Source organism: Leptodactylus fuscus, chromosome 5, assembly GCF_031893055.1.
Source record: "Leptodactylus fuscus isolate aLepFus1 chromosome 5, aLepFus1.hap2, whole genome shotgun sequence".
NCBI classification, from domain to species: domain Eukaryota; kingdom Metazoa; phylum Chordata; class Amphibia; order Anura; family Leptodactylidae; genus Leptodactylus; species Leptodactylus fuscus.
The window spans coordinates 146,059,910-146,131,998 of record NC_134269.1 but is presented as its reverse complement, the minus strand read 5'-3'; the positions used below and the strand labels follow the sequence as shown (position 1 = coordinate 146,131,998).

At 41.7% G+C, this 72,089-nt stretch overlaps 1 protein-coding gene across 1 annotated transcript; it reads right to left on the bottom strand.

Annotated features, from left to right (window-relative positions):
• Positions 1–32,671: 32,671 nt before the first annotated feature.
• Positions 32,672–37,186, bottom strand: IFNG (interferon gamma). The gene is made up of 4 exons (XM_075276316.1): positions 37,061–37,186; positions 35,543–35,617; positions 33,620–33,808; positions 32,672–32,812 (listed from the first exon to the last, which is right to left on the bottom strand). Exons 1-4 carry the CDS (start codon positions 37,184–37,186, stop codon positions 32,672–32,674), a joined length of 531 nt encoding a protein of 176 aa, XP_075132417.1.
• Between the last annotated feature and the right edge of the window lie 34,903 nt (positions 37,187–72,089).

The following is a 72,089-nucleotide window of genomic DNA, read 5'->3' as shown; positions in this document are numbered from 1 at the left end:
AAACGAGCATTTCCCCCCATAGATTATTATGGGGTTCGAAACCCGTTCGAACAGTCGAACAGTGTGCGGCTGTTCGAATTGGATTTCGAACCCCGAACATTTTAGTGTTCGCTCATCTCTAACTGGGACCCCTTCAGTATAGGTCATCAGCAAAGGTCACAGCATTTAGACCTCTACTGATCTAAAATTGATGGTCTATCTTAAGGATGAGGATCAGTTTTAAAAACCTGGAAACCCCTTTAATGTTTGCTACCATATATCTGTATAAAATATATAAACTAAAGAACCATAACCATAGTAAAAACACATTTAGGTTCATAGTTCACTATTTCAAGTTCAAACTTTGTACCCACCTTTCACATTTCTTATTACTTTCTGACTTACCAGTCTAAAAAAATCCAGAAAGCCAATCTAATAAAAAAATTATATTGTTTAGTGAAGAATTGCGGAGATGGATTTCCCTGGAAATGTGTTAAAGAAAGTCAAAATGCCTAATGGTTTAGTCATCAGGTTTATGACTCATTTGACTCAGATGTATAGTATGATAGGTTGGTAATAAACGTACTTGGCTTTATTCCTTATTGTTTTGTGACGTAATGATGAATGTTATTGATTTGATGTTATTTGATGTTATTGATTTGCCGAATTATATTATTAGTCTAAGATAAGGATATGACTTGTGCAAAGTACAATCATAAAGGTGACAAAATGTTATAATGTGATATCACTTGTTAATGTAAGTTGGTCCACATGGATAAGCTAGGAATGCATTGACCAGCGTTGATTGGCCGAATGCTATACAGTGTACAGCATTCAGCCAATCAACGCTGGTTCTGTCAGAGGCTTGTCTGTGAGGAGGCGGAGTCTAAGATCGGACCACAATGGAGACTGCTGTGGTCCGATCTTAGACTCCTCCTACTTACAGACAAGCCTCTGGCAGAACCAGCGTTGATTGGCCGAATGCTGTACACTGGCCAATCAACGCTGGTCAATGCATTCCTATGAGAAAAAGTCAGCTCCCGCATAAACGCAAGCTGTCAGCATTCCCGACTAGCAAGGACAAGTCTGCTGCAGAACCAGCGTTGATTGTATAGCATTCGGCAAATGAACGCTGGTTCTGAATCAAATCTTTACTGCGAATAGCGATAGTAATCGAACGAGTACGAGTATTTCAAATACCGTAGTATTCGTTTGAATACCTACTCGATCGAATACTACTCGCTCATCTCTAGTAAACACCTGTCTGAGTGAGCGCTGTAAAACAGAATCCCGTTGACCTGAATGGATGCCGTGTTACGCGCGCTACACATTGAAATCAACGGGTTAAAAAGCCTCCCATTGATTTCAATGTGTAGCGCGCGTAAGACGGCACCCATTGAAGTCAATGGGATTCTGTTTTACAGTGCTCACTCTGACACGTGTTTACAGGTCAGAATGAGCGGCGCGTTACTCTGCGTGAACGCAGCCTTAGACTTTGTAACTGAGGCCTGCAGCTGAATGTTAATCTGTTTTGGTGAAATGATTTATGTCTCTGGTTTGCTAAACCAAGTTATTGATAGCATTCCACTTGTATAGCAAGGGAAGTTTTTGTTAGTTAGTGCTCAGCTGAGCAAAAGTTTTTTTCTACTTTTCGTGTTTGAATGTTAGGCTGTATTTTTGCTTATGCTGTCAGACTGCATTCAGAATGGGGGGGGGGGGGAATCAACCCTGTTCTCTACATTGGTGAGAGCCTCAGTGGTCAGAACCCCAAAGATCAGCTATATTTCCTCTATAATTTTGATAAGGAATAAATATTCCTCATGGTCCGAGGAAATGGAAACACCTACAGTATATATAGTCACACCTTTTGGAATTGGTGATAGCCATGTTTTTTCTGCTCACTCACAATGATCCTTGGTCACAAAGCATGTCAAGAAAATTCTCTCATAGAAGAGTCAATGGGGTAAATTTATTAAAGTGGTGTAAAAGCAAAACTGGCTTAGTTGTCCATAGCAACCAATCACAGCGCACCATTCAATTTATTTTCTGCTCCTGAAAAATTGAAACTGCCTAGTGATTTTTACTGTTGTCAACTAAGACAGTTTTGCTCATAGATCATTTTAATAAATCTGTCCCAATGAGACATCACCAGTCACCAGACTATTACAGTCTATGGTTCATAGTCCCATTCCCACTTTGCTGTAAAATATGCACAGTGGACACGTGGCAGTTTTGGAAATCGCAGCATGTTAATTATACCTACAGAAACGGGGGCAGTAGGTTTAAGCCGATCTTGAGATTTCAGGATTGACTTTAAAATCCGATTTCCAATCATTTTCCATCTAATCCCGATCGTGAAATTTACTCGATCGAAATTCGATCTTTTCCATCCCGATCGCTCAACCGTAGGTGGCAGTTTCCTTATAGGTATAATTCAACAGAAAGTCCGCAGAGGAAACCAGGAAAAAGTGCTGTAGGAAAAACCGCAATGCATTGCTGCCACGGTTTTTCTCACAGCTCTTTCTTGCGGTGGAATGCCACATGGGGCCCTACCTTCAAGATTTTTTTTTTTTTTTTTTTTTTAAAATCAGGGAGTGCAGGGAGATTGATAAACCTATTATAATTCCATGCCGCTCCACTCTTGTGGCTCCTGTGATCTTACTGTTCTTCATCACCTGTCCTGCAACTACCTACATGTGGCTACTACTACTGGCCTCCGCAATCTACTACCATACTGAGATGGGGTTCACATGAGGGTAGAAAGCATTATCTGTATGAAATTTGTATATTCTTTCTATGTTTGCGTGGGTTTCCTCCTACACTCCAAAGACATACTGATAGGGAATGTAGATTGTGAGATCTACATGGGATAGTGTTGACAATATCTCTGTTGAGCGCTGTGGAATGTGATAATAATAATACATTTTATTTATATAGCGCCAACATATTCCAGAGCACTTCACAAATTGTAGGGTTGAAGTACAGACAAGATGAGGCATTACAAAGTAATAGTCATTATACACAATGGAGCCTAGGACTGAACCCTGACAAACCCTAACAGCAAGGGGAAGAGGAGAAGAGACCGAGCCTACACATGATACACTGAAAGTCCGGTCTGAGAGATATGAGGAGAACAGGATAGCGCAGTGTCGGTGAGGCTGACAGAGCGGCACATAGTGAGGAGTAGAGATGAGCGAACAGTGTTCTATCGAACACATGTTCGATCGGATATCAGGGTGTTCGCCATGTTCGAATCGAATCGAACACCACGTGGTAAAGTGCGCCAAAATTCGATTCCCCTCCCACCTTCCCTGGCGCCTTTTTTGCACCAATAACAGCGCAGGGGAGGTGGGACAGGAACTACGACACTGGGGGCATTGAAAAAAATTGGAAAAAGTCATTGGCTGCCGAAATCAGGTGACCTCCATTTTAGACGAATAGTGGATTTCAAATCCGGGTCATATGAGAATGTGAACTTTGTGACTATGAGACAGGGATAGCTGTACAGGCAGGGATAGCTAGGGATAACCTTTATTTAGGGGGGAATGTTATTAAAAATAACTTTTTGGGGCTCTATCGGGTGTGTAATTGTGATTTTTGTGAGATAAACTTTTTCCCATAGGGATGCATTGGCCAGCGCTGATTGGCCGAATTCCGTACTCTGGCCAATCAGTGCTGGCCAATGCATTCTATTAGCTTGATGAAGCAGAGTGTGCACAAGGGTTCAAGCGCACCCTCGGCTCTGATGTAGCAGAGCCGAGGCTGCACAAGGGTTCAAGCGCACCCTCGGCTCTGATGTAGGAGAGCCGAGGGTGCACTTGAACCCTTGTGCACCCTCAGCTCTGCTACATCAGAGCCGAGGGTGCGCTTGAACCCTTGTGCACACTCTGCTTCATCAAGCTAATAGAATGCATTGGCCAGCGCTGATTGGCCAATGTATTCTATTAGCCTGATGAAGTAGAGCTGAATGTGTGTGCTAAGCACACACATTCAGCTCTACTTCATCGGGCTAATAGAATGCATTGGCCAGCGCTGATTGGCCAGAGTACGGAACTCGACCAATCAGCGCTGGCTCTGCTGGAGGAGGCGGAGTCTAAGATCGCTCCACACCAGTCTCCATTCAGGTCCGACCTTAGACTCCGCCTCCTCCGGCAGAGCCAGCGCTGATTGGCCGAAGGCTGGCCAATGCATTCCTATGCGAATGCAGAGACTTAGCAGTGCTGAGTCAGTTTTGCTCAACTACACATCTGATGCACACTCGGCACTGCTACATCAGATGTAGCAATCTGATGTAGCAGAGCCGAGGGTGCACTAGAACCCCTGTGCAAACTCAGTTCACGCTAATAGAATGCATTGGCCAGCGCTGATTGGCCAATGCATTCTATTAGCCCGATGAAATAGAGCTGAATGTGTGTGCTAAGCACACACATTCAGCACTGCTTCATCACGCCAATACAATGCATTAGCCAGTGCTGATTGGCCAGAGTACGGAATTCGGCCAATCAGTGCTGGCTCTGCTGGAGGAGGCGGAGTCTAAGATCGCTCCACACCAGTCTCCATTCAGGTCCGACCTTAGACTCCGCCTCCTCCAGCAGAGCCAGCGCTGATTGGCCGAATTCCGTACTCTGGCCAATCAGCACTGGCTAATGCATTGTATTGGCTTGATGAAGCAGTGCTGAATGTGTGTGCTTAGCACACACATTCAGCTCTACTTCATCGGGCTAATAGAATGCATTGGCCAGCGCTGATTGGCCGAATTCCGTACTCTGGCCAATCAGCACTGGCTAATGCATTGTATTGGCTTGATGAAGCAGTGCTGAATGTGTGTGCTTAGCACACACATTCAGCTCTACTTCATCGGGCTAATAGAATGCATTGGCCAATCAGCGCTGGCCAATGCATTCTATTAGCGTGAACTGAGTTTGCACAGGGGTTCTAGTGCACCCTCGGCTCTGCTACATCAGATTGCTACATCTGATGTAGCAGTGCCGAGTGTGCATCAGATGTGTAGTTGAGCAAAACTGACTCAGCACTGCTAAGTCTGCATTCGCATAGGAATGCATTGGCCAGCCTTCGGCCAATCAGCGCTGGCTCTGCCGGAGGAGGCGGAGTCTAAGGTCGGACCTGAATGGAGACTGGTGTGGAGCGATCTTAGACTCCGCCTCCTCCAGCAGAGCCAGCGCTGATTGGCCGAATTCCGTACTCTGGCCAATCAGCACTGGCTAATGCATTGTATTGGCTTGATGAAGCAGTGCTGAATGTGTGTGCTTAGCACACACATTCAGCTCTACTTCATCGGGCTAATAGAATGCATTGGCCAGCGCTGATTGGCCGAATTCCGTACTCTGGCCAATCAGCACTGGCTAATGCATTGTATTGGCTTGATGAAGCAGTGCTGAATGTGTGTGCTTAGCACACACATTCAGCTCTACTTCATCGGGCTAATAGAATGCATTGGCCAATCAGCGCTGGCCAATGCATTCTATTAGCGTGAACTGAGTTTGCACAGGGGTTCTAGTGCACCCTCGGCTCTGCTACATCAGATTGCTACATCTGATGTAGCAGTGCCGAGTGTGCATCAGATGTGTAGTTGAGCAAAACTGACTCAGCACTGCTAAGTCTGCATTCGCATAGGAATGCATTGGCCAGCCTTCGGCCAATCAGCGCTGGCTCTGCCGGAGGAGGCGGAGTCTAAGGTCGGACCTGAATGGAGACTGGTGTGGAGCTATCTTAGACTCCGCCTCCTCCAGCAGAGCCAGCGCTGATTGGTCGAGTTCCGTACTCTGGCCAATCAGCACTGGCCAATGCATTTCTATGGGGAAAAGTTAGCTTGCGAAAATCGCAAACTGACAGGGATTTCCATGAAATAAAGTGACTTTTATGCCCCCAGACATGCTTCCCCTGCTGTCCCAGTGTCATTCCAGGGTGTTGGTATCATTTCCTGGGGTGTCATAGTGGACTTGGTGACCCTCCAGACACGAATTTGGGTTTCCCCCTTAACGAGTTTATGTTCCCCATAGACTATAATGGGGTTCGAAACCCATTCGAACACTCGAACAGTGAGCGGCTGTTCGAATCGAATTTCGAACCTCGAACATTTTAGTGTTCGCTCATCTCTAGTGAGGAGGAGTTGGTGATCAACAGTGTCAAATGCTGCTGAGAGATCCAGAAGAGAATCCAATAGAGTAAATATAAATATAGTACCAAATGCTGCCTATACACTATATGAATAAGAAGTTTCTTTTTTTCCCCAATTCCTGAAAATTTTATTTTAAACTGCCTTTATTTTTACTTTTCTTAGCTATTCTCCTATGCATTCCTGTCTGTTCCTGTGTCTCTGTTGTGTATTATCTAATGCAGACATCTAAAAAAAAAGTTTCCAGTCTTATATTTCAACTGAAGAATGGATAAAATGAGTCACAATTCAGTTTCTTGGCACATTCTAAGTTACAAGTACCTGATAATAAACACACATGATCATATCTCGTGTGAATATCCAGACCACAGTGAGATACAATAACATATTTCCTGCCTTCTGCTACTCAGTCCTTATAATTTAGGATGCATATATAGTGAATCAATATTAGGAAAACGGTACACTCATTATTTGGACCAAGTTGTTATGTATATTAAGATTAACGGGATGCACTTCAGTTTTTACCCTGTAATATATACATATTATGTCATCAGAATGATTCCTCTATTTTTAACATTGAACCCATTGACACAAGCCATTGCAAAGATAAACAATTTGAGTAGGCTAATATTTTATTTTAAAGGGATCCTATCACTCAGACACAATTTTTTCTAGGTACCACGTCAGAATAGCCTTAAGAAAGGCTATTCTTCTACCTTTCGTCGTCTTCTCTGCGCCGCCGTTCGCCTACAATCCCGTTTTTTCTCAGTATGCAAATTAGCTCTCTCGCAGCACTGGGGGAAGGCGCCAGTGCGCAAACAGCACTGGGGGCATCCCCAATGCTGCGAGAGAACTCTCTCCAGCGGCACCTCCATCTTTGTCAGCAGCGTCCTCTTCAGCCTCTTCTTCCGGTGGCTGCTTGTAACTTCTAGGCCACGGGCCTTGGGCAGAGCAGACTGTGCATGCCCACAAGCCACGAGAAAATGGCCACTTACAATACTGTGCAAGCGGTATTGTTTTATATATATATATATATATATATATATATATTACAAGCCACTGCCGGAAGAAGATGCTGAAGAGGACGCTACTGACGAAGATGGAGGCGGCGCTGGAGAGAGTTCTCTCGCAGCAGTGGGTACGCCCCCAGTGCTGTTTGAGTGCTGGGGCCTGCCCCCAGTGCTGCGAGAGAGCTAATTTGCATATCGAGAAAAAAAATGGGATTGTAGGCAAATGGCGGTGTGGAGAAGACGACGAAAGGCAGGAGACAAATAGCCTTGCTTAAGGCTATTCCGATGTGGTACCTAGAAAAAATTGTGTCTGAGTGATAGGATCCCTTTAATATCTCCTTGCCTGTCATTTATGAAATTTTACGATCATTGGCCAAAACTAATCTAAACACTAAGATTATACAAAATTGTCTATTTCCATGTAAATTCTGTACTCTGAGAAGTATTCACACATTATGGTCAAATCCTGTTTCTTGTTGTGATTTTTGCAAACTGTGGAGTAGTTTTACTTTTAGATGGGTATTGTTTTTTTTTTAAGCCATTGGGAGGTTTAAAGAGGTTTTCAGAGAGTTGTAATACATTTGCCTGGCATTTCTGATGAAGGACCCAGGGTTTCTAGCCACATCACAACCACCAGGTCATGTGACCTGAAGTAGCGTTCCACACCTTTGATCCCATAGGAGGGGCAGAAAGCTGTTTGGATTAAATGATCCAGGGGTCATCATCAGCGATCTACAGAGCAGGTTAATCAATTAAAACTCCCTGGATAACCCCTTTGAAATATTAAACAGTGTACACTCATTTGTCCATTCATTTGGGCATCCAGCAAAAGTCTACATTTGGGTCTCCAGTCTTTGTTTACTTTTCATCCATACACAAGGGCGTTTGCTACTTGCTAATTGTACAGAACATCACTGCTCAGCCACTGAACGCTTGTGTTCAGGCTAAAGGTCAGGAAGACTGAGACCTGGATGGAGACTCTTTGCTGAATACCTGACCTAACAGACAAGTAAGTAAGTGCTGTCTATTATTTTAAGGGTGCATTCACACGGAGTAAAATGGAGTGTAATTTGGAGCGTTTACGGAGCGTTTACGTAAACGCTCCGTAAACGCTCTGTATACGCTCCGTAAACGCTCCAAATTACACTCCATTTTACTCCGTGTGAATGCACCCTAAGGGTGCATTCACACTGAGTAAACGCTAGCTTATTTTGTAAAGTAAAATTACACTTGTAAATTTTGCTATCCCATTGACTTCAATGACATTTTACAGGCGTATTTTTACAGGCGTATTTTTACAGGCGTATTTTTTACAGGCGTATTTTTACACTTGTAAAAAAATATCATTGAAGTCAATGGGATAGCAAAATTTACAAGTGTAATTTTACTCTACAAAATAAGCTAGCGTTTACTCAGTGTGAATGCACCCTAGGGTGCATTCACACTGAGTAAACGCTAGCTTATTCTGAACGTAAAACACGTTCAGAATAAGCGGCGTCTAAAGCAGCTCCATTCATTTCTATGGGAGCTGGCATACGAGCGCTCCCCATAGAAATGAATGGGCTGCTTCTTTCACTCCGTGCAGTCCCATTGAAGTGAATGGGGAGTGCCGGCATGTACGCTCCGGCATGAGCAGAGCTTGCCGTATACGCCGGCACTCCCCATTCACTTCAATGGGACTGCACGGAGTGAAAGAAGCAGCCCATTCATTTCTATGGGGAGCGCTCGTATCCCCGCTCCCATAGAAATGAATGGAGCTGCTTTAGACGCCGCTTATTCTGAACGTGTTTTACGTTCAGAATAAGCTAGCGTTTACTCAGTGTGAATTCACCCTAAGTCTTCCTAAGGGTTAAAATGTTTAACCTGAAACACCCCTTTAAGGGAAAAGCAAAGGAGTCTGCATTATATAATGTACAATAGCTGCTTAGGAACACGCATAAATCCAATAATGTGTACATATTAATTTCTACATATCATAGCTTTCATTAAATAATGTTAATAACGTTTCTTAATTGTTATATCATATGAAACTGTATAACATATTTATCAGACTTACACATTTTTTTAAGCATGTATCAGTAAATTTTATCAAATGGTCTTCAAGTGCAGATATTTTCTCTTTAGGCACTTTTGTGGTATACACCTTTGAATTTATGTTTTTATAAAATTGCATAATCTTCTCCAAAATGCATATTTTCTCTGTTTTCTGAAAATAAATATATAAGTAAATACATCAGTATGATAATTTGAATTTCTATTAGCAAGTGCAGAAAGAGATATAGTTCACTGTTAGGGATACAACTTTTTTAGTAATGTTGTTTAGTGTCTTCACTTTGTTAGTTTTGATGTAGATGTGTAAAACTATAAGTCGCAGATTTGCTGCATACATTTCTGCTAATGTCCCATCCATTTGAATGAAGGTTGCAGAAATCCATGTGCTTGACACAAAACAGCCCCATTGTAATGTCTCTTCCTGATCGGGTCTCTGTGGCACCCTCCGCTAGCAGGCTGCAGCACAGGAGGCGTGTTCAATGTGATTCCTTGCTTAGGCTGAGGCCACACGTTGCGGAAATGCAGCTTGTTTTGTTGCAGATTTTGCTGTGGTTTTTTTGAGCCAAAGCCAGGAATGGATTAAGCAGAAGGTAGAAGTATAAGAAGTTACTATATATTTCCCATTTCTTTTGTAGCCATTCTTGGTTTTGGCTCAAAAAAAACGCAGCAAAATCTGCAACAAAAAAAAGCTGCATTTCCACAATGTGGGGCTTCAGCTTTAGAGTTTTTTGTTGCTCTGTCTGAACACTTCTCTATTACCTATCCTCTGTAATTCAATTCCCACCACACCCATCTCCTGCATCTTGTTTCCCTCTGTCCATCAATAGTTAATCTTAGCCTTGCCTGTGATATTGACAGCCTGTCTACCAATCAAGTCTGGGGCAGGTCCTAGATTTCCTATATACATGGCATCAGCCCACACAGGTTTGCTGGTTGTTTTGACTCTGTCGTATGACTTTCTTCCTGCTAGTTTTCTACTTTCTCTTACTATTGTATTACTGACCTCTGACCTTTGGCTTCCCTTGTGAGTACTCTTTTGAATTGTGATTTTTGTACTGTTTTGTCTCTCTGCCTTTGACCCTTCATGCTGACTTTGCTTCTGTGTTATTTTGTCCTATTTCAGAGTAGGAACCGCCGCCCAGTTGCCCCTGTCATTAGGACAGTGTAACAGTTAGGTAGTGACAAGCTCACTGTCTGGCTTCCCCTTCTTCCATTGTTCCAGCAGCAGCACTAGGGAATTGCACAACTAGCTTTCCCTTACATCCATTCAGATGAGGAAACAGAAAGTTATGCAATAAATTTTCTTTATGTGAATTTATCATACCCTGACATTGTCCTGATTGTGACTCTGAGCAGTGATTAATCTTATTGTGACTTAGAGTTGCAATCAATGCAAAAAAATAATTGCAACCCCTTTGAGTTGCAATAGTGTGGGTGTAACTAGGTGATGCATCAATCATTTTTTGTGCAACAGGAATTCTCCTATTTTGTGCATCTAATTTTGTTCTTGGCTACAAAAATACAAAAAAAAAAAAGTGAACGAAAAGCTGATAAGACCATAATGTCTACTGGCACCATTATATCAGTAAAAAAAGATTTTACATGTATGTCATTTAAACTATGATATATGGAAATGCAAGAATCTTAAAAGAGGGATACAAAGATGCTAGTACTGCACATCACTTGGTGGAACAACAAGTCAAATTTCCCTAAGATTAAAGCCACAAAAAATATCACAGGGGCAACATGGTGGCTCAGTGGTTAGCACTGCAGCCTTGCAGCGCTGGAGTCCTGGGTTCAAATCCCACCAGGAACAACATCTGCAAGGAGTTTGTATGTTCTCCCTGTATTTGCGTGGATTTACTCCCATTCTACAAAGACTTACTGATAGGAAAAACAAAACAAAAAAAAAGTACATTGTGATCCCTATATGGGGCTCACAATCTACATTTAAGCAATATATATATTCGCAAAAATTCTGAAATATATTATCACCTGTCGCCTTGGTACATCATTCAATTATATACCATAGAGCTGCCAGGGAAAAAAACGTTTGAGACAAATATATGCTATAACTGCGTAAAAGACACTGACTGAAATACTGATATATCATGGTCATATATCTTAAAGTGAGTCAGCACAATGAGTATATAGTAGACATAAGGCATGTGCCCTAATATTGTGTATGCGTACAACATTCTATTATTCAGATTAGTACAGAATACAAGATAGCACTTACATTAAGACTCTTATAATGATGGCTGTAAATGAGAATTCTATAATTATGACTTTTCATCCTCTGAAAAAGAAGGATAGCACAGTTCACAATTCCAGTTTTACAGCTACTAAGAGAAAGATATATGACAGTAATAAATGTATCATTTACTTACCTTGATAGTCATTGAGACATTTAAGAAGCCTACACATTCGGACTTTTCTAGTCTGATATTACAAGTATCTGATTTTTGAGAGTCAGTCAGTTGGACCAAGAACAGGCAAGTACATGCAGCAAGCAGCACTCTCATGTTCTAGGAGCAGCAGGGAGCAGGCATGCTGAGATTTAACAGCAGAGCATTAATAGAACCACTGGCTGTAGTTTCTCCTTCCAGTCCCTCCACTCATTGACTGTATCTTGGACTGTTCATTCCATTATCATCTTGTGTTCCTTGTTAATCTTCCTTAGCAGATATTCAAAATCATTTTAAGAGCGGTATTTCATCTTCTGATCCTTACTCTCTCCTGTTGCTTGCTGTTTCTCATTCTTACCCTGTTAAAGATGTGAGCCAGAGACTCTTGCAGGAACAGGAAGGACTCTTATAGTCTGAAGAATGTGGATTTGGCAAAACAATAACTCTTGCAATAACAAAGTGCCTTATAATTGATGTACTGTCCACAGGTATACTATGAATTTCTGCTAAAGTAGAAGAAAAATCTCAAGACAGGCAGCTGGTATTTCTAAGCTTTCTGCAACAGAAGCTGACTTCTTCAATTTATATAGAAAAACAAAAGCTCAGACACCCACAAAGTGTCTGATATGTAGGTCAGATAACAGTGAACCTTTCTTTAATCTTGATCATAATATTCTCTGGTTATGGTTATATGGAAAATGAGTGCAAACATTTCATCTATTGGTGACATCCGTTTAAACATATAAGAATTCCATGAGTGATACTGTATATACAAATTTACTGTAGATGAGATAAAGGATTACACCGAACAGATCCAATAATATAAATGTCTCACTTTGAAGAGGTATTACATCTTAGCAACATTAAGAATTCTAGTGAATTTTGATTTGACCAAACTCCGAGGTTTAGCATTTGCTCTTTGCCTGACCTTCCAAATAACTAAATCCACTATAAAATATTCTTTCCAATATGATGCTTATCAGTTTCCAATATAAATGTGTGCATCAAATTGGGGTTTACCTACAGTATATATGCAATATGTTAATATGAATAGTCAGTGAATTGTTATACAAATGCACTTCATAATCCATAATGTTAATCCCTTTTTATGTTTATTAATTGTTATAGATATAGACCTAACAGATACATTACAATAGGTTCACATTTCTGCCCAGTCTCCGCCGGGGGATTTTGTTCATAGCTCTGTACTGTCAGGGGGGCGTTCCTTACTGCCCAGCCATGACGCTAAGCTGTGAAGAACGTGCCCCTAGTACCAGTCTTACCGTCATGGCTGGGCGTTAAGGAACGTCCCCTCTGACAGTACATACCTATGGACGTGTAATGTCGGAGGGGCATTCCTCACAGCCCAGCTAGACTGTTAGGAACACCCTTCTGACAGTGGACAACAGATCATTGCTGTTATAACGGCGCTGATATCTTCAGCCCTGGGTCACGTAACAGGAAAGCCAACAGTGTACTGAATTCAGCGCACTGTAAGTTTTCTAGCAGTTTATAAAACCACATGTGCCTGAGGATGTGATAGGTCCTCTTTAAATAGATTTGATTTACCAAAAGCTTCTGGATATAAATACATTAAAAGGACTTTGTTAAAGGGATTCTACCATTAAAACACATTTTTTTTCTCATTGACATGTAGCAATAGCCTTAAGAAAGGCTATTCTTCTCCTACCTTTAGATGTCTTTTCCGCGTCATCGTTCTATCAAAATCCCAGTTTTTCGGTATGCAAATGAGTTCCCTCGTAGCACTGGGGGCGTCCCCAATGCTGTGAGAGAACTCTCCAATGCCGCCTCCATCTTCTTCAGGAACGTCCTCTTCACACGTCTTCTTCCAGCGCTGGCGGTCAAACTTGTAGGCCTCTGGCAGAGTCGACTGCACATGCCCACAGGCCTCAAGAAAATGGCCGCTTACTTACTGTGTAAGGGGCTAATTTTCTTGTAGGACAATACTCATATCTCATCTCTATGTAGCACTTCCATACCCGCTGTGATCTGCACACAACCTTCCAAGATTGACTATATGTAGTTGAAGCCAGATGACAGCACTCTATTAATCAATCGGAAACTAGTAAAAACAGTGTTTGAACAATACACTATTCACAAATATGCTTTGGTTAAGGAAGTATCATTACTTATCCCCTTCCCACCGGTGACATCTTTTGATTTTCGCTTTTGACTCTCCATCTCTCCGTTTGCAGGACAAATTTTTCTTCATGATGGTACCATTTATTATTCTGTACAATATACTGGGAAGCTGGCAAAATATTCAGAATTGGGTGGAACTGGAGAAAAAGTGCATTTGCATTTGTGCAAAAGTACATTAGTTTTTACAGCGTTGACTCTGCAGCCAAAATGACATGTCACCTGTATTCTATGTTTAGGTATAATTCCAGGGATACCAAATTTAGATATTTTTATTTACATTTTAACCCCTTAACAAAGAAAATTTTTTTGTTATAGTCGCCATATTCTGACACAAATAACTTTTTTTTTTTTTTTGTGGGGCCAGGTGTAATTTTTAGTTTGCCTTGAGGAAGGAACTTCAGTCCAAAACGCGTAGCATGTGGTGCTTGCCCTGTCTGCACCATATTTCCCTGTGAACATGAAGCAAGTTTTATAAAGAATTGACGAATAAAGATTGAAGATTTTATTTATCCATCGCCTGGTGAATGCTGAAATTTCGTTTTTTCTTGGTACAAGTAATTTTTAGTTATACCATTTTGGGGATCACTTTTTATTCAAATTTTTATCAGAGGCAAAACGGCAAAAAAACAGCATTTTGGCACTTTTGATTTTTTTTTTTTTCCTACTATGATGTTCACTGTTTGGAAAAAATATTTATATAGACTTGTAGACCGGTCATTTTTGGACACAGGGATACCAAATGTGTATGTGTTTGGCATTTTTTAAGTACTTTGTATATATATTTTGTGGGGAATTGCTCAGGTAGATGCTCGGTAGCAGTGCAGGAAACAGGGACACAGACACTGGGTTGCACACAAGTTCAGGCTTTATTCGCTTGCAGTGCATTAATTGCCTTTGCAAAGGCTCAAATAAACAAAACAAAGCCCTTCTCGACTGAGAACTAAACTAAACACAATCTTCTCCCTGTCTATATAGAAGACTGGCTACCAGACTCCCACCTTGGCAACAACAATGGGTGGCATAGTACCTGCTTTGTATGTTCAGTCTGAACAAGTCAGCTCTGTCAGTGTGGTGCCACACTTTCCAGTCTTAACACAGACTATTATCAGGCCTTGATTAGTCAGCTGACCTCCCTGGTGAGGGTCTTTACCAAACACCCTTTAGCTGCCTGGCTGGGACATACCTGTCTTCCCAGACCACACTCTTCACTCTCTCACAATATATATATTTAATGTTTTACCTTTTTTTATTGCATTTATTAGACTCCCTATGGCTCTTGATCCCAGGGAGTGTGATCACTAATGCAATGCATTGAAATACTAGTGCATTGCAGAATATCAGCACTTCTATTGCAGGGGGGGAGGCTAATGCACTGATCGTGGGCGTGTCTTCTGCCTTGGGTGTCTTATGTATAATACAGCAGAGACCCAACGGCTATGGCTGCAGCTCAGCTCCTGAGAAGCCGTCATATTTTAATACCGGCAACCAGCATACTATTATGGATGCTGGGAAGGGGTTAAATATATCTGCCATCTCAGAGACATTAGACAACACCGCTGAGCTCCACATTACGTTTTCCTGGCAAATTATTCCTTCTAATCTTTGAAGACCAAGTTATAAATATTAATAGAGGAGCTGCATACTCAAAGTTGCAGATGCATGCTCATTTTAAAGACATCGCACTAAATACACCTTGCAATACTTATTTCATCACAGTAAAATAGATATTACATCTGAGCTTTTGTTTCAAAGCCACTACAAAACCATTCTCTGCAATCAAAACCCACATAAAACCACTGGTTAAAAATCAAATATATAACCACTGCTGTCTATACTTTAATGTGGATTTTATGCAGATGACTATATCTTGAACTTAACATTAGCTATATGTATATAACTGTGTGCAGTACCACAAACTAAACTTTCTGAATCTACCTAGAAGTAACCTTGTTACCTCTATCTACAACTTCTGGGGACTACAGCTATTGAGGCCACCTGACTTTACCCACAACATTACGCTTTAAAATAACACCCCAGGAAATCATACACTATTCAACAAGATATAAAAATATACTTCTTTTTTTGTGTATATACCTGGAGCAAAATCTGCAAATCATAAAGTGGACATTCTATTAGCTGACCTATTTATATGAGAAATCAATACCTTGAACAACCTCTTGGTCTTTACTATCCTCTCAGCCAAACTGTCATTAAACATGCTCCTCTGGTTATATCTGAAGGAACATGACTAGAGGCAGAAGAACTAAGGGGAACCTCTCAAAACTGACTTTTATGTTGAAGACAACAGGGGTAGTGCCCGCATTACAAGCGGACATGCGCAGTCGGCTCTGCCCAGGCCCGATGCCTGGCAGAGTGAATGAAGAGCCGGAAGACGCCGTGGGGAAGCTGCACGGAGAAGACTTCTAAAGGTAGGAGAAGAACCAGTGTTGATTGGCTGACTGTATAGCATTCGGCCAATCAATGCTGATTCTGCATCAAACTTTTACATTCGAACAGCGAGTGGTACTCGATCGAGTACAAGTATTTCGAATACCGTAGTATTCGATTGAGTACTACTCGCTCATCTCTAGTATTGATTTGTCATCTCAAGCATACTCCTCATCTGTTGGCTCACCTTGAAGCCAAAGCAATGAAACTTACTTAACACCAAATATCTTTCATACTATCAGGATAAGAGATGCAATCTTGGACTCTCCCAAAAACAACTCAAACCAAGACTACTTTACCCAGCTAGAACTAACTCAGAAGAGTTAAGAGCAGGCTACTGTACAAATACGAACAAACCTTAACTAAACTAAAGGAAGACTACTATAGCTTAAATTCCAGAAGGATAGAAATATCCAACTTAAAAATAAAATAGCTCATATAATTTAATCAGAAAGCAACAATAAAACCAAGACTACTTTACCCACCTGGGACTAACTCAGAAGAGTTAAGAACAGTGTTACTGTACAAATACGATCAAAATTTAACCAACCTAAAAGAACACTACTTTAACTTCAATGGTTAGAAGGATAAAAAATACGGGACTTAAAAATAAAATGGATCTGCACAGACAAGCAACTGACACCACCAGATGAAACATGAATATGATTGTTTAGGTAAAACACACAAAAACACCCTCCCTATTCCTTTCATTAGATGCCGAAGAGGCATTTGATAAATTAAATTGGCCTTCCAAGTATTGGAAAAAATCAGATTTTCAGTAATATTACAATAATATTACAATATTATAGCTCTATACACTAATCCCTCAGCTAAAATATTAACAAATGATTTATTATTTAAGCCTTTCATAGTAACCAACAGATCCCATCAGGGGTTTCCCCTCTCTCCCTTTATTTTCAAACTAGTGTTGGAACCACTAGCCCAACTTCTCAGATCAAAGCAGTGTATCCAAGGAATAAATATTGACAATACTCTACACAAAATCGGCCTATTTGCAGATATTATCATTTCAGTTCAAGATCCTTTGGCCTCATTAACAGAAATACAAAAAGTCCTGTATATATTTAGCTCTGTTTTCTATTACAAGGTCAATGAATGCAAATCTCTTATATTAGGTATGAATATTTTGCAAGAAATGAAACATGATATAACGAACCGTATCAATGGTGGGAATATTCCATGGTCTGGAGCTCATCCTCCGTCCTGGAAACTATAATGAGATGTAGGTCCTATTGTACCTTATCCAATAGCCATGTGCCAGAACTATCTTACAACTTTACAACCAATCATGTTATGCTAATTATACTAGTCCAACCAGTGGCGTAACTAGGAATGGCGGGGCCCCGTGGCGAACTTTTGACATGGGGGGCCCCCCCCCATCCCAACTGACGCCGAAGACCTCGACCGACCCCCTCCTCCGCACTCTATTATGTCCCTTACTGGCCCCTGCACACAGTATTAACCCCAATAGTGGCCCCTGCACACAGTATTAACCCCAATAGTGGCCCCTGCACACAGTATTAACCCCTATAGTGGCCCCTGCACACAGTATTAACCCCTATAGTGGCCCCTGCACACAGTATTAACCCCATAGTGGCCCCTGCACACAGTATTAAATCCAATAGTGTCCCTCTGTGGACACCCATAAACAATTATTATACTCTGGGGTCTTTTCAGACCCCAGAGTATAATAATCGGAGACCCGGGGAATAAAAACATAAAAAAAACAACCCACTGTTGCTTCTTACCTGTTCCCCGGCTCCTGTGCTGTGCTGTCCTCCTCTCGCGTCCTTCTTTAATGACGTCGGACGTCACATGACCCGGGAAGCATGCCGGGTTCATGTGACGTCAGAGACGTCAGACAACAGTAGGACGGAGGCCTGGCAGGATCGCGGAGAGGTAAGTAACAGTGTTTGTTATGTTCCATTACCTCTCCCGATCCGCCGGTCATTATACTCGGGGGTCTGCAAAGACCCCCGAGTATAATGATAGCCCCTGTGGGGCCCGCGGTGTCACTTGCCGATCCCGGCCCAGCCAGGATCGGCAAGTGAATAGGGCCCGTAACTGCCTATTTTAAAAAAACCGCAGCGGTAGCGGCGGTCACTGGGCCCCCTAATGGCCCGGGCCCTGTGGCAGCTGCTACTGCTGCTACCACGGTAGTTACGCCCCTGAGTCCAACCTGTTCTTTGTCTGTACACTGTACTTAAACTACTTCCCCCCGCCATTAAATTAAAAGCCACTAGATACATCATCAACTGTGTGTTTGTGTGACTTCTCCAGGCCTGCCTGATCTTATGACCTTTGATTTGGATCTCTACAACATACTCTGATGGCCCCCTTTGATGTCCCTAACACAAATAGAAATCTGCCAAAAAATAGACACTAACAGACACTTTTGTGACAGATACCCAATGACGGATTTATAAAAATAAAAAAAAGACAGATTATGGTAAGTGCTGTGTAACAGTTTGTATCAGTTTTTTTCATGAATACATTGTTTTGTTTTTTTTTTTTTTAAACAAGAGATGACTACCAGGTGCATATGTGAACATAGCATAATATAGAATATTTTTTTCCACATATTAGTGCATGTTTATGTCATTTTAATAAAAACAACAATGAAAATTAGAGGTATAAAAAGATGTACTATTTAAAGAAGTTAGTCTTTACTGTCTCATGTATACCAGAGAACATGCAGAAAACAATTTGCTTGATTTTGGTGTAATGAGTTTTACAGGAGTTATTAAAGCAAGTTCAACAACAAAAAACCTAAAAAAAAAAGGCATTTATAACATGTAGTGGCTAGAACTGAATTGGTAAAGAGCAGAAGCAAACACTAACAGCAATCCATTGACTTCCAAGTAAGGGCATTATCTGTAATGGTGCACATCTATAATCAACAGTATCATTGGTATTCTTTATTGCCAAGTACTGGAAGCCATACTCTCTCTAAACAATTGCTTTATTATTCCCATGTCATAATCCTACTCCTGAGCCAATTGGAGAACCTTGTAGAGGCAATTCTACAGTTTCCAAATATACCTCTCTTATTCAGCTTTGGAGCCCTATTTTTTGTGAAAATGAAAGTTTAATTAAAATACAAATGAGGGGAAAGTGTTTTATTTGAAAATCAGTGATGGTTTACATGAAAGAGGTATTCTCCGGCAGTAGTAGATGACAAGGGAATGTGTTACATTTAAAAAGCCTGTATGGCTTGGTTAATATCTGTGTTGGAGTCTCCAATGGTTTACGGTATTTTAGCAGTCCATTTGTCTGTTGTTCTGGTCCTCGAGGAAACTACCTAATAATACTCAAACCATCTATGTGAAGCAGATAAGTATAATGAGATTCTACATCTCCTGTCAGTATTTAATATGGCTTCATTTATCAACTACTATCATGTTTTGCAGGGACATTTTGACACATTGGTGGGGCCAATGAAAAAGTTCCATAAGTGGCTACACCCTCTTAAAACAACAAAGACAGACAAGTGAGGTGGAGTGCACAATTTGTGCTGTGCAACATTACGCCACTTGACCCACAAGACCACTAAGGCCTCAGCAGACCCTGACATCACTCGAGAATAGGCCTGAAGAGGGCATTGGCCCACACCAGGCCCAGAAGAGGTGAGTCACACAGTTTGTTTACTCACCTCTCTGGGCCTCCAATAGTTATACAATGAGAGTCTGATGAGATTCCAGAGTATAATAGTAGATTGTGGGTGTCAAACCCCACATACTACCATTATGTGGGCTCTCACTGCTGCACACCCCCCCCCCAGAGACCGCAGGATGTACCCTGGGGGTAGGCCTGTCGCAGGTTTAGGAACCAACCTAATCTAGTGTCCCCTTAGTGGCTCCACATAATATAATGTCCCCTCAAGTGGTTTAAAGAAGGTAAAATTGGATTTTTAACAAAAACCCACCCAAAAAAGTTTTGGGAAGTACCCTTCTCAAAGACAACAAAATGCCATTTAAGTTACAAAGCAGAGGTAAACAATGGATTTAACTGAAGTTTATGCTAATATGCAGAATCTTTATAAGCAGTGCTTAAATTGGGAAAAAAAATTAGGAGGAATTTAGGAATAATTAACAAATAGCTTCTAATTTGCAATACCAAACATTACAATAAAACATTGTTTAACATTAAATTTGCAAAAGAAGAGAAATGATTAGTAATAAGCCACTTTAAATAAATACCTATTAAATCTTCAGAGCACATTTATACTGCAAGTTAAATTTACCTAGTTGAGTAAGTCCCAGATTGCTAGACACTGAAGTTCTGGAGCCAGTTCTCTTTTGCGCCATGCAGTTTCATCAGCTGATCTTTTCCCTGACACGACTGTACAATTACCTGCACATACAACACTAATTCAAAGAAGACTTTGACGTGCAAATAATTCACGTTCTAACTACAACAGAAGTGGCTGTTATCCAGTTCCCACCTTTGAATCAAGTGTTTACAGTGTTGCCAAAGCGTATGCAGAGCATTCTTAGTGCAAAGTTGAAAGCAAGCAGGAGAGTACAGAGTTACGACATCGGTGATAGTTGATACGTGTATAGATGCGTAAAAAGGTTATAAGTGCGACTACTGTCTTCAAATGATTGTTAATGGTTAACTATTATTAAACAGATGATAAAAGTTATTGTCGCTTTTGAATTTAAAATATTTCTACACTTATAATGTAAGAGCTTCAGACACATTCAATTATTGAGGCTTGGATTTCTTTATAGTGCTGAAAGACAGTTTGTGATTATGATGGAACTGAGTTCCGGAGCGTTTCGGCACAATTTAAGCACTGTTTATAAGTCATTCCACAATATTGTCATTTGTTACCAAGTTTAAATGAATGAAATGAATCCATAATAGATATTGATTCCATTTGTGTACAGGATCTCGGATCTCTCTGTGCATAATCTTATATTGTACCTATAACATAATCATTGTGACCCCTCCACCACCCCGTCATGATTGGAGACGCCATCAGGTGATAGAGGCAAAAGCCAACATAGAACATATTTAGACTAGAGAGGGCAAATCTGTTCATAACAAGTCAGGTTCATTCTGAATATTCCAAATTGTTCCATTTTTAATTAAACCAAGCAAATGGTGATTTGTTTCGGATAAACAAAAAATGGTCAAGCCCTGAAAAAATGGCCACTGCCATGCGTTAGACCAGGAAATATAGAGCAAATAGTGTCATATGTGCAGTGACTCACGTGATAGCAACATCTAACAGACTCAGCCAATAGATAGTGGCAGGTGGACCTTATAGTGCTGATGTCATATGCTGTATAAAAGGTTGGACACTACTACACTACTCCGTTTCAGTTGGTGTAATGGTTGAAATGCTAAGACATCTATATATTGTAAATCAGTGTTCTATCTCACTGCATCTCAGAGCTGTCCTACTAGCTAGGCTATAGGCATCACAAGTGAGAAAACTGAACAATAGATATGGGACTACTTAGAGAAACAAGCAATAGTTATACATAGGCAGATTAGTAGTGCTAGAATAGAATTCAATAGACAAACATAGATAGGACAGCAAGTCAGCAGTGGACAGTTAAAGGGGTTGTCCAGGCAAAATTGGACAACCCCTTTAACTTTTAAATCAGCTAGGGCTGTTAAAAAAATAAAAAAATACTCACCTGTCCTCCTTGATGCCCCCAATGTCTTCCCGGCACGTCCTGGTTCTTCTACTCCGGCCAAAGAAGCAGCAGGGAGTGTGCCAGCTTCCAGAAGGAGTGAATAACAGTGGTTTTTATATTTGTGACTTCCCCTGGGTCTCCGATCATTATACTCTGGGGTATGAAAAGACCCCAGAGTATAATAATAGTTTGTGGATGGTCCACTATGGGGCCTAATACTGTGTGGAGAGGCCACTATGGGGCATAATAGTGTGTGGAGGAGCCAGAATTGGATATAATACTGTGTGCAGGGGCTACTGTGGTACATAATACTGCAGAGGCCAGTGTGGGACATTATAGTGTGTTGTGGGGCCACTATGGGACATGATAGATAAATAAGTATTTGAGCCCTCTAGCAAACAAGACTTAATACTTGGTGGCAAAACCCCTGTTGGCAAACACAGCAGTCATAGGTTTTTTGTAGTTGATGATGAGGTTTGCGAACATGTCAGGAGGAACTTTGGTCCACTCTTCTTTGCAGATAGTTTCTAAATCATTAAGATTTTGAGGCTGTCGATTGGCAACTGGGAGGTTCAGCTCCCTCCATAAGTTTTCTATGGGATTAAGGTCTGGAGACTGCCTAAGCCAGTGATTTTCAACCTTTTTTGAGCCGCGGCACACTTTTTACACTTAAAAAATCCCGGGGCACACCACCAACCAAAATGGCACAAAATGACACTAAAACAGTACATATTATACATATAGTTAATAATATAGATTCTAAATGTATTTATACTCACTCAGTGTGAAACCTGGGCCTGTTTCGATGAACACAAAAGGGATATCCTGGCAGGAATGGTGGAAAGACACACACGAAGCTCTTCCTCAACATTTCTCAGTCTCTCCCTGTTTTTAGTTTTTATCGCAGTCAAGCTTGAGAAGCCCAGCTCACATAGATATGTGGTTGAAAATGGGAGCAATGTCAAAATAGCTTTGTTGGCCAGAATAGGGAACTCCTTGGCAACAGATAACCAAAAACTGTCCAAAGGAAGATCAGCAAACTTTAGCTTTAAACCGCGATCTTGCTTCAGTTCAATGAGTTCCTCTTGCTCTTTTAAAGTCATGTCCTTTCCAGCAACGGATAATGAGCTGTATGGGTCCCTAACCCAGTCAAGGCATTCTGTGAAGGCTGAAGAGAAATAAAACGACAACTTCTCCTCAAGAGTTTTCAAATGTCTGCCAATCACCATCATGCAGTTTCTCGGCGAGCGGGAACATCTGAAGGTTGCCACCCTGCACATGTTGTTGCCAGAGCTGCACCTTTAAACGGAATCCGTTCATTTTATCAGTGCTTGTAAGCAGGTTTTCATTTCGGCCTTGCATCCATGTGTTCAGTTCATTCAGATATTGAAATATATCAGCCAGGTATGCCAGCTTTGCACACCACTCATCACTTGCAAGCAGCTTTGAATAATCGGACGTCTCGTTTGTCAGAAATATTTTAAGTTCCTGTCGCAACTCATACACGGGCCAGCACTTTGCCGCGTGACAGCCACCGGACCTCCGTGTGGAGCAATAAGATTTTATGTTCCGCTCCCATTTCTGCACACAAAGACGCAAATAAGCGACATCTCAAAGGTCGCGTCTTCACAAAGTTCACTATGCGCACAACATCATCCAACACAGGAGCTAGATCTGCTGGTAAGGTCTTTGCAACGAGGGCCTCACGGTGCAAGAAACAGTGGGTAACAAGAACATCTGGGTTTCTTTCTTTAACCCTACTTACAAAGCCTTTGATGCGCCCAACCATGGCTGCGGCTCCATCAGTGCAGACACCTGTGCAGTTTTCCCATGTAAGCCCACTTTTATCAAGATATTCCGATGTGACCTGGAATATTACCTCTCCTGTTGATTTTTCTGGCAGTGCCTTGCAAAATAGGAAGTTTTCTCTAATGGCTTCTCCATCCACAAAACGCACATTGGCCAACAGCTGACAATGTCCACTGATATCCGTCGACTCATCAAGTTGCAAGGCAAATTTCTTACTGATGCGCACCTTTTCCAAAACAACTGTTTCAATGTCCGCAGACATGTCATCAATCCGTCTGGCAATTGTGTTATCAGAGAGAGGCACTTTAGCTATCTCTTTGGCTGCGTCAGGGCCAAGCATCTCATTTACAATAGCTTTACAAGCTGGCAGTATTAATGTTTCTGCCACAGTGTGGGACTTTTTTGATTTAGCTATGAGTTCAGCAACAAGGTAGCTAGCTTTGAGGGCTCTCTCATTTACCTTTGTGCTTTTTCTCAAAAAAGTTGCTCCTTTCTCATTGTTTGTACGTAAGCGTACAAAATACTCCATCGGCTTGTTTTGAACGGAAGGGTGTTTCGTTTCGAGATGGTGTTTAAGCTTGCTTGGCACCATGGCGCTATTGGATAGCTTCTCACCACACACCAAGCACAGTGGTGTTGGTGCTGTCGCATCCCCAGTGAAAGTAAATCCAAATGAAAGATAGCTTTCACTGTATTGCCTTGAGCTCACCGTCTTGTCTTTTTTCTTTTGTGGACCTCTCATACTAGGGCCTTCATCCTGTTCGGCATTTGCCTTTTCCATTCTCAAATACTTCTCCATCACTGCTGAGATAGTGTGCGCAGCCACACACTAAAATAGAAGAGTATTACATTATCTGCCACACTTAAAGGACCTCTGCCAGGCATATTTCACTCTTAAGGGCTTTAAAAGCAGCTCTTTGATCACAAGAAGCTGATTTAAAACCCCCAAAAGTGAACTCCGTGAGAGCTGTATGTGTGGAATAATAACTTATATTACTATGGTCTGCATTTCCTGCTTGAATTGACACTAGTGACGTAGCACTCAGCTTTCTCTATAAGTAGAATAGAGCCGGCTGTCAAGTTCTACGCCACTAGAGTCAATTCAAGCAGGGAAGGGAAGGAGCGACACTGGGAGTTTGAAAAGCAGATTTTGCTGGAATAGTTATAATGCGTCATGTTAATTTGCAGAGCTCCTAGAGTACCAAAACAATGAAAACCCCCCAAAAGTGACCCCATTTTAGAAACTACACCCCTCACAGAATTCAACAAGGGGTGTAGTGAGCATTTTCACCCTACGTCCGTTTCACAGTTTTCACTAACATTGGAATGTGTCAATGAAAAATTACTAAAATGTCCCTTTATCCCCAAAGTTTTCAGTTTCACAAGGGGTTAAAGGAGAAAAAGCCCCCCACAGGTTGTTACACAATTTCTCCTGAACACGGCAATACCCCATATGTGGCCATAATCTGCTGTATGGGAACATGGCGGGGCTCAGAATGGAAAGAGCGCTATTTCGCTTTTTGAGATTTAGATGTTTGGAATCTGGACGCCATGTCATATTTGTGATGAGCCTGTAAGGTTATAAGCCTGTAAGCTATGCAGATGCATAGACTAGCTTCCTCTCGTCCCAGCATCCAAGGGGTTAACCCTCCCCCCATTGGAGCTCTCTCTGATGGGGGGAGGGATGAAGGAGCAGCGTGTAGCTGTAAATTACAGCTAACACAGACTCCCCGCCAAACCCCTAGGGTGCCATGATCACTATGGATCATGGCACTTTAAGGGTTAAACAGGGGGGGTCGGTGCAATCACTGTCCCTGCTGCTACAGGGGAAGCCTGGCTGTCAGATACAGCCGGCCTCCCATGGAGATCGCACAGGCTCTGCTTCTGAGGCTGTGCGATCTCCATCACGTACATGCACGTGGGAATGCAGGAACTAACCACATTCCCTGACGTACAGATTTAGCGTTAAGGGGTTAAGTCAGCTTCTTATCACCACAAGAGCTGCTTTTGAAGCCCTCAAGAGTGAAATATGCCTGGCAGAGGTCCTTTCAATAAATTATTTATTTTAAAAAAGTGAAATAAAAAAGGATAACGCCCTCATATATACAATCCCATGTAATATATATATATATATATATATATATATATATATATATATATATATATATATACAGTTCCATGTAAATTCATACATACAGTCCCACGTATATGAGCACATACAGTCCTATGAAAAAGTTTGGGCACCCCTATTAATCTTAATCATTTTTAGTTCTAAATATTTTGGTATTTGCAACAGCCATTTCAGTTTGATATATCTAATAACTGATGGACACAGTAATATTTCAGGATTGAAATGAGGTTTATTGTACTAACAGAAAATGTGCAATATGCATTAAACCAAAATTTGACCGGTGCAAAAGTATGGGCACCTCAACAGAAAAGTGACATTAATATTTAGTAGATCCTCCTTTTGCAATGATAACAGCCTCTAGTCGCTTCCTGTAGCTTTTAATCAGTTCCTGGATCCTGGATAAAGGTATTTTGGACAAACAATTCAAGTTCAGTTAAGTTAGATGGTCGCCGAGCATGGACAGCCCGCTTCCAATCATCCCACAGATGTTCAATGATATTCAGGTCGTTACGATAGCCTTCATTACCACAAGTGGAAAAAGAATATACCATTCAGCCAGAACAAAAGGATTAGGAGAAATTGTACTAATGATAATGATTTTATCACACAGAGTGAAATAATTACCAATAGATTTAAAGAGAAAAAGTATCCAAGATCAATCATTCAAGCAGCAAAGAAAAAAGCCGAGGGACTTACACAAACAGAATGCCTTATCCCTAAGACAAAAAAAGAGTCTGAATCATATAAATATAATTTCATAACTACCTATAGCATTGCACACAGATCAATTAGAACTATACTAGGGAAACACTGGCACATCCTACAAAATGATAAATATTTAAAAGAAACAATACCGAAACAACCTGGGTTAACTTTTAGGAGAGCACGAACAGTTAAAAGTATAGTCGCCCCTAGCAAGATAAGGGAGATAGGCAGCTCTATAGACAAACACAGTTCTGCCCCCAAAAAAGGGAGTTTTAGATGTGGTAGCCGGAAATGTAAATGTTGCCTCAACATTTCCCATAACACTACAGAAATAATTAGCACGGCAACCGGAGAATCATTTCCAATAAAAACCAAATTAGACTGCGCCTCTTCATATGTTGTGTATGTAATGATGTGCCCGTGTGGCCTTCAATATGTTGGCCGAACCATTATGCGCTTACGCGAAAGAATGAACAAACACAGATCTAATGTGCTAAATGGGTACGAAAAACATAGCATTTCCAGACATGCTAAAAGTAAACACAACAGTGAGTTTAAAGATTTCATAATTACACCGTTAGAACAAATTCCAATTGACTTTTCTAATAGATTTGACCTTCTGAAAAAGAAAGAAATGTATTGGATCTATAAATTACAAACATTGATCCCAGAAGGTTTAAATGAGTCATTAGAGGATATCTCATATAATTAATAATACAGTGAAAGAGTAAACAGACATAAATTAATGGGCAACATTTTATGGAACAAACTACACAGGAATATGTGGCCCTACAGTATATATAATTTTTATACACTAAGTCACACCACAAGCTATAAATTGCTGCAAATAACATAATTCTGGTATTAGAAATACTAATCAATATGCTTGACTTCTTCCTTTTCTCTTGAAAAAACTATATAATAAGTTTATTGTCCTTCTATCCCTAATTATAACCACTAATAAATAGGTAATAGTTATACTTACCAGTGGTGGTTTGCGGGATTGGTGTTCTTCTGGTCCTGGTTTTCATCCAGCATTCCATTCTGAAAAATAAACAAGAAAAATAGCGATCGGCATCCTAGCCACAAACAGAACGGCTTCCCGTATGATTTAACTGGATGCGCATGCGCCAACCCAGCGCTTGCGGTCCAGCGACATCCAAGCCTCATTTAGTACTTGCGATCCAACCATATTCAAGCCTCGCTATGAGGCATGACTAATGCGCATGCGCATAACAACGGGACGCGACAAGAGAATAATTACATATTAAAGACGGGAGAAAATGGGAAGTATTAGACATCGGATATATATATTTTTCTAATCTTACCCCATAACTCAATGAAGATAAGCCCAGAAAGCATATAGTCTGGGGGATTTTCAGACTTTTTATATTATTTTAAAAGAATCAGGTGATCGGGAAAAGCACGTGCACTTTCAATTCGCGGGCTTTTCATAGTATAAGATACCTCTACATGCTAGAGTGTCATCAATATTGACAGACATAGGATTGAGCACTGCAGACCTGCCTATCATTGGACCACAGGTACCTACTTTTTGTAATGAATTACAATAGTATTCTATGACAATGAAATCTGTGCAAAGTCTTTATAAAATACGGTTGCTATACACATGATATACATACTTTGAATTTTATCTATGTATTGTCATATGCTCTATATTGAAATGTTTTGATTGAGACATTTTTATATATTTTTATACATTGTTGATACAAATTCTTTATTTATAATTGATGCGGGAAACCGATTGTTAAGGGATTTTTTCTTATTTGTATTTTTTGTTTTATATGTTTTTTTAAGGTTCAACTTTGCTCCTACCTTGTATCACTTGAGAAAGGGGGTGGTTACCCCGAAACGCTGGCATATCAGCGTCGTGTGTGTTTTTACTAAGTGTCTTCAATAAAAAATCTGTTTTTTATAGATATAGGTTCAGCGCAGTTTTCTATATATTTTATTGGGTTATACCCAAATTGGTTTATTGTTTGATTTTTGTCGCTCCCCTGTTCAAAGGGACGTAAATAGAACTGCCGCTCATAGGAACCTTGTTGTAAATCTACTTGTGGTATACCCACTTTAATTGCCGATCCGCTCAGTGCACCCTATTTTTTATACTTATTTAATTCAGGTCTGGGGACTGGGATGGCCATTGTACTTGTTCCTCTGCATATGAATGCCTGAGGATTTGGAGCGGTGTTTTGGATCATTGTCTTGCTGAAATATCTATCCCCGGCGTAACTTCAACTTCGTCACTGATTCTTGAACATTATTCTCAAGAATCTGCTGATACTGAGTGGAATCCATGCGACCCTCAACTTTAACAAGATTCCCGGTGCTGGCATTGGCCACACAGCCCCAAAGCATGATGGAACCTCCACCAAATTTTACAGTGGGTAGCAAGTGTTTTTCTTGGAATGCTGTTTCTTTTTGGACGCCATGCATAACGCCTTTTTTTTATAACCAAACAACTCAATCTTTGTTTCCAAAATGAAGCTGGCTTGTCCAAATGTGCTTTTGCATACCTCAGGCAACTCTATTTGTGGCGTACGTGCAGAAACGGCTTCTTTCTCATCACTCTCCCATACAGCTTCTCCTTGTGCAAAGTGCACTGTATTGTTGACCGATGCACAGTGACACCATCTGCAGCAAGATGATGCTGCAGCTCTTTGGAGGTGGTCTTTGGATTGTCCTTGACTCTTCTCACCATTCTTCTTCTCTGCCTTTCTGATATTTTTCTTGGCCTGCCACTTCTGGGCTTAACAAGAACTGTCCCTGTGGTCTTCCATTTCCTTACTATGTTCCTCACAGTGGAAACTGACAGGTTAAATCTCTGAGACAACATTTTGTATCCTTCCCCTGAACAACTATGTTGAACAATCTTTGTTTTCAGATCATTTGAGAGCGGGCTGTCCATGTTCGGCGACCATCTAATTTAACTGAACTTGAATTGTTTTGTAGAAAGAAATGGTCCAAAATACCTTCATCCAGGATCCAGGAACTGATTAAAAGCTACAGGAAGCGACTAGAGGCTGTTATCTTTGCAAAAGGAGGATGTACTAAATATTAATGTCACTTTTCTGTTGAGGTGCCCATATTTTTGCACCGGTCAAATTTTGGTTTAATGCATATTGCGCATTTTCTGTTAGTACAATAAACCTCATTTCAATCCTGAAATATTACTGTGTCCATCAGTTATTAGATATATCAAACTGAAATGGCTGTTATAAACACCAAAATATTTAGAACTAAAAATGATTAAGATTAATAGGGGTGCCCAAACTTTTTCATAGGACTGTAATTATCAGCGCCATATACTGTGGTGATGTGCACTGTACAGCGCCACAGTATATGGCGCTGATAATTATGTGGCTCATATACTGCAATATAAAGGGGTACAATGAGAAGTACTATGGCCATGAGGCCAGAGTACAAGTGCCAGCTCATATACTCAGCATATGAGCTGGTACTTGTAGTACTCCAGCCTCATATTGCCTTAGTGACAATACACTATCATGTCCCCCTTGTTGTCCCCACACAGTACAATGTTCTTCTCATTGTGCCCCCCCCAGTATAATATCCCCTCATTGTGGTCCCTACAATATAATTTCACCCTTGCTGTGCCCCCAAAATATAAAATCCCTTCATTGTGACCCCCACAGTGTAATGTCACACTCATTTTATCTCTCTGTGTGAATGTTCTCACAGAGTCACAGCCATACCCGCAGCTATCTCTAGGACAGTGGTGTCTCTGAAATCCTTTCCTTGCGTCTGTGGCCCCGCCCCCTCCAGCCGATAGGCGGGCGGCTGTTCCTGTCTATCTCCCAGGGATGCTGCTCGGGGTTAGCATAGTGAGTGGAGACTCAGCCGTCGCTCCCTGTAGGGAACCTGCAGGACGTTGTTTCACACTGTCAGCTGCAGTGTAGCTGACAGTGTGAAACAACACGGAAGGTGCCGGGAACCCTGTCGAAGTTGGAGACTTGTGCGGGCACCATAGTTTGGGGAACTTTCCCCGCGGCACACCCGACCATGTGTCACGGCACACTGGTTGAAAATCACTGGCCTAAGCCACTCCACAACCTTAATGTGCTTCTTTTTGAGCCACTCCTTTGTTGCCTTGCCTGTATGTTTTAAGTCATTCTCTTGCTAGAAGACCCATTTCCTCCTATCCTCAGTAGCTGGATCGATTCCAAGGTTTGAAACTTTAACTGTGATTCCCTATGGCTGACTTCATGAGAATGGTGGGGAATTGGAAGAAATAAGTTCTCGTTCCAGATGGTATATTTATGGTTTGAGAACTTATCCCTCATGCACTGAGTGGTCTCTCTCTCAAATAGTTGACCATGAGGACATTTAAGAATGTAGATAATGAAATTACTTTACCTTGACCTGAACTATCTGCCTTGTGTATGGATAGTCTACATTATTGGTTTTGATTACACTGAGAGATGAGCAAACCTTTCATGGTTCAATTCAGGTTATGGTTCAATGGTTCTTACCCAAAGCTTGATTTAGTTTGAATCACTTTGGTTCACACTGGAAGTGCAAATACATTGTTTTAAAAAGTTGTCTGTGTGACACTCTGGGTTCTTTAGGACTCTAACCCCTTTCTGTTTCTGTATAAATGTTAGCTGGTGGTAACAAGAAATGTGTTATGGTGTTATGAGGACGCCAATCTGATCCCTGAAGTCATGTGATTCTTCTTAACTGCTTTCTCCATGCTATCAGATGGTGGCTACCGATTTAGTTGGTTCAGGTAATTCAAACCACAAAAAGTTCAGGTTTGATTGAACCAAAATTTTTGGAAAGTGCAGGCCAAACCCTATTTGTTCCAAACTGCTCATCTTATTTACACTAGAGTATTGTGCATATTGAGGACAGAAGTATGTACCATTACATAGGGTAAATATGTTATTTTGTACACCAAAGATATAACGAAGAGTTACAGCTCATCCTAATACCATGATTCTGTACATCCTTATGCATTGATGCTAGGAAAAAATATACTCAGACTTCCAGGGTGTAATACTAAACAAAGCAAAAGGTGTAGGATACAGCACCAAAAATATACAGAAACTGAATAATATAATGTAACTTTTAATCCTCATATTAAAAAAGGCCATAAAAATGCCCGTGGTGAATTCTTGCTTACACGATTTGAGGCTACGACTAAGAGGCAGTTAGCATAAGTAGGAGTTCACCACGGACCTGTTTTATCACTTTTTTTTAATATAAGGTTTAAAAGTTACATTTTATTGTTGCTTGTACATTTTTGGGTGCTTACTTTATTATCTTTGGTGTACTACTCCCTACCTCTGCCCTCACCAACCAAACTATTAAGCTTTGTGAGTATTTGAAGAAGATAAATGGAGGATGTTGGGATTCCCCAATTTTTGGCTATTAGTGGGTGGGTTTGTGCCAGTGTTTCCTTATGGAACCGTGGATTCTGTAAGTCCAAGGATGGTATTTATTAGGTTACCCTTTTAGAACAATCAATATGTGATCTAGAAGTGTTATCTAAGAACCTCCTCTCCAGGGTAAGCAAGTCCTGAAGGTACCCCTGCTCCATAAATTTTTGCTCAATCTCATGATCAGCAATTTGTACTGATATGTGTGGACAGAAGGTCAGATTCTCTGTTCTTTTTTGGTAAGATTTATTAACCATGGGACACTATGCCTCTCCCATGCACAGCAAATACTGCATAAGATTCTGGCATATGTTTACAGCAATTTTAGATTCAATCTTGTTTTCTAACTGTTTGATAAGAAGAAAAGAAAATTTCTCATCCAGCACAGTGATATACCACATATCCATTTCTATGTTTGTCACAGTGGTTTCATGAAAAATATGTTTGTCTGGAATACTGGTTATTAAATGCATTTATGCTATAAAACTGTTCCAATGTGAAAAGTCTGACTCAGATGAGTATTCACGTACTACAAGTAAATGCATCCAACAGATAAGAGAATTATTTTTTGTAAACAATAGATTCTTTTATTATTTTAGCAGCAAATAATTTAAATAAATAAGGTTTCTTCTGAATTAAAAAATGTTATAGTTAAAGGTACATAAATATTATAAATAGATATACATATATTTAAAATTTACGGTAGCTAGCATTCTGTATCGTAGTACTATTTCTCGATTAACATCCTCTTTTTCTTCGCACGTTTTCTCTTTTGCACTTTTTTGACTCAGTTTTTTGCGGAACTTGAAGAGCAGAAACATCTCGCAGAACACGCAATAGTTCTTTGATGGCTGCACGCTGAATTTTTATGTCTGAAACCTGTTTCAATAAAGAAAGTTTACTATATTGATGTTTACGTTTTTTATTTAAGGTACATTTTTTCTCATTCATGGTATTATAAATTAGCTTTATGTACTATAATATGTATATATAATATGTGTATATTATCTACCCTGTATACATTGACTAGAAATATATTAGTTTGTACCATTTCTTGTCCTTATTTTTTATTATTGATGTCACTTACAGTCCGTAAATGTAAATGTCACCATTTTGCATTGCGGTGTTACATGTTCAAAGAGAAATCCTCAAAAATGCAACATTAAAGTATTGTATTAAACAATGGGGTGTGTGTGTGTGTATATGTGTATATATATATGTTATAACTGCTGTGCTGTGGACTTTCTGCTTCCATTATACCTATACAGTAACTGCCGGCTTTTCCGTAGGTATAATTGGCATGCTGTCGTTTTCCCCTGCAGACTTTCTGTGAAAAGCACTGCACAAGAAACCACAATGCGTTTCCGCCTCAGTCTTTTCTGCAGTGCTTTGCCTCACTACGTCGGGCCTTAACCTTAAAGGGCCTCTTGAAGTAGAACTAATAAGGTCAGAGCACTAGGCATAGCCCATAGGAATCCAATGCCAATAGACTATCAAACTTTAACATTAATCATAAGTGAACTATAACAGTCATGTTTTTCGCTGACATTAAAGACTGTTTAGTAAATTTAATACTAAATATGGCTAATTCCTAAATATTGTATCATGAAGGTTTACTAAACTATCGCTGTGTGTTGGAACATGTCTTGGACAATTACATTTTACCATAATCACAATTTATCATACCTGCATTTTTTTAAGTTCATTCAGTTTTTTTACTTTTTGGTCCGTTTTCTCCAAAAAGTCTTTATTTGATGTGCGAAGCATCTGTATCAGATTGGTAATACTGTCTTTTAGTTCTGCAGAATTCATGGATTCAAGCATCTTCAGATACATCGGAACAATCTGGCTCAGGACCATCTTCTTGTCACCATCCTAAGAAGTTAAAGTAACTTTATGAATCAAGCAGAAAGAAAACAATAGGTACAGCTAAAAACTAACAAGTTCATATAGCAAAGCAAGTATGTCTAATACGCATGCACTAAATTCAAGGTAGGGATAGCTATGTGATAAGCCAATGTTCACTAAGGCTGGGGCGTTTTATAGTGCCACAAAGTGGATGGGACTCTGGCTAATCCCCTCCACACATTACAGAAAAAAAATCTGCAGTAGAAAAGCCATGTTTTCAAAAATGCTTGCTTCTTTTGAAAATCACGGAATATCAATTATACCTACGGAAAAGCTGGCAGTTTCCATATAGGTATGATATGGACAGAAAATTTGCAGAGGAAAATTCTGTGGACTTTCTGTGAAAAACAGTGTGGAAAAAAATGCGGTGGAAACAGCGGATGCTTTTTTTTTTATTATTCCTGTACCATTTATATGGTGCGTCCTGCTACATGGGGTCTAAGCCTAAGTATTTATTTTTCTTAGCTGTAGCAGATAAAGTTATCATTGCTTACAAGTACCCAAAATAAAATAAAATGGCGCAATAAATGTTTTGCCTTCAACGCTATATTTGGCTATTGAACCCTATATTTATAATGATATTTGTCTAGCATAAGTACAAAAGATTAACTAATATTTATTGTCACTCTTTGTGACACCATAAAGATTACTGTTATTGGCAGCACAATAGTAGTGGCATTTACCCCTGGCATTGCTGCCTAGCACACAGTTCTTGCTAAGATTCTTGTAAGAATGTAATTCCTATTAGAGATGAGCGAGTACTATTCGAAACTCCAGTTTCCATAGGAATGAACGGATGCAGCCAGCATGCAGGGGGTTAAGCGTCCGGCCGCCAGCAAAGTCTGCGTGCCGGCCGCTTCCATTCATTCCTATGGGTGCGTGCTATTCGAAATGGCCGTTTCGAATAGTACTCGCTCATCTCTAGTTCCTATCTTTAAGTGAAACATCCATCAGAACTTTTCCAACCACATATTGTTTGAGCTTTTAGTCTCCATTGTGTTCCATGCTAGATTTTTAGATGTGGTAAACGTATCATATCTCTAAACCTGATCAAAGGACACTATTTTATATTTTAAGATCTATAAACAGACTACTGTAGGCTTTTGTATCATGCCAGTGCTGCTTAGTTTACACCTAGAATGTGCATACTATCAAATTTGCATTACTGTAGACTTTTCACAATCTTTAGTGTTGAGCTGTTTATAGCATGATACTTGACCAGAAATTAACACCTTCAGAATATGACCAGCACTTAACCCAAATATGGAAGCAAAATATTGCTGAACAAACATATAGTTAGCTATGAGGCCTGGTTCACATCTGCTTTCCGTATTCCGTTCATTCCCCCGAATGGAGTTCCCAACGCATTGACAAGCGGTGAGCTTATGAAAGCACACGGACCCCATAGACTATAATGGAGTCCGTGTGTTTCCTGCGCAGTGTCCTCATGAGTCATGCAGAGAGGCAAGTATTTCATGAAGTCTATGGGGTTGATGTAATTTCATAAGCTCACCGCTTGTCAATGCGTTTGGTATTCCATTCGGGGGGTCCCTATGCGCACCCCCTGAACGGAATACCGAATGCAGATGTGAAACAAGCCTGACTATATCACTGTTTACAGGTAATGATTGTCATCAATATAATACAATATGAATATCTGTGGGCTTATAAAATAATCTATATATCTTATTATATGCATACCTCCTTCCAGTCATCCAGAAGCTTTGAGAAAAAATCGCTGTCTTCAGTGTCACTTGTGTCTTCTGAGTTCTGAAGCTAGAAACAGAACCATTGTTATTTTCTAGTAAGAGCAGGAAAATAATAAAACACTTACTGAATTATAACATTATAATAGTGCAGATAGTGGAACATGTACAGTATAAAAAATGTAAGATCATTTCCCTTGTCTCACTGCTCTAATATCTAATACAGAAATTGAAACAATATCTATTTACAGAATTTTATAAAATTCTGAAAATTCTTTTTTCATTTCAGGACATAGGTCACTACCAAGTTCATGTGCGGAAAAATGACTTTTTTTTTTTTCAAACGTCAAATAGGATGCATCCTGAAAACCAAGTCCCCATTTATAAGGGTTCCAAAATGTCAAAAAAATATTGGTGGCTTGACTTTTACAGGGTTTAGCCTGATGTAACTTTTAATGCATCTACTGTAGAAAAAAAAAAAAAAAAAAATGGTGCTTATGCATTAGTAAAATTGCTATAATATTGCATAATATTAAGACACTTGGAGGAATTTATGAACCCCTCTACCCAAGTTTCCTGATGTAGATGGAGGTAATTGTGGTGCATCGTTCATGGCCCCTTTTTGTGCTAAAGATGCACCATGTTGTCTCTTCTGAGCCTTACTCCCACTTTTTCCAAATGTGGCCAAAGAGGCAGAGTGAGGATGAGGCTCCACATTACGTAAATGCAGCTTTTTTGTTGCGTTTTTTGATCCAAAGCCAGAAGTGGATTGAGCAAATGGTAGAAGTACAATTACTTTTTGTAGATTTCCCATTCCTTTTGCAGGTATTCTTGGATTTGGCTAAAAAAAGCAACAAAACCTGCAGCAAAAAAGCTGTGTTTCTGCAATGTTGGGGCCTTAGCCTCATACAAGAAATCTACGCCAATCATTTCTGACACAAAGGAGTGCGCCTAAATTGTTAAGAGGTCAGAGCCTTTTATTAATTTAGGATCATCTTGCACCAATCAGGGACTTAATTAAGACTGATTGTAGGAAATGCCAGTCCTAATAGATTCCCTCCACTGCTTTGTATACTCGGCTAGAGACTGAAGCGACATATACCATATTATATACTAAAATATATGTTGCACTATATTGAAGTGCTGTTACAATTTGCCACTTCCTCCTGCCCAGTGCCGCTGCTTGTACATCTTTGACCACATTTACAAGTTAATAATTTCCACCAAATGTTCCAGAGCAACAATAAAACTTCAAGATCAAACACTATTACTTTTAAGCTGAGAAAATACCTAAATGCTGAATATCGATGACATAAATATCTCATAAACAGTAATGAAATAAATAGACAATATGATACACTAACTGGGACAAGTAAATATGATAGCATATAATGATGTATACATGCATGCGATCTACATATATGAATGTGCAGCTGTTAAGAGCGACCTATCTGTATTAGCATTGATCCGTCTTGTGGAATATTGTATGATCTTCTATGCTGGTTATACTTACCAAATATTTTCTCAGTTTTTCAATGTCATTGCGTGCTGTCCTAAGGTCAATATTATATCCATTGATGTGTCCAATATAGCAAAGGACAGCACAATAAAGAAGAAATATCTTGAAATAGGTCATCATTTCTCAGGATGAAGCAGGTGAAATTAGTGTATTTCTATCAGGTCTAGGTGAACCTTCTTGTGAAGAAGCTATTGTCTTTCATGTAGAATACAGCAGGTATATATACCCCACAAACTTTTCAACTTTTTGTACCACGTCACAATTAGTCATATTTCACAGGCTTAAACAGGAGATGGTGTTAGATAGGCGTGTGGTGCTTCTTGTTTCTATTAGTAGATTGGTTTCTGGGGTTTTCAGCTGTGAACATGTAGTTTCCTCTAAATGACAAAGCAGACATGCCCACCTTAGAAACAAAGACCTTATGGAAATTAAGAAATCCTTAGAAAGCTCCGAGATTTAATATTGTCAATGGATTTATATATTATGCATTTGTAATTAATAGCTTTGTAATATTAAGCAAATTATTTAAATAACTATTTTAACAGTATAGAGTATTAGTCTACAGTACTTTAATATATAGCTTAGTATTAGGGTCAGATTTGCAAAAGCTAAAATGTTTTATTTAATAATTGCATAACATGTACATTTAGGCTATGGTCCCACGTTGCGGAAAAGGCAGCTTTTGTTGTTGCAGATTTTGCTGTGGTTTTTTGAGCCAAAGCCAAAAATGGCTGCAAAAGGAATGGGAAATATAGGAAGTTTTTATACTTCTACTTTCTGCTGAATCCACTCCTGACTTTGGCTCAAAAAACTGCAGCAAAATCTGCAACAAAAAAAGCTGCATTATTGCAATGTGGGGCCTCAGCCTTAAAATAGTCACAGATTGATCACGGCCTCAACATAGGAAAAGATACCCATCAAGGTATTCACCCAGTATCCCTATGAATAAATCTCATCAAGAGTCAGATTACTACACCATATAAAGCAGATATAGATTTTACAGTGGATTTTCTTAAATTTCACTTTTCACAAGAAAAAGAAGTAATTTCCATACAAAACACAAAGTAGTATTGGCTCTCAGATCAGAGAACCCCAATGCATTCGTCCATAGTAAAGTCATTTCCTGAGACCCCAAAATAATTCAGTCTCCAGACTTTAGGGTGCTGTAAACTGTTTTGGGCCATTGTCTACATTTAGGTTTGAGTTGATGTCTGCGGCACAGAGGTACAATGAGCGCCAAGCCACAGACAACACTACAGCCTGAACTTGCAGGCAGTTATGTGGCAACTTATTCTTTAATTTGCATATATTATATTATTGATTGAATGGTCACTGAAGGGGGCATTGTGTGCGGGCCATTTGAGGGGGTATGACTTAATGTCCCCTGAGGTGGTTCCGATATAATATAAAGTGGCAGTCATTGAAGCGTAATTACATCACTTGGAGGCCAATAAGGAGACATTATATTAATGGGGGGCACTTGGAAGACCTTATACTGAATGGGGCCACTGAGGGAACATTATATTGGGGACACAAAGGGGATGTTATATAGACCTCTAAATTGGTATTTTACCGTTTAGGGGCATAATACTATATAAGACCACTTGGGGACATTATAATGTGTGATGGAAACTAAGGGGGCATCATTACCATGTGTTTGGGCACAAAGAAATTTGGTAGAAAAGAGTGTGGTCAAAAGGCACAAAGCACAAGTTTAGGAGTATGGTTTAACACACAATCATTAGCAGTACTACCTCACTTGTCCGTCTTTGTGTCCTCTGAAAGTTGGGAAGTATGTTTTAAGTAGGGGGACCCACTTATGAGACCTCTGCACTGGGCCCACCAATGTATTAAAACATCCCTTACAACATGGCATAACACAATAACACAATAGCACTCTTGGGTTTTATATAGATGCATGTATTCTTTCCGTTTATGAGCTAGTATCAAACAAAGGGTTGCCAAACAGGGTCAGGATGTCCCACCAAAGTATCAGTGGATTATTCACTGGGCCCCAGTTATATCACAGTTATGACTCCCAAAGACCTATTAGAAAACAACCCCATATAGAATTAATGTTGGAGTCAATCACTTGCCACATAGGCTAATTAGCATATGAATAAAAACGGGCTCATTCAAAAAACACTGAGGCAATTTACATACAAAAGGTAGGTGTGGAATAGTCTTTCTAAAGGCTATGCAAGGATGTGCTTATAAAATATATTATATATATCTATCTATCTCATATATATATATATATATATATATATATATATATATATATATATATATATAGTTAGATGAAGAACACAGACAGCTAAGCAGAATTCCGAAGTAGCCTCAATTCTCCCAGGTTATCGTGCAGGCAGACAGCTATAGGTTATGCAGCACTGATACTACTGCATCTAAGTGAGCTATCACATGTGCTGGAAGAGAGCATGGAAACTAATATTCCCTGCGGTTTTGTATGTTTTCCAGATATAATTAGACTTCGGTGGGATTCCCTGACAAAAAGTAGTTTCGTGCTCTGTATCTGTGGTATTTGTTGCATAACATTTGCAGAAGGAAGTACTTAAACAGAGAATGACTTCAAGTGTTCCCTAGGTAAATTAAGAATAATGTAATAGTTTCATTTCAGGTGTTAAAGGGGTATTCCCATGTACATAATCATTTCTATATTTGTAGATAATTAAAAGTTAAACATTTTTGCAAATATAAGTAATTAAAAATTCTGCAGAGTTTTAAAGATTTTCTCTAACTTTCTTATTGGTGACAGTCTTTTATCTTGATCGGTTGCCATGGATACGACCACTAATGCAGAAACTTTCTATGGTCTGGGTCTTGTCAGGACCCCGCTATGATTTTCTTATTGTAGCTGGATTATCAGGCAGGGACACTAATTGTATCAGAAGATATCCTGGCTACAATAATGAAATCATGGCTGATTTTCTGACCTTAGAAGGTTTCTGCATTGGTGGTCGTGTCCATTGGCAACTGATCAAGATAAAAGACTGTCACCACTAAGAAAGTTAGAGAAAATCTTTAAAACTCTGCAGAATTTTTAATTACTTACATTTGCAAAAATGTTTAACTTTTAATCATCTACAAATTAAAAAATAATTATGTAGATGGGAATACCCCTTTAAAGTAAAACTATATTTGTGTAGAAGATATCTGCTAATATTAATGTATTAGCAGATATAATGCTGAGGCGAGCACTACGTATATTAATGTAGATGTAGTAATCAGTGTCAGTAATATAAATACATAATGTCATCTTATAGTGTATGCAAATGATGTCACCAATATATGCCATACAATGCATCATACTGTATACATGGGACAACAGTGAGGCATCATACAATGTACAGAGGTCAACTGCAGAACTTCATACTATGAATAGCAACAACAATGAGGAATCACACTGAGTATAGGGGGAAACAATGAGGCATCATATCATGTATAGGGGGCAATGATGGGGCATAATACTGTGCATAGAGGCCAACAGTTAGTCTCTGTATGATGCCAAATTGTTACCCCCTATGTATTGTGTGATGTCCCATTGTTGCCCCAAGTGATCCTTCTGTATTTCTCCCCTCTGTTTCATGCTCATTACACCTGATGATCGCTCTGTCCACATTCTGTCAACTTCTGGAATCTGCAGACATTGACTCTCTTCATAAAATGGCACCAGGTAAAGGACCATGTGACTACATGTCACTCAGCCTCCTCCATTCAGCCTGCAACAGTTTGTAGAACACAGTACGTTAATATAAAGGATGCTGAGTGACACAGTGTACAGTCACATGGTCCTCCATTTTCCAGCATATTGTAGACAGAATAAATATCTGCAGGTGCAGGAATTTGACAGAATGAGGGCAGTCGATCAAGACTTATAACACACACAGTACGGAGGGGAGAAGCAGTATGCTAGAGAGTAATGGGCCGCATGTCAAGATTGGGGGGAGTTGCCAATCTAGTGTATAGCAGGGCAGGCTAGAGCTGCACTCAGGTAGAGGATTAATTGGGGTAGTGGTTTTACACCATTATTTCACACTATGCTGAACATGTCCTTAATCCACTGTTCTTGAAATTCCAAACTTTATTAGGGGTACTCTGAAAAAGTATTTTGCTTTTGAAAGAATAAAAATTTTTCAGAATTCATGCACTATAACTGGGCACGTGAACAGGGGTTGACTTGAGGAAGTACTTATTAAAAATGTAACATTAATACTTAAGATTCAAATGTAATGGTAAATTGGTAAATTCCTATGGTCTAATGTCTGGTAAAAAGATAGAGGGTTACAACTTTATGTTATTCATATATTTATTCGTTGAGATTTGTTGATTTGAGATTTGTGCTTACAGTTTTGCTTGGTTGCTCTTATTTCTTAATTTTAAGTTCCATTATATTTACGTCTACTTTAACATTTGCGCTATTATTTCCAAGAATGTAACCAAAAACTGGAACAGAGAAACGGAAATAGCAGCAATACCAGATCTGTCACATGACGGACACCAACAAAACCCAATAAGACTTAATTCCGCGGTAAAATAATCTTGACAAATCAATACAGTCATTACAAATATAACTCACATTTCTATGTATTTCTTTGTAGGATATCTACTGACTGTGAATGAATCCTCAACCAATTCATTTAGTCCAATATATTTCGTAAGAAATGTTAATTGTTGACTTTAATCGTTGGATCATTTATTTTTATTGTTACATCTATTTTTCATAATCCTATAGTTTAGGTGCTAATGGAATTGCCCAGCTGATGTATTTGTACCTATCAGTTCACCATTGACTACAGTGTAAAAAATATTGAAAGCATATAGTCTTTGGAGACGAGTATAGGAAATAGAAAATGGACTGGATAACTAATGCAGTAAAATGCATCACTTGTGAAATCTTATCTACATAAAAATATATTTGGAGATTAAATGAAATTTAAGTAAAAAAAATTGTCTTGTTGTCTGTAGCACCACACATTTTTTTAATTGCTCTTATAAAATAGTCTTCATTGTCACGGGTTGCTATGGCCAATAAAAACTATTTTTCTTTTAGGCTGGGGCCCCACGTTGCAAAGACACAGCGTTTTTCCCATGGTAGAAATGTTGCGGCATAAAGTGCTGTGTTTTATAGTACCTGCAATTAGATAGGTTTCCGGCTAATCCCATCCACACATTACAGAAAAATATCCACAGCAGAAAATATGCGTTTTCAAAAATGCCGCTGTTTTTGGTAATCGCAGCATGTCAATTATACCTGTGGAAACGCTGGTGGATTCTGTATGGGTATAATAGGGGCAGGAAGTCGGCAGAGGAAAATTCTATGGAGTTTTAAAAATGTATGCAAAAAAACACACAATGCGTTTCTACCATGGTTTTTCCTGCAGCATTTTTTTTTCTGCGCTTCGCAACGTGGGGATTTAGCCTTAGACAGTTTTGGTAAGACAGTCTTTTTATTCAGAAAAGTAGCTTGACAATTTAACTGTGACTGAAGGCTGAACTTGCTTTCCTTTAAAAATAACCTATAAAATTCCAAATGGATATTAAAAGATTTTACGCAAAATGCTGACTTTATTTCGAAAGTAAAGATAGACTTTCTTCTTTTAAAAAAAAAGGAAAACTGTAACGGAAAAACAACTGTAAAATGCTGATGGGTTTGACACTTTCTGAAGAAATTCACACCTAGCTAAACACCTTGCACATTAGTCAGAATAAAGGAAATTCTGTAAGTATAAAACTTTATGACATGTCAGATTCTATGAAACCACAAAGACAATAGTTATCACTGATAATCAATTTCCTTGACAGGGAATTGCTCAAAAAAATAGAAACTAACAGTAACTGTGATGTAAATATAAGCTATGGGATTCCAGTTGTGTAACACCTCTTATTTGTATGGAGACAATATACAGCATGTAGACACGTGGACAAAAGTGTTGGTACCCCTCGTTTAATGAAAGAAAACCCCACAATGGTCACAGAAATAACTTGAATCTCACAAAAGTAATAATAAATAAAAATTCTATGAAAATGAACAAATGAAAGTCAGACATTGCTTTTCGCTTCAACAGAATTAAAAAAAAAAAAATAAATAAAACTCATGAACCAGGCCTGGACAGAAATGATGGTTCCGGTAACTTAATATTTTGTTGCACAACCTTTTGAAGCAATCGCTGCAATCAAACAATTCCTGTAACTGTCAATGAGACTTCTGCACCTCTCAGCAGGTATTTGACCCACTCCTCATGAGCAAACTGCTCCGGTTGTTTCTGGTTTAAAGGGTGCGTTTTCCAGATGGCATGTTTCAGCTCCTTCCAAAGATGCTCAATAGGATTTAGGTCAGTTCTCATAGAAGGCTACATCAGAATAGTCCAATGTTTTCATCTTAGCCATTCTTGGGTGTTTTTAGCTGTGTGTTTTGGGTCATTATCTTGTTGCAAGACCCCATGACCTGTGACTGAGACCAAGCTTTCTGACACTGGGCAGCACATTTCTCTCTAGAATCCCTTGATAGTCTTGAGATTTCATTGTACCCTGCACAGATTCAAGACACCCTGTGCCAGATGCAGCAAAGCAGCCCCAAAACATAACATAGCCTCCTCCATGTTTCACAGTAGGGACAGTGTTTTTTTTTTCAGGATAACAAATGAACTATGACTAAGGGACGCAATAACCCTGAAACGCGTCAGAGAGCTTTTTTTAAAAAATTCACTGTTTTTTCCTACTTTTTCACGGTTGTTTGTTAACTATGTTTTAATGAAGATGAATTAAAGTTAAATATTTTTAGAAGACTCAGGTGATGCGGACTTCTCTTTCACCTTTCATCATTGTTCTCTATTGTACTGGTACCTTAGGGTCTCTGCACCATGGCACCTGAAGATGATTCTGCCCTCTGAAAACTTAAAGGGCCTTCTTCCCTTCTGCGCCATGTCATGTGCTCAAACAGCAGTTTTATCCAAGTGAAGTATGTTCATACTTCAGAGAAATTGCGTAACAAATTGTGGGTTGCATTTTCTCATTTAAACCCTTAACATGAAAAATTAGGGGGTAAAGTGCCATTTTACTACAAAAAAAATTAATTTTTGTTTTGTTTTAATAAGCAAACCATCAAACGTACAATTACAAGGACACCAAACAGCAGACATAGAATATGATATGGAAAATCACAGTTGACAGATTTTGTAGGTCAGTCTTTATCGGCTCAACCTATATCTGGTATTAATAGTGCTGTTAAAGGTAACAATGCAATACATAATGCAATAAAGCATAACAATGAATGTTATTAACAGTTAAGGTTAGGAGGGGAGGGAGGGAGATGGGGGTAGATATACATCAGATTCAGTGATATATCTTATATAGGTGATTTTGTAAGGATTGTGATAAGAATGGGAGTGTAAAAGTGTATCTGGAGTTTTTCCAACAATGCCAATTTTCTAAGAATTTATGGTGACTGTTGGCTATGTACTAGCATATATTCATATTGAAAGTACTTGTTAATTCTCTCTACGATAGTTGAGAGTGTGGGACCTAGAATTGATTTCCAAGCATAAGCAAGGGTTGACGTGGTTGATGATGTTATATGACAAAATACTGTTCTATAAAATGGATGGATTTAATCTAATCCTAAACCTAGTAAACCCTGTTCAGGACTGATGAGATTTATTGGTATTTGTAGAGTAGATACTGAGGAGTTTGAGTTCCACAATGGCTAATTAGTGGACTATCCCAAAAGATATGTTGGATGGTACCAATACACATTGTCTACCAATAAGTATTTGGACGCCCATGCAAATGAAAATATCTGCGGTGTCACGCCTTCCGCCATTAAATATCATGTAGGAAACAGCATTGGCATTAGTCGCATGCAAGATGCCACGAAGTGCAGAGTTGTCCAGTTTCAAGAGAGGGGTAATTGTCGGGTACCACAGAAATGGTCGATCCTTAAGGGACATATAGATAGAAAAAAAACTGCAACACCAGTGGATTTTCACAAAAGTATGTAAATTGAGTCCCTGCAAATGATATGTATACCTGTTAGGATTGTGCAGTAACTGCGGCCATGATATGGGCGTCGCTGTCTGTTCCTCTGCACAACCCAGGGTTGCAGGGGTTAATCTGCCTTGCAACAGCCAGGCGTGGTCGACTGGTTGAGCTACATGTGTGTCGAATAATGGATGCTCGGATTGGGCAGCTGGGCTGTTTGCTGGTGACCGCCCCTTGCCTATATAAGGGGGCTGGTCTGGATGCCTGGCGCTCTAAACTTGAATTCAAATCCTAACCTGAATTGATGTGTGTGTGGTGCTTGGGTTCCAGCCTGTCAACCCTTAGTGGCCCTAGTTAGAATAATCCCCTGAGTCAGCAATGCCATTTATAGTTGGGCAGCATGCTGCCTGGTGTGTGTGAATGTGTCTGCCAGTATTCACACTGACCAGTTGTTAGGCTGTAGCTGCATGGGGGGTTGGGTGGCTGGAAGCACATAGGGTTTGTTGGTCTCTGGCTAGTCCAGGAGTGCTGGCTAGCCAGTTAGTTTATTTGTGCGGCTGCTCTGACTGCACAGGGCTCTGTGAACGGTAACAGAGCACACCTGGTCCTTTTATTTAGCCGGCAGTGACATTAACTGTTAGACAGTGTTCACACCAGGTTTTTTAGCAGTCAGTAGCCCAGAGGGCTCCGTAGGATTTAGTTTTTTTGGTTTATTTTTAATAAACCCTGCTGACCATAACAATACCGCCTACTACGAAATCAACTGAAGAATGTACAAAATGTACATGTATGAAATTGCCACATACTTGTCATCCAGGAGAGAAGATGATAGAAAAAGACAAGAAATCATTTTCGCTACAATCATTACATTTTATGAAGTGGTGTGGTTTTTTTGGCCGCCACTGTATATGGTAGCAGTATAGTGAAGAGGTCATGTATGTTTTTGACAGGATATAAGGGGTAAAGTACCATCTATACAGGAATTTATAGTATAGTTCATGATGATTTACACAAGAGGATGCTTTTTTTTTTTTTTTTTTTTTTTGAAACAATGCCACTTTTGGATATGTGATTGGGTTTCTTGAGACAACTGAAGTGTGAATACCAAATAAAAGGTACTAATGCTAGAAGGTTTTCTACAAGCATCTGGAACCTGAAGAAATGCGTAGAATTAATTTTCCCCAATGTTGCGTTGGTGCACAAGATCTGGGAAGCTGCGTATAGAGCCTTTGGTGTATGGGTCATTTATACGATTTTGTTTGCTTTCCAGTGCTTTACTTTGAGAGTTGGTGTTATATTGTCTAATATATGTATTGGGATTTTTTCCACTCTGGTAGGTAAATGATCAATAGGGATTGTTAGAAAGTAGTTTCGGACTTCTAGCGTGTCTTGTATTGTTTTGAAGTTTGTGGGGTTATTCTTATTTAAGACTATGAAATACCTATAGGGTCAAATTACTCACTATACCTTGTAATAAATTGCTTGATGAGTTTTGTTTTCAAAATGGGGTCACATTTTGGGGGTTTCATTGTACTGGTACTTTACAAGCTCTTCATATGCAACATGGCACAGGTGAGCTACTCTAGCAAAATCTGCCCTCCGACAGCCAAATAGCGCTTTGTCCCTCCCGAGCTCTAGTGTATGCCCATACAGTAGTTTACAACTACATATGGAGTATTTGTGTATTCAGGAGAAATTGCATAACAAACTGTGGGGTGACTCCTTTAACCTTGTGCAAATATGAAAAAAAAAAAGTAGGGCTAAAGAGATGTTTTATCGCAAATAATGAAATTTTTATTTTCACGACCTAATGTTAATAAATTGTGTAAATTGTTTGAAATATGTACTATAATTCATGATAATTCCTTGAGGTGTGTTTTTTTTTTTTCTGAAATGGGGTTACATTCGGGGGGATTACCATTGTATTAACACCTTAGGGTCATTACAAATGAGACAAAACACTGAAAACCATTGAGAAAATCTGCCCTCCAAAATCTGAATAATGATCTTTCCCTTCCAAGCCCCATGTGCTCATACAGGAATTTGCAACCGCATATGGGGTAATTCTGGATTCAGGAGAAATGTTAGGGTTTTCTCTTACAACCCCTTGTAAAAATATGTTTTGTAATATTTTATCAGAAAAATTTAATTAAATTTTTCATTTTCATATTCCATTATTAGTAAATTCTATGAAACACCTACGGGGTCAAAATACTTAGTATTTGGGTGTAGTTTCTAAAATACAGCCACTTAATGAAGGTTTCCACTATTCTAGTTTTTCAAGTGTTCTATAAATGCATCACGATGCTGTGTGAGAAGGTGACAGGCAGGGTGTTGTAATCTCGCTATATCTCCCCCAGGTTTTATCTTATGTCTGGTCCAGTGCGGGTCTTGAGTAGGCCTCCGCTCCAAGTGTGAGTCCTTGGCTCATTATTGGACCAGAAAAAAGCTGCAGATTCTGCATTCCAAGGCAGATCCATGGAGTGAATAAAGGTGTGTGGGTCTGTCCTGTAACCCTGAGTCCGCTGAGACAAAGTTGTGCTTATTTCATTTGTGTGGCTGTTAGTAAGCCACACATATCGTTATATTAACTTTTTATTTAGTTTCTTAGACAAGCAGGTTTTTACTTTGTTTTTGCCTAAAGTTAAGGCTGTATTTTGTTTTGCTCATTTTGTGCCTAAAGTCAAGGTTTATTTTCCTGGGTTTTTTTTCTAAATAAACCAGTTTGTTGCAAATTTTGTGTCCTTGTGTTGACCATTTAGGTCCACACCAATGCTTCTACAGAGCTTCCTTCCCCACAGTGCCTAAAAATTATTCCAGTAATATCCTTCTATATCCTACTGTGTTCATAAACATCATTATTTCTGTACTTATGAGAAATTGCAGCACAAATTGTGGGATGCATTTATTTTTTTAACCCCTTGTGGATGTGTAAATTTTAGGGCTAAATGAATCTGTTGCTGAAAACCATTTTGCTTTAATTCCTATAAAACGGTTAGGTTGAAGCCCCACGTTGCAAATAGGCTGCATTTTACAGTACCTGTAATGTGGATGCGGTTCTGGCTAATCCCATCCACATATTGCAGAAAAAAATCCACAGTGGAAAAGTTGCGTTTTCAAAAATGCCTGCATTTTTGAAAATCGCAGCATGTCATTTATACCTGCGGAAATGCTGGCATTTTCCACATAAAAGTGCGTGAAAATACATCGCAAAACGCTACCAGAAAAAAGCTGGCTTCAGCTGCCCCCATCTTCCCCAGCAATCGAAAACTTATCTCGTGTCCTATAGATAAGAGTCCATAAAGGAGAAACCCCTTTAAGTGCTGTCATAATGCTGTACATTATCCTGTTCTCTCTCAGTACTGACTGCTGCTAGTAGCCTTACTAGTAAGACAAGACATCAGGACCAGATTGGCACCAATGTCTCAAAGATGGTGCACACATGAAAGTATGTTGTAGAGATGCTGCTAATAAGTTTGTTTCTGCTCCCTGTCTGTTTCTCCAGCAAAGAGAAAGATGGATGACTATTCAGAACTGCTGTGGCGTATGTGTATCATAAAGACATAGAGGTGATTTAAAAAAAAAAAATTATCCCCATAAATAGTTTAGTGTAGACAGGCAGTCTAAGTTTACTAAATCTTGATTTAGATAAACAATTTAGTTATGTAGTTCAGAATTAGGATAATTCATTTATTTGATCATTAGAGTTTCCAGTTACAGTAAAACCTCTTATAGATCTCTTTCAGAAGACCCTTACCCAAACCACATTTTCTGTGAAGAATTTTCAGTTTTCTATATTAACCATCTTCTTTGAGATAACCAACCCCTAGAAGACCACTTTTAATGCAATTTGGGGTGGTTTCCTACAAGATAGGTCACCAGTATCTAATTTGTGGTGGTCCGACACAGATCAGCTGTTCTGGTAGCCTTCAGGTGTTGGAAGCTACTCCTATTCAAGTAAGGGGAGAGAGAATTCAAGTGGGTGTGGCAGAACATTTAAACTAGGATTGATGGAAGAGAGCCAAGCAGACATAACAGCGAGTGGTCAGAGAGATTTATAGTAGTGAGGTTATAGTGGTGGGTGGAGAATAATTGATGTATGTTACAACCAATCTATATAGTCAAATATGGCCATGCTTCTGCATCATCGGCAAAGGGGGGGAAATTACTCAACTTCTTGCCGGACAATTTCATGGTCTTTTGTAGAAGATTCAACTGGAAGTGATGCTCTACTGGATTTGGTTATTTAAAATAATGCAGAGCTTGTTGGAAATGTCACTGTTGTAGAAAACCTTGGTAATCGTGACTGTATTTTAATCCGATTCCACCTTTAGGAACTATATACAGCATTACATAACATTATAAATGACAGCATGGTTTTACTAAGGACAGAAGTTGCCAGACTAATCTTATTAGATGTTATGAGAAGGTGAGTGGAAGCCTGGACAGGGGAATGGCTGTGGATTTAGTGTTCCTGGGCTTTACAATGGTGTGTGACACATTCCCTCATAGATGTTTAATGGGTAAAATGAGGTCCATTGGTTTGGAAAGTATTGGATTGCAAACTGGTTAAAGGATCATATCCAAAGAGTTGTGGTCAATGACTGTTACTCATACTGATCCACTACTATAAGTGGTGTACACAGGGTTCAGTGCTGGGTCAACTGTTATAAGGCCAAAACGGTCTGTTCTGTTTGGGGGTTAAGGAATCTTTGGTTTGTAATAAAGTAAGTTTTGGTCATTAGGTAGGTGTGAATAGAGGACATTTACAATATTGTCTTGTCAGGTGACAGCACGGAACATGCTGGAGTTTCAAGGAACAAATTAGTAGCGTAAGGTGTCTTGGACTTTCCAAAAACGTGTACTACAGTTGACTTAAGTGCATCAGCGAGAATGATTTTACCGTCAATGCAACAAACATGCAGTGTACAATTCAGAAACAGGAAGATGTGGCAAAAGTGACAAAATGTTAAAGGTTGCTATATTTTCTTACTATCTGTATATGTGAACTGCAAATCAATAGGGCTCACCAATATTTATGATGTTTAGAGCAATATCATGCAGCTTGCTATGAGTTCAGATAAAAGAAGTTTATCAAGCAGAATAAGGCATGATATGAAAAACAGCAAAATGTATTACAGAAAAAATATTTATAAACAGAGGCGTAACTAAAGACTTATGGGTCCTGATGTAAAAGACCAGACTGAGCCCATCTCCCACAGCAATATTTCTCCCATTTTGTGCTACAACCTCCCCCATAGAATCCATCCTCAATTATATTCTGACCAGTTGCTCCATTGTGCTTGAAAAGGATAATTTTCTATTTTTTGACAAGGCTAAGTGTCTTAAATCTTCTTATTCCGGTTCACCAGAGGACAATGGGAATACATTAACAATCTACAAATTGCCAGTCATCAAGGGGATTAAAAATGGTGATCAAAGAAGTTTAATCAGTCTTTGTGTGGTGAGGGGAATCTATAGATCCCCAGGCTTATGGATATAGTGGCAGATGAGACCACTGTGAACCCTTTAAATTGTGCCAGTGCTTATGGACCCACTAAGGCTCCTGGGCGATTACACCCTCTGCACCCCCTCAATTTGCTACGCAACTAATTTACTAAAGTCACTACATGTATAATTGTCCCTCAATTGCAACCTAAATTACTTGTAAAAATAGGTTACTGTAAATGGTTTCTTTCGCAATATTTTTTACAGGCCATTTATCAAAATATAATTCCTTTCCCCTTGGACATTTCTTCTCACAATTAAATAAATTAATTATTTTTTTTTTTTTTTTTTTTACTTTTTCCTCATAATTAAGATTCTCACTGTTTATTATCAGCTTAGATGATCTTTTTATATTTTCCAATTCCAGGATATCATGTATATAACATACTTACCTTGCTCTGGTCCAGCATGAGCATTATTTGTTAAACCCTGGTGCAGATTAGCAGTGGGACTGCTGTAGGTGTCAGGCACCACATGCATGCAGTAAAAGTCACCCATCCGACTAAAATACTAGGCTCTCTGATCCCATTTTTGTCCATCCCTTCCTTGAATTCCTATTGAAATTGGAACTGTTTTTCTGGTGATGACTTCTGATCTGTATCTGACTTCTAAGTTCTTGTCTGGATCTGACATCTGTTATGGGGCTTTGATAAGAGGATTCCTCAATAGTGAAGTCCAACCTACCTTGCGGAGGGCTAGAGAAAAAAAAGAAGAGAATCTTTTAGACTCTGCACCCCAGTCTATCCAATGCTAATCCAATTTTAATATAAGCCATGCATGCACTGGTGGTTGTGCCATACAGTGCAGTGTAGATGAAAGAAAACTACCAGGCATTCTTTAATACTGGAACCAAGATTTTTAATGTATTACAGATAATACGACATAAATAAGAACACACAGAATATGGCACATGTAATAACTTCAACCTCTTGAGACTCACTCATGTGAGTTAGCAGACTAGGCCTCTGACTTCTTGTGATGTAGTATCTACTGTTTGGAAGAATATAGATTTACTAAGCCGAATGGACTCAGAGTACCAACTCTCCCAGAAATGCACAGAGACCACTCTTTCTAGAACATCCCAACGCAACTACCCTGTTTCCCCGAAAATAAGTTTCTTATATTAAATTATCTTCCGAAATATATGACCTTTCTTATTTTCGGGGGATGTCTTATGCAGCGGCTGGAGCGGGGAACAATCGGCAGTTATGCCGATGCTTCCTTAGCGGAGCGTCGGCATGACTGCCGGTTGTATGTGATCCAGAAGGTGAAGGGGGGGTGTCTTATTTTCGGGGAAACAGGGTAGCATGACTGATACCATGGGACAGCTTAAATATCTCCTACATGGTGAAACTCCTAGGGGCAACCAACGTTCTTCCTTCACATGTTGCACCTGCAATAAGAAACAAAAAAAAACACAACATTATACACCTTACATTACCAGCAGTTATTCTTCATACATGGAAAATGGTCACAAATGGACATCAAATCACTGTTTGTAAGTAACTGCCAAACAATCTTCAGAAGTGATTCTACATACAGCTATTTACTGAACCCTACTTAGGGTTGCTTACTAAGAAAGTTAGCTCTTCATCTCCTTACATGTACATTATTAGCCAAGTGGATTGCTCAGAAGGAAACATCTCAAGTTACAGTAGCTCCAACTCTCATCTCAGAATATAAGGTCAAGCTACAGTACCTGATTGATTTTCTACACAACATAAAGACTTTGCTGCTTTCCGTGAAAGCTTTTGATTATATTATAGGGAGTCTGTCACCAGAACAGTCCCTATTTAACTATAAGCACAGAAGATAGGGGTTGGCATGAATAAAAAAAAAATTCTGCTTCCCAATTGGTGCCTTTGTTATCCTTCTTTTCATATGCTATGGAGATGTTTGATGCAACAAGAGCATCACAATTGGGGCCATTGCACCAAAGAATTATGCTTTCTAGTGCTCAGTCCCACTATTCCTCACTGCTATGATTGACATATATAGTGCCTGGCCCTGTCATTCATACCAGGAAGGGTAGCTGTTTGGTGCAATGAGAGTAACAATGACACCCTGATTGCACCAAATAGATTTCTTCAACTTTGTGGTAGCATACCAGCCAGAGACAGAAATAGATTTGACAGCCTGGTTAGAAGGGCCAGCTCTGTCCTGGGGAGCCCCTTGGACCCAGTACAGGTGGTTGGTGACAGAAGGATACTGTCCGTGGTGAGCTCCATGCTGGAGAACAACTCCCATCCCATGTATGAGACGTTGAAAGCACTAGGCAGTACAGTCAGTGACTGACTGCTTCACCCCAAGTGTGAAAAAGAGCGCTGTCGGTGGTCCTTCCTCCCAACCGCGGTCAGGCTGTATAATCATTATCAGACTAAGGCTAAAGCGTTCTGTAGAGAGCTGTAGCCAAAAGCGCTACAGAAAGAATCACATGGAAATGCTTCACTTTGTTCCACAGTGATCTAAAGAGGGAAAAAAACAGGAGAGACACGCTCCTTATGTTGGGGAATCAATGTAGTCCTGTGTCTTTGTGTTAAGGAGGCCCCAAACTCACTCTCCAGCTTCAATGACTCACCTTCTCCTATTGTAATAGGTGCCCACGTACTGGACTTTAGGATTGAGGCCAGATAAATAGAGGTCAGCATTCAACCAGTACTGATGGCTAAATGGATAGATCAAACTGGTATGCAGCTGGATATGTATATGGAACTACATGAGTTCCAAAAATAAACTGGGAATCGCACTCCTCTGTAAAAGGATCCTAAGTACACCATGGATCTTGGGTAAAACTCAACTTTAATAATTAAAAAAATGACGCGTTTCGGGGTATATAGCGCTAGCACAGGCGTACCCCTTCATCAGATCTGTGTCTTGAAGTTGAATCAGTTGATTCAAATGAATTGTTTTTTTTGCCACCACTGCATGTCGTAGCAGTTATTTTAATTCATCTAAGAGGAATTGCCATTTATTCGGTTTAGTTAAATATCGAAAAACTTGGAAACTTTGGATTGAACCCGGTTCATAACTATTTATCTATTTATCAGTATACAGTAAATCTATACTACTATTTAGTTTAGGTGAATTGAATATACACAGAGATGACAGATAAACAAGATACTGTATATTCCTTTGTGGCATATTTACTAATGAAAACATAAGCAGTGTTGCTATATACGTTCAAAGCCATATTCTTGTTTCATTTCTTCATGAAACTAAGCATGTTCTCAAATGCTGTATGATGCTATAAGAAATTCCACACAGGTCAATAGGAAATGTAAGTAATTTATTCATATTCTGTTTTACGTCTACTAAGTTACAATTTCATATCCGTTTACTTTCAACTTAAATTCTATACAACATTTAGGCTTTTTTCATAGATTCTTACTGTGCTTTGTCGTGGTCCTCAAAAAGTAAAGGGGCGTTCACACTACCGTTGGTGACCATCACCAGTGTCCAAGGCTATTGTCCGTTGCAAGATTTTAGCAATGGAAACTAGCTGAACCGCAGCAATTTCCATTCATTTCAATGGGATTTTATCCTGTGTCCGTTAATGTCCGTTTGTGTCCATCGGAGTCCATTTACACCCAAGTCCGTTTTTTTCCAGTGGACAAAAAATCCTACATGCAGGACTTTTCTGTCTGTTAAAAAAAATAATGGACACTTGCTGTCTGTTTTTTTTTCTTCTAACATTGAAGTCTATGGGCAACAGACTTATAACGGAAAGTAAGGGCTCGTTCACATCTACGCCCGAACTCCGTTCTGCAGGTTTCTGTTTCCTGCACAAAACAGGGGTAAGAGACGGAAACCTGCCGGCATGTTTCAAGCCCATTCACCACCGCTCACGGCTGGACTCGGCATGACAGGCTTCCATCTTCTGCATGTAGAAGGCGGAGTTCAGGCGCTGGTGTGAACCCAGCGTAACTGATAGCCATCAGTTATTATCCATTTGTGTCCGTTATGATAGGTGTCCTTTTTTTTGGGGGGGGAGGGGGGGGTTGAACAGACACCTTCATAATGGAATAAAATGGTAGTGTGAACCCTGCCTAAGTTACTATGAGATGTGTGAAAGTATTCTACATAGAGAGGACCTGTCACCATATATAAAATGCAAACTGGAATATCTCATTTGATGGCCGGTGTGCCACTGAATAATTTGTTGTTTTGACTTTACAAACCCATTGACCTGTGCAACTTGAAAGGATATAAATAAATTAGGTCTTGTTCACCTGGTGGGTGCCAACCTTTGCTTATTCTCAGACAATATTGCCCACTTGCAGAACAAGAGCTATTTTACATATAACCTTCCAGGGGACATATCTTTAAAGCACTTTTCACGCTTTTTTTTCCATCTTGTTGAAAGGTACTATTATCAGTTTTTGAAAAAACAACAACTTTAAAACAGGATACAATAGAACACAAAAGAATGTGACTGTTTCCTTGTCCTATCCAAAACACTTGTGCAAGAGACAGACATTTTAGAAGGACCTCTGTCCCTTTTTTCTCCTGATCAATGTGGACTCCCTCTCATATTATTTTATTAACTTCTCGCAAAAATGCCATAGAATTGTGCAAGTGATGAGAATATCCCCTAAATCTTCATAAAGTTGCTGAATAGAGATGAGCGAACACTAAAATGTTCGAGGTTCGAAATTCGATTCGAACAGCCGCTCACTGTTCGAGTGTTCGAATGGGTTTCGAACCCCATTATAGTCTATGGGGAACATAAACTCGTTAAGGGGGAAACCCAAATTCGTGTCTGGAGGGTCACCAAGTCCACTATGACACCCCAGGAAATGATACCAACACCCTGGAATGACACTGGGACAGCAGGGGAAGCATGTCTGGGGGCATAAAAGTCACTTTATTTCATGGAAATCCCTGTCAGTTTGCGATTTTCGCAAGCTAACTTTTCCCCATAGAAATGCATTGGCCAGTGCTGATTGGCCAGAGTACGGAACTCGACCAATCAGCGCTGGCTCTGCTGGAGGAGGCGGAGTCTAAGATAGCTCCACACCAGTCTCCATTCAGGTCCGACCTTAGACTCCGCCTCCTCCGGCAGAGCCAGCGCTGATTGGCCGAAGGCTGGCCAATGCATTCCTATGCGAATGCAGACTTAGCAGTGCTGAGTCAGTTTTGCTCAACTACACATCTGATGCACACTCGGCACTGCTACATCAGATGTAGCAATCTGATGTAGCAGAGCCGAGGGTGCACTAGAACCCCTGTGCAAACTCAGTTCACGCTAATAGAATGCATTGGCCAGCGCTGATTGGCCAATGCATTCTATTAGCCCGATGAAGTAGAGCTGAATGTGTGTGCTAAGCACACACATTCAGCACTGCTTCATCAAGCCAATACAATGCATTAGCCAGTGCTGATTGGCCAGAGTACGGAATTCGGCCAATCAGCGCTGGCCAATGCATTCTATTAGCCCGATGAAGTAGAGCTGAATGTGTGTGCTAAGCACACACATTCAGCACTGCTTCATCAAGCCAATACAATGCATTAGCCAGTGCTGATTGGCCAGAGTACGGAATTCGGCCAATCAGCGCTGGCTCTGCTGGAGGAGGCGGAGTCTAAGATCGCTCCACACCAGTCTCCATTCAGGTCCGACCTTAGACTCCGCCTCCTCCGGCAGAGCCAGCGCTGATTGGCCGAAGGCTGGCCAATGCATTCCTATGCGAATGCAGACTTAGCAGTGCTGAGTCAGTTTTGCTCAACTACACATCTGATGCACACTCGGCACTGCTACATCAGATGTAGCAATCTGATGTAGCAGAGCCGAGGGTGCACTAGAACCCCTGTGCAAACTCAGTTCACGCTAATAGAATGCATTGGCCAGCGCTGATTGGCCAATGCATTCTATTAGCCCGATGAAGTAGAGCTGAATGTGTGTGCTAAGCACACACATTCAGCACTGCTTCATCAAGCCAATACAATGCATTAGCCAGTGCTGATTGGCCAGAGTACGGAACTCGACCAATCAGCGCTGGCTCTGCTGGAGGAGGCGGAGTCTAAGATAGCTCCACACCAGTCTCCATTCAGGTCCGACCTTAGACTCCGCCTCCTCCGGCAGAGCCAGCGCTGATTGGCCGAAGGCTGGCCAATGCATTCCTATGCGAATGCAGACTTAGCAGTGCTGAGTCAGTTTTGCTCAACTACACATCTGATGCACACTCGGCACTGCTACATCAGATGTAGCAATCTGATGTAGCAGAGCCGAGGGTGCACTAGAACCCCTGTGCAAACTCAGTTCACGCTAATAGAATGCATTGGCCAGCGCTGATTGGCCAATGCATTCTATTAGCCAGATGAAGTAGAGCTGAATGTGTGTGCTAAGCACACACATTCAGCACTGCTTCATCAAGCCAATACAATGCATTAGCCAGTGCTGATTGGCCAGAGTACGGAATTCGGCCAATCAGCGCTGGCCAATGCATTCTATTAGCCCGATGAAGTAGAGCTGAATGTGTGTGCTAAGCACACACATTCAGCACTGCTTCATCAAGCCAATACAATGCATTAGCCAGTGCTGATTGGCCAGAGTACGGAATTCGGCCAATCAGCGCTGGCTCTGCTGGAGGAGGCGGAGTCTAAGATCGCTCCACACCAGTCTCCATTCAGGTCCGACCTTAGACTCCGCCTCCTCCGGCAGAGCCAGCGCTGATTGGCCGAAGGCTGGCCAATGCATTCCTATGCGAATGCAGACTTAGCAGTGCTGAGTCAGTTTTGCTCAACTACACATCTGATGCACACTCGGCACTGCTACATCAGATGTAGCAATCTGATGTAGCAGAGCCGAGGGTGCACTAGAACCCCTGTGCAAACTCAGTTCACGCTAATAGAATGCATTGGCCAGCGCTGATTGGCCAATGCATTCTATTAGCCCGATGAAGTAGAGCTGAATGTGTGTGCTAAGCACACACATTCAGCACTGCTTCATCAAGCCAATACAATGCATTAGCCAGTGCTGATTGGCCAGAGTACGGAACTCGACCAATCAGCGCTGGCTCTGCTGGAGGAGGCGGAGTCTAAGATAGCTCCACACCAGTCTCCATTCAGGTCCGACCTTAGACTCCGCCTCCTCCGGCAGAGCCAGCGCTGATTGGCCGAAGGCTGGCCAATGCATTCCTATGCGAATGCAGACTTAGCAGTGCTGAGTCAGTTTTGCTCAACTACACATCTGATGCACACTCGGCACTGCTACATCAGATGTAGCAATCTGATGTAGCAGAGCCGAGGGTGCACTAGAACCCCTGTGCAAACTCAGTTCACGCTAATAGAATGCATTGGCCAGCGCTGATTGGCCAATGCATTCTATTAGCCCGATGAAGTAGAGCTGAATGTGTGTGCTAAGCACACACATTCAGCACTGCTTCATCAAGCCAATACAATGCATTAGCCAGTGCTGATTGGCCAGAGTACGGAATTCGGCCAATCAGCGCTGGCCAATGCATTCTATTAGCCCGATGAAGTAGAGCTGAATGTGTGTGCTAAGCACACACATTCAGCACTGCTTCATCAAGCCAATACAATGCATTAGCCAGTGCTGATTGGCCAGAGTACGGAATTCGGCCAATCAGCGCTGGCTCTGCCGGAGGAGGCGGAGTCTAAGGTCGGACCTGAATGGAGACTGGTGTGGAGCGATCTTAGACTCCGCCTCCTCCAGCAGAGCCAGCGCTGATTGGTCGAGTTCCGTACTCTGGCCAATCAGCGCTGGCCAATGCATTCTATTAGCCCGATGAAGTAGAGCTGAATGTGTGTGCTAAGCACACACATTCAGCACTGCTTCATCAAGCCAATACAATGCATTAGCCAGTGCTGATTGGCCAGAGTACGGAATTCGGCCAATCAGCGCTGGCTCTGCCGGAGGAGGCGGAGTCTAAGGTCGGACCTGAATGGAGACTGGTGTGGAGCGATCTTAGACTCCGCCTCCTCCAGCAGAGCCAGCGCTGATTGGTCGAGTTCCGTACTCTGGCCAATCAGCGCTGGCCAATGCATTCTATTAGCCCGATGAAGTAGAGCTGAATGTGTGTGCTTAGCACACACATTCAGCTCTACTTCATCAGGCTAATAGAATACATTGGCCAATCAGCGCTGGCCAATGCATTCTATTAGCTTGATGAAGCAGAGTGTGCACAAGGGTTCAAGCGCACCCTCGGCTCTGATGTAGCAGAGCTGAGGGTGCACAAGGGTTCAAGTGCACCCTCGGCTCTCCTACATCAGAGCCGAGGGTGCGCTTGAACCCTTGTGCAGCCTCGGCTCTGCTACATCAGAGCCGAGGGTGCGCTTGAACCCTTGTGCACACTCTGCTTCATCAAGCTAATAGAATGCATTGGCCAGCACTGATTGGCCAGAGTACGGAATTCGGCCAATCAGCGCTGGCCAATGCATCCCTATGGGAAAAAGTTTATCTCACAAAAATCACAATTACACACCCGATAGAGCCCCAAAAAGTTATTTTTAATAACATTCCCCCCTAAATAAAGGTTATCCCTAGCTATCCCTGCCTGTACAGCTATCCCTGTCTCATAGTCACAAAGTTCACATTCTCATATGACCCGGATTTGAAATCCACTATTCGTCTAAAATGGAGGTCACCTGATTTCGGCAGCCAATGACTTTTTCCAATTTTTTTCAATGCCCCCAGTGTCGTAGTTCCTGTCCCACCTCCCCTGCGCTGTTATTGGTGCAAAAAAGGCGCCAGGGAAGGTGGGAGGGGAATCGAATTTTGGCGCACTTTACCACGTGGTGTTCGATTCGATTCGAACATGGCGAACACCCTGATATCCGATCGAACATGTGTTCGATAGAACACTGTTCGCTCATCTCTATTGCTGAATAATGACTAGATGTGAGCAAACAGATTAGTTGGAAGCTTGGTTGACAAGAATATTCCAAATGTTTGTTTTTTAATGAGACTGAATATATGGCAATTTGTCTTGGACAAACTAAATGGCCGCCGCCACATGTATTGCATGGTGAAAATACAGAAGACAAACGTGTCGGTGATCAGTGACATAAGTACCACCATAGCAGCAATAGCGGAGGAAGGAAGACATTACTACTGGTGGTGGAGGTGTGGTACTGTGGATTGTTAGTGGCAGTGCTGTGTTACTACTACTGGTAGTCATGCGCAGGAATGCAGTAGAAAGGCAATCCAAGTTTTTACTGCTTTTCTGCTGTGTATTGTATTTTTGCCTTCCCCCTATAAATTTATGGGGAAAACTTAAAGGGTTCCTATCATTCAGATCAAATTTTTTGTCCCTAACACGTAGGAATAGCTTTAAGAAAGGCTATTTGTCTCCTACCTTTTGATGTCTTCTCTGTGCCACCGTTCCGTAGAAATCCCGGTTTTCGCCAGTATGCAAATGAGCGAACAGTGTTCTATCGAACTTATGTTCGATCGGATATTAGGCTGTTCGCCATGTTCGAATCGTATCGAACACCGTGTGGTAAAGTGCGCCAAAACTCGATTCCCCTCCCACCTTCCCTGGCGCCTTTTTTGCTCCAATAACAGCGCAGGGTAGGTGGGACAGGAACTACGACACCGGTGACGTTGAAAAAAGTAGGAAAAACCCATTGGCTGCCGAAAACATGTAACCTCTGATTTAAAAGAACAGCGCCGCCTAGGTTCGCGTCATTCTGAGCTTGCAATTCACCGGGGACGGAGGTTTCCATCCATTTAGCTAGGGCTTAGATTCTGGGTAGGCAGGGACAGGCTAGGATAGGAAGGAGAAGACAACCAACAGCTCTTGTAAGAGCTAAATTCCAGGGAGAAGCTTGTCAGTGTAACGTGGCACTAACGGGCTCAATCGCCGCAACCCAGCTTTCCGCGGATCCTGAATGGAATACACTGACAGTGTATTCCCGTATACCCTATATATACCCCCGATCCCCGTTCCAACGGTGTGCCCCACCACCTTCACCCCAGAAATACTCTGCAAGTCCCCTAGCAATAGAATTGGGGCTATATACACCCACTATGTTTGCTACTGCCATATAGTGCCATTGTCTGACTGGGAATTCAAAGAATATATTGGTGTTACAAATACCTTCAAGTCCTGCCACTGCCATATAGTGCCATTGTCTGACTGGGAATGCAAAGAATATATTGGGGTTACAAATACCCTCATTTCTTGCTACTGCCATATAGTGCCAGTTTCTGACTGGGAATTCAAAGAATATATTGGGGTTACAAATACCTTCAAGTCCTGCCACTGACATATAGTGCCAGTTTCTGACTGGGAATTCAAAGAATATATTGGGAATACAAATACCCTCATTTCTTGCTACTGCCATATAGTGCCAGTTTCTGACTGGGAATTCAAAGAATATATTGGGGTTACAAATACCTTCAAGTCCTGCCACTGACATATAGTGCCAGTTTCTGACTGGGAATTCAAAGAATATATTGGGGTTACAAATACCTTCAAGTCCTGCCACTGCCATATAGTGCCAGTTTCTGACTGGGAATTCAAAAATATATTGGGGTTACAAATACCCTCATTTCTTGCTACTGCCATATAGTGCCAGTTTCTGACTGGGAATTCCAAGAATATATTGGGGTTACAAATACCTTCAAGTTCTGCCACTGCCATATAGTGCCAGTTTCTGACTGGGAATTCAAAGAATATATGGGGGTTACAAATACACTCAAGTCCTGCCACTGCCATATAGTGCCAGTTTCTGACTGGGAATTCAAAGAATATATTGGTGTTACAAATACCTTCAAGTCCTGCCACTGCCATATAGTGCCAGTTTCTGACTGGGAATTCAAAGAATATATTGGGGTTACAAATACCTTCAAGTCCTGCCACTGCCATATAGTGCCATTGTCTGACTGGGAATTCCAAGAATATATTGGGGTTACAAATACACTCAAGTCCTGCCACTGCCATATAGTGCCATTGTCTGACTGGGAATGTAAAGAATATATTGGGGTTACAAATACACTCATTTCTTGCTACTGCCATATAGTGCCAGTTTCTGACTGGGAATTCAAAGAATATATTGGGGTTACAAATACACTCATGTCCTGCCACTGCCATATAGTGCCAGTTTCTGACTGGGAAGTCAAAGAATATATTGGTGTTACAAATACCTTCAAGTCCTGCCACTGCCATATAGTGCCAGTTTCTGACTGGGAATTCAAAGAATATATTGGTGTTACAAATACCTTCAAGTCCTGCCACTGCCATATAGTGCCAGTTTCTGACTGGGAATTCAAAGAATATATTGGGGTTACAAATACACTCATTTCTTGCTACTGACATATAGTGCCAGTTTCTGACTGGGAATTCAAAGAATATATTGGGGTTACAAATACCCTCATTTCTTGCTACTGACATATAGTGCCAGTGTCTGACTGGGAATTCAAAGAATATATTGGTGTTACAAATACCTTCAAGTCCTGCCACTGCCATATAGTGCCATTGTCTGACTGGGAATTCCAAGAATATATTGGGGTTACAAATACCTTCAAGTCCTGCCACTGCCATATAGTGCCAGTTTCTGACTGGGAATTCAAAGAATATATTGGGGTTACAAATACCTTCAAGTCCTGCCACTGCCATATAGTGCCATTGTCTGACTGGGAATTCAAAGAATATATTGGTGTTACAAATACCTTCAAGTCCTGCCACTGCCATATAGTGCCAGTTTCTGAGTGGAAATTCCCCAAATAATTTGGGGATTCATTCACCCTACATCTCAGGCTCTTGCCATATTCACCCAGGTTGTCAGTGCTGCACCAGCTCGTTCCCAGACAGCTCGGCCCGAAAAACACATTACCTATATAGAGGATTTGGACAATGAAGACAACATGTTCTAAAACTAATGTCTGCACCTTCTCCAGAATTAAAATGAAGGCAGCGTTTAACTTTCAAATAGCACTGCACAAAGGAAGATCTTATCAGCTTGTCTCATGACATGCTACTAAAAAGTGTCATTTGTGTATCTTAATGTAAATATAGTTGTATAAGCTTTTTGGGTTTTAGGCACTGCCAAGTTATTTATTACCACCCGCTCCCTTATAATGATGATGACGCCAAAGTCACTGTGGGTGTTCAGAGCTCACAGCTTTGGTTGACATTTGTCTTGCTCTCTGTCGGTACCAGCTGTCTTTTTGGATACCGTAAAGTTATGTTGACTTTATTAACAGCTATAGAAGCTTTAGCCAGGTTGTGACGGTGTGTAACCCTAACAACACTAAGTGGGATACACATTAATAGTCAGTCTATGTACGCTAAACGTATCACTGAAGTAATTCTTTTTTCCCTCTCCCCTAATATAAGAAAGGAACAGACATTAGACCTAGACCGGGGTTCGAGGCTTGTAAAAATCCAGTATTATTTGTTCTCCATGATGTGAAATATGTGTTAGACTCTTGAAAAGCAACCCAAGATGAAGTCAGCCATGTGTGCCAGTGTGTTACTTGGCATGCCTTTGCTGGCCCCAACTGTAAGGGTCACTCTCCATTTCCTCCATTTTCCACTCCCCTTCACACCATTTGTGGTGAAGCAATGGGATGCACTGAAGTGCACCCTCTAGCCTCGTGTGGGACAGGGACATCAGATGCCACTCCAACCCCCTCGTCTTCCTCCGCCAGCCAACGGTGCGAAGATGAGAGGAGTGTGCTCTGAATGTTTTCTGCCTAGCAGAGGCTAGTTCTCACTTACGAAAATGGCCCCACTTTGACCTGTATATCAGGCACAATGGTGTAGGTTTCAAAGAAACATGGCACCAACAAGTTGAAAACGTGGGCCATGCGTGGACCGTGTTTGAGCCTGGCAAGCTCCAGATCTGCTACCAGGTTCCAGCCATTATCACAGGCGCAAAAATGCCAGGCCCCAGGTGTAGCAGGGAAAAAAAAATGCCATCTCAGCCAGGATGGCATCCCTGACCTCGGAGGCACTGTGCTGTCTGTCCCCCAAGCTGATCAGCTTCAGCATGGCCTGCTGACATCTCCCCACACCAGTGTTACAGCGTTTGCCGCTAGTAGCTGGGGTGGAGGTTGCAGCGTCGTAGGGTTTCAGTCTACTCCTGCCATGAATTTTGGCCTGGGAGAGGAGATAGGCCACCCCAGTTTGCACCCGGGGACCAGACTCCACCACATTCACCCTGCCTGTCATTAAAGATAAGCACTGCAGCATCCCTGACCACGGGCGCTTGTCCATGTGTCGGTGGTCAAGTGGACCTTGCAGCAAAGTGCAGAGCTCTGGGCCCGACTGATGTTATGGGACACATGCAGGGACAGCACACCAAGAGAAGTAGTAACGGCTAGGCCCAGCATAGGGAGGTGCCCCAGCTGCCATCTGCTGACGGAAGGCCTGGGTATCCAGAAGCATAAACAAACACCAACATCTCCAGGGCCAGCAGTTTATCGATGAGGCTGTTAAAGGCTTGGGCATGGGGGTGGGTTGTGTTGTACTTCTGCCTGCAATGAAAAGCTTGGGAGATGTGGAGTGGCTGGGAAGAGGCGCATGATGGTGCAGGCCAAAAGGGCGCATGAGGGTGAACTCCCCAATGTGTCAGAGATAGGTGTGTAGGTGTCCTTGCATCATATACTTGCACCATATTTGGCTTTGGAAGTTAATTTTGTGCCAAAAAGTGGTTAAGACAGCGATCCCTCAGCTACTCCCGTTACACTGTCTATTGACAACTCCAGCACTGAAGTTACCATCTGTGGAAGTGGACCACCACTTCTAAGATCCCAAAGGAAGTAGGCAAGAGATCATTTTGGACCTAGTCCTAACCAACAAAGAGCACATGGTTAAGGGACTACGGGTAGCAGGGACACTGGGATTCAGCGATCATGCTATACTTGAGTTTGGGGTTGCAAGAAGAAGAAGACCTGAGAAGACACAGACTTCAAGGCTCGACTTTAGCAGGGCAGACTTCAAGAGCCTGAAGGCAAGGGTTAGCAGAATTCCATGGTGCAAAATTCTTAAGCACAAAAATGCACATGAAGGGTGGGAAATCTTCCGTAGGGAAATCATTAAAGCACAGGAACTAACAATACCTAGAAGAAAGAAAAATGGGAAGCACCTAAAAATATCAGGATGGATGACCAAAAAATTACATAACCTGCTAAAAAGGAAAAAGGAAACATACAAAAAGTGGAAGATGGGAACTATACCTAAGGAAGGGTACACAGCAGTCTGCAGACTCTGCAAGACAAGCATCAAAGGAGCTAAGGCTGAACACGAATTGAAGCTTACAAAAGAGGCAAAGAGTAAGGTAAAAGGATTTTGGGGATATGTTAAAAGCAAAAGAAAAGTGAAGGAGACCATTGGAGTCCTGAAGAATGACAAAGGAGAAACAGTTAACATGGTGGAACAGCAGGTGGAGCTACTAAATTCATATTTTGTATCCGTCTTCTCCCAAGAAACTAATGGAAATATCGACATTAATGGTGATGGAGATGAGGGGAAGGAGGACTCCAAGCTGACTATAAGCGAAGGTCTGGTAAGAGAGCACTTAGCCAAGTTACAGGAAACCAAGTCCTCAGGACCAGATGATTTACACCCTAGAGTCCTGAAAGAGATAGCAGAGGAAATAACAGAACCCCTTGCTATAATCTTCGGTAAGTCATGGGAAACAGGAGTGGTCCCTTTAGATTGGAAAAGGGCAAATGTTGTCCCCATCTACAAAAAGGGGAAAAGGGACGATCCAGGAAATTACAGGCCGGTAAGTCTGACCTCGATAGCAGCAAAAATCTTTGAGCAAATTGTCAAGGAACATTTACTTCGGTACCTGGATGGGAAGGCATTAATTAACCAGAGCCAGCACGGCTTTATGACCAATAAATCTTGTCAGACTAATCTGATTTCCTTCTACAACAAAATCACTGAATGGTTGGACCAAGGGAATGCCGTGGACATAGTATATCTTGACTTCAGTAAGGCATTTGATAAAGTATCACATAACCTTCTTATTGAAAAAATGATTAAGTATGGCTTTGACAAAAAATCAGTTAGGTGGATTCACAACTGGCTTAATGATCGGGCACAACGAGTAATACTAAATGGCTACACATCGAACTGGAAGAAAGTCAAAAGCGGGGTGCTGCAGGGCTCTGTTCTGGGTCCAGTACTTTTTAATATCTTTATAAATGATCTGGACGATGGAATTATTGGGGAACTCATAAAATTTGCAGATGATACGAAGATAGGAGGAATAGCCAACACTAGAGAGGAGAGAGAGTGTATTCAAAAGGACTTAGACACACTGGAACAATGGGCTGAGGCGAACAAAAAGGTATTTAACAGGGACAAATGCAAAGTTCTACATCTGGGTAACAGAAATGTAAAAAACATATATAGTATGGGAGGAATAGAACTAAGTGATAGCATAGGGGAAAAGGACTTGGGCATAATAGTAGATCACAAATTCATCATGAGCCAACAGTGCGGTGCTGCTGCAAAAAAGGCTAATAAAATTCTGGGATGTATTAAGACAAGCATTGAATCTAGATCAAGAGAGGTCATTATTCCGATGTACTCTTCCTTGGTCAGACCACACCTGGAATACTGTGTACAGTTCTGGGCGCCTCAATTCAAGAAAGACATCGATATATTGGAGCAAGTCCAGAGAAGAGCAACCAAAATGGTGGAAGGTCTGCAAACCATGTCCTATGAGGAGCGGCTAAAAGAACTGGGATTGTTTATGCTTAAATGGGTTTTATTAAAGATTTTTCAAAATAATACAGAACAAACAACAAACATGAAGTCGAGCAATAATGAAAAAAACATAACAATCCGCGGACAGGGAGGCCAAAAAGACCCCCCTCCGCACAAATTAAATATAGCCCAACGAGAAAGAGAAAAAGGGAAAAGGAATAGACAAGAAACAAACAAACAAACACAAGACGAAGACTAAAAGAACCACAACGGAAGCAAAAGAAGAAAAGAAGAAAAGGAGAAGAAAACAGACGGCCATGTCACACTCAAGCAAAGGCAGAAGAGAAGGCAAACGACTCCTGGAACATAACCCAGGGACGCCAACGAAGTTCAAACTTGGAATAGTCAGGGGAATCTTCCGCCACCAAGGTCTCCATCCGCTGAATAAGAAGGAACTCCTGGAGGAACTCAATCAAGGAAGGAGGGGTAGGGCTGCGCCAGTGTCTGGGGATGACGGTCCTGGCGGCCACGAGAAAGTGCCCCAGGAGGTCCCTCTTAATCTCCGACAGCTTACCAGGGATAACCGACAGAAGTGCCAGCTGGGGAGAGACAGTCACCGAGCGCCCACTGACCCTGGAATACAAAGAAAACACCGCGTCCCAAAAGGGGCGCAGAACGTCACATTCCCACCATATGTGCAACATAGTACCCCTAGCGGTGCCACAGCGCCAACACAAGTCCGGAACAGCGGGAAAAATCCTATGGAGAAGCACTGGACACCTATACCACCGGGACAGAATCTTATAATTCCTCTCCTGAGCACTACAAGGGAGGGCCAGCTTGTGAGAGAGCAAAAAGGACCGGTCCCAATCCGCAGATGACAAACCCACAGGAAGGTCGGCGTTCCAAGCGGCAACGTAGGGAGGGAGTTCCGCAGTGACATCCGAGAGGAGAACATCATACAGAAGCGAAAGGGCACGAGAGGGGGAGGTCTGACGCCCGACATAGGATTCAAGGGCTAATGGAGGAGAAGAGAGGCGAGGAGTGAGCGAAAACTGCTTCAGAAAGGACTGGAGTTGGGCGTACTCCAACCACGAGAGGCGCAGGTCAGGGTGAGAACTACACAGCTTGGCGAACGGAAGGAGCGGAGAATCACCCGCCACCTCCTGAAGACAAGTAGAATCCGCTCGGTCCCAGCAAAGGAACCGGTCAACCGAGCAACAAGGAGGGAACATAGGGTTGTCGAAGAGGGGAGTCAAAGGGCCCGGGACACGGGCCAAGCGGCCAGAAGAACAGACCAGATCCCATACTTTCAGAAAATGCGAAGGGAGAACGTAGAGGCCAGGGGATTTAGGACGAAAGTGCGGAGGGATCCATGGCCAAGAGGAAAGTGAAGATGAAATCAGATCAAATTCGATGGAAACCCACTGCTTATCATGGCGACGGAACTGCCAATCGAACAGACGAAGCAAAACCGAGGCACGATAGTAAAGGCGCACATCCGGGAGACCAACGCCACCCCTATATTTACGCCGGACAAGAGTACTGAACCCCAGTCTGCTCCGAGAGGAACCCCACACAAACTTCCCGAACAACGACTGTACCCTGGCTAAAAAAGCGCGGGGAAGAGGGATGGGCAAGGCCTGGAATAGGTACAGGAACCGAGGGAGGACATCCATCTTAAGGGCATGAATGCGACTAAACCAAGAGGGGAGACGAGCTCCATAGGAACGTAGATCAGAGGTAATAGTATCCAAAAGCGGGAGATAATTAAGTTGGAACAGGGAAGCAGGATCAGGAGAAATACGGATCCCCAAGTATTTGAAGGAAGAGGGGTGCCACCGAAACGGAAAAGACCGAGACAGAAACTTAGCCTCAGAAGGGGGAAGTGAGACATTAAGAGCCTCGCTCTTAGATAAATTGACCTTAAAATTGCTAAGGGCACCAAAGCAGGAGAATTCACATAAGACAGCCGGAAACGAAACCCGTGGTTCAGAGACATACAGCAGAAGATCATCCGCATATAGCGCCGCCTTGACCATACGGGAACCCAACTGTATACCGTGGACATCGGGGCAACGACGCAACGCCACCGCCAGATGCTCCATCACCAAGGCAAAGAGCAAAGGCGAGAGGGGGCAACCTTGGCGGGTACCATTGCGGACCGGAAAAAAATCCGAGATCACTCCGTTCACCCGGACACGCGCCGACGCATTCCCGTAAAGAGCTAAAATCTTGCCCAGGAAACCGGAGCCAACCCCGATCTGTGCAAGGGTCTCCCGAAGAAAACCCCAATGAATGCGATCAAACGCCTTCTCGGCATCGATTGAGAGCAAACAAAGAGGAACCTTAGAGGAGCGGGCTATAGAGATGGCCAGAACAGTTTTGCAAACGTTATCACGCGCTTCCCAACCCGGGATAAAGCCGACCTGATCACTATGAACCAAAGCAGGCATGAAGGAAGAGAGGCGATTCGCCAACAATTTCGCATATAATTTCACATCAATATTGATTAAGGAAATAGGCCGGTAACTCCCCGGGCATACAGGGTCCTTACCAGGCTTAGGAAGCACAGTGATCAGGGCAGACAAGGATTGCGCAGAGAACGGAGACGAATCCCCCACACTATTAAACACCCGCGCCAGATCCGGGGAAAGGAGGGAACCGAAACATTTATAAAAGCGAGCAGAGAACCCGTCCGGTCCCGGCGCTTTACCCGTGGGTGTAGACTGGATTACCGCGGCGACTTCTTCTAACGTAAATGGCGACTCAAGGGCTTCCGCGTCAGAGCTAGAAAGAGAGGGTGTCGGCTACATACTGTCGGATCTTGTTTCTAAGCACCGACGAGTCCAAATCCGCGTAGTGACCGTGAATATCATACAAGTTTGAGTAAAACGAGCGGAACTCCGCAGCAATATCAGTGGGGTTATGAACAAGACCACCCGACCCAGTACGTAGGAGCGGAACATACGCAGGGGAATCTCGCGGATGAAGACGACGAGCCAGCGAGCGACCACATTTATCAGCAAACTCATAGTAGTGTTTCTTAACGCGGTCCCTAAAGCGCAGATATTTCCCGTCCAAGAGGGCGCGAAGTTCCTCCCTCGCATTAAGAAGCTCCGTAAAGGTTGAACGGGAGCCAGACTGTTTGTGAGACAGCTCCAGGCCATGAATACGGTCTAAAAGGGCGGTAACCCCAGCGGCTCGCTCTCTCTTAAGACGAGCGCCGTGTTGGATAAGAACCCCCCTCACCACGCACTTCATAGCCTCCCATTGCATAGGGAGAGAAGTGGGATCAAGAGCATGATCAAGCCAAAAATTCCGAATGGTCTCCCCGACAGCCTCCTTACAAGGGATGTCTTTCAAAAGGCCCTCATTCAAGCGCCAGTTAAAGGGGCGCCGTGACAGGCCAGGAATGTCCAGGGACAAATGGACCGGAGCATGGTCCGACCAAAGACCCGGATCAATACGAACTACCGGGGACCATGAAAGGGCATGATGGCTAGTCAGGAAAAAGTCAATGCGACTATGCGAGTTATGAGCCGGGGAGAAATAAGTATAATCTCGACCCTGAGGATTTAGAATGCGCCAAACATCGACCAATTGGGAGTTATGAAGAGCCGACAGCAAGCGGCGCAATTGCGAGGGAGTGTGGGAGGGGCGCGGGGGGGGAGGAGTCAACCTGAGGGTCCAGGACAAAATTAAAATCACCACCCAAAACCACGACCCCCTCACTAAAGTCTGCCAATCTGCGGATAAGGGACCTACAATACGCCAACTGACCCTGATTTGGAAGGTAGCAACCCGCCACGGTGAGAATCGTACCACCGGTGCGCAATTTCAGGAAGAGGAACCTACCCTCAGGGTCGATACAGGTGTCCAGAACCTCATGCTGCAGCGAACGGTGGATAGCAATCGAGACACCCTTGGACTTAGCAACTGGGTTGACACTGTGGAACCACTTAGGGAAGTAACGGCTGCAGATATCCGGGACGTGGTCCTTCTTAAAATGGGTTTCCTGCAAAACAAGGACATGTGAGCGCTGTTTATGCAACTGATACAAAATTTGATTACACTTTTGGGGGACATTGAGACCCCTAGCATTGAGGGTACAAAAGTTAACAGAGGACATGGCCAAGGAAAAAAAAGAAGAGGAACAAAAAGAACGAGACCACAAAGGGACAAACGAAGAACAAGCAAGGGAAACAAATGAGAAAAGAAAAAGGAGAAGGAAAATAAACGAGAAATAGACAAACAAGACCAACTAAGTGGGGTGGAGGGAAGAACTCCACACAATAAAAAGGGTGGGGAAACGGCAAAGAAAAGAGTTGCCAAAGACCACGCAAACAGAAAGCGTGGAGACCCCGGTGGGAAGCGGGCTTTTCCAAATAAAGAAGCCGGCACCCCATCCCGGGCCCCCAGGCGAAAACACCAATACCATGAACAATCTAACACGAAATAAAATGCTGACCAACAAAATAGCACATCAGGGGTCCGCACAACGCCGCCCAGGGCATCTTAGCAAAAAGGAAAGAAAAATGCAGGCGGACCTAACAAAAACAACCAAACCTTAGAGAGGGTAGGAACCAGAAGCGAAACATATCCCGGAACCCTCCCAAAAATGTCCCAAAAAAAGAAGGGGGAGAGTCCACTACAGGGAAACAGGAATGACAGCGAACACTGCAGCAATCAGAACCAGAAGCAGCCAGGAACAGGTCCGCCCCCTCCGGGGAGCGGATCTTACGACGCCTCCCAGGGCGCCGTTGAGGACGAGCAGAAGGAGCCGACAGAAGATCACCCGGAAACGGAGGCCAAGAAAGAGCAGCAACCGACGGCAGGCCCAAAGCAGAAGCAAAATGGTAGAGTTCATCCGGATGAGACATGGAAATGACACGGCCGCCATGGCGAACCTGCAGACGGAAGGGGAAGCCCCAGGTATACGGCACTTGATGCTGGTTGAGGACTTCCAAGAGGGGCTTCAGCGCCCTCCGCTTAGCAAGAGTGAGGCGAGACAGGTCCGGAAGTAGCTGAATCTCAGTGTCCTGAAACAGAACCTTCGGGGCTTCCCGTATTTTGCGTATGATTGCCTCCTTCAGCTGATAGCGGTGGACCCTGCAAATGACATCTCGAGGCCTATTGTCATCAGGAGGGCGCGCACCCAAAGAGCGGTGTGCGCGGTCAAGTTCAACGGGTGAATCCGGGGGGGCCCCTAGAATGGAATTAAAGATGGTGCGCAGGGTAGCATCCAGGTGCTGCGGCTCAACGGATTCAGGAAGGCCCCGCACTCGAATGTTATTATGCCAGTTCCGGTTCTCCAGATCATCCAGCATATCGGATAGGAACCGCAGCTGTCGAGTGTGAGAAGCAATGGTCGCCTCATGAGTGGAAAGCTGAGAAACGTGGGAGGTAGAGGCCGCCTCAAGGGAATCCACTTTAGTTTCCAGTTGTTGCACAGAAGACCGGACAGCGGAGAGTTCCGACTTGTAAGACTGCTCCAAACGCACCACATAGTCCTCCATATCCGACTTAGTGGGGACTGCCGCCAAGTGGGTACTAAGGCGGCGTAGCACAATAAGGGTATCAGCAATGGAGGCAGAGGAAGCGCCAGCAAAGTCATTAGCAATACAAAAACGGGGCCCACAATCCACCACAGCAGAGGACAAACCAGGAGGGACCGGCACGGAGGCACCAGAAATATCTTGACCCTGGAGAGGCTGGGAGGGAGCAACGGAAGAGGGGCCAGAACCCCTAGGCTCAGCCAACAGAGGGGATAGTCCACAGTCCTTAACAGGTGCACAATCAGGGGCCATATGAGGCAGGGGTACCGTCCCAGGATCCAGGGACACAGCAGCGGGGCCCAGTAGGGAAGCAGGGTCCAAATGCGGGGGGGA

Coding starts and splice junctions, on each gene's coding strand:
- IFNG (XM_075276316.1), bottom strand. CDS start 37,186: ATGATGACCTATTTCAAGATATTTCTTCTTTATTGTGCTGTCCTTTGC. Junction 35,618..37,060: donor AAAAACTGAGAAAATATTTG/GTAAGTATAACC, acceptor TTCTGTTTCTAG/CTTCAGAACTCAGAAGACAC. Junction 32,813..33,619: donor ATGAACTTAAAAAAATGCAG/GTATGATAAATT, acceptor TTATTGAAACAG/GTTTCAGACATAAAAATTCA.